General features: G+C 44.9%; 3 protein-coding genes and 1 long non-coding RNA gene across 8 annotated transcripts; 2 read left to right on the top strand and 2 right to left on the bottom strand.

Moving 5' to 3' along the window:
* Nucleotides 1–12,317: 12,317 nt before the first annotated feature.
* On the bottom strand, nt 12,318–18,035 carry LOC136550396 (uncharacterized). Its single transcript, XR_010782267.1, has 2 exons — nt 13,627–18,035; nt 12,318–13,549 (listed from the first exon to the last, which is right to left on the bottom strand). It is a non-coding gene; the product is annotated as an uncharacterized lncRNA (long non-coding RNA).
* Nucleotides 18,036–28,141: 10,106 nt separating this feature from the next.
* LOC136552709 (CDPK-related kinase 5-like) lies at nt 28,142–33,385 on the top strand. Its single transcript, XM_066544278.1, has 11 exons — nt 28,142–28,887; nt 29,494–29,624; nt 30,377–30,418; nt 30,503–30,611; nt 30,821–30,899; nt 31,030–31,326; nt 31,403–31,515; nt 32,204–32,311; nt 32,406–32,468; nt 32,556–32,723; nt 32,853–33,385. The coding sequence occupies exons 1-11, from the start codon at nt 28,339–28,341 to the stop codon at nt 32,991–32,993; spliced, it is 1,800 nt and encodes a 599-aa protein (XP_066400375.1). The 5' UTR covers nt 28,142–28,338; the 3' UTR covers nt 32,994–33,385.
* A 3,860-nt stretch (nt 33,386–37,245) lies between these two features.
* LOC136552708 (zinc finger CCCH domain-containing protein 62-like) lies at nt 37,246–42,283 on the top strand. 5 transcript variants are annotated; one of them, XM_066544275.1, is made up of 9 exons: nt 37,246–37,606; nt 38,390–38,507; nt 38,851–38,912; nt 38,994–39,048; nt 39,128–39,224; nt 39,312–39,410; nt 40,121–40,229; nt 41,009–41,845; nt 41,931–42,283. In XM_066544275.1, exons 1-8 carry the CDS (start codon nt 37,279–37,281, stop codon nt 41,791–41,793), a joined length of 1,653 nt encoding a protein of 550 aa, XP_066400372.1. In that variant the 5' UTR covers nt 37,246–37,278; the 3' UTR covers nt 41,794–41,845; nt 41,931–42,283. The 5 variants fall into 5 exon arrangements, with proteins under 5 accessions (XP_066400372.1, XP_066400371.1, XP_066400370.1 ...); XM_066544274.1 differs by having other exon boundaries at nt 40,121–40,250; nt 42,040–42,283; XM_066544273.1 differs by having other exon boundaries at nt 40,121–40,250.
* An 8,010-nt stretch (nt 42,284–50,293) lies between these two features.
* LOC136552707 (uncharacterized) lies at nt 50,294–51,824 on the bottom strand. The gene has a single exon (XM_066544272.1). The coding sequence runs from the start codon at nt 51,584–51,586 to the stop codon at nt 50,567–50,569; it is 1,020 nt and encodes a 339-aa protein (XP_066400369.1). The 5' UTR covers nt 51,587–51,824; the 3' UTR covers nt 50,294–50,566.
* Nucleotides 51,825–71,666: the final 19,842 nt, after the last annotated feature.

Below are 71,666 nucleotides of genomic sequence, written 5' to 3'. Positions count from 1 at the left end.
GCAAGGCAAGTAGAAAAGCGAGGAGAAGACACCGAGGTGAGGCTGGCAGAGGGCGAGGAGGAAAGATTTAATACCCGATCTATTTTTAAAATATCCAGATGCAACACTTGCATACTATGAATATGGGTGAAAACATTTAAAATATACGTCTGAGACACTTGCAAAAACATATGGAAAAGCACTTGAAACCATTACAAACATACTTAACATCCAGATAAAACACTTGTAACATATGTGTGAAACACATGCAACATCTAGATATACACTCTTACAACATATGTCGAAAACAGATGAAACTATTTGAAATTGACGTTTGCAACATACATGCACAACCATTGCAACATATGCAACATCCCAATCTACTTTTGCAACATCCATATGAATAACTTGCAAACCTTTGAAACATCTGCAACAACTTGAAACCTACGCTTGCAACATACGCTTTCAAGCATAATATCTACTTGTTGCTTACGAAATGGAGGCTCGCCAGCGTGTGGAGTTCACCGGAGGCAGCTGTGCCGTCGCCACCATCGACCAACACCACCATCGACCAGATCGGCTCCGTCTACCACAAGGCCCATAGGGGCCCCTTCGTGTGGCCGTCGGTATCCTAGACTCTACAAAGGACACGTAGCCCCCATAGCCCCGACAGCCGAAGCTACAGTCCCCACCACCATTGGATCTCTTGCCGCAATGGATTTGGTGGAAAAAAACAGTGAGGTAGAGTGGGCGGAGGCGTGCGGCGCACGATGTAGGCGAGCGGCACAAGCGGGTCGATCCCGGAAGGACGCCTGGGTCTAATCATTATCGTATTGCAATAGCCGTGCATGCATATTTTCTTTTCTTTTTCGCTGGTATACGTTAATGCAACCCTCATGCGTGCTCTTTAACAGCGGTAGATCTAGGCTTTGGCTGTGGGGCCATCTGGCCCAGATTTTTTTTAATTTTTAATCCTTTATTATTCAACATTATAATAATAATCACTCTAAAAAATTTGCGGATTTGACTCTTTTGGTCACGCCAAATAACGTTGTCACGTGCCACATGCATTGGCGCAACAACATCCGTCACATTATACGGCGTTTCCGACGTGGAAAACGCTGTCACGCCATTTCCGCTGACGTGACAGTATTTTTCTATCGCGCCACCGAGAGTGGTATAACAAGACCAAATTTTTGAAAAATTATAACTTTTAGATACGACATCGGATCAAGATGAAATTTATATAAAAATTGTAGCTCTAGGTGAGATCTACAACTTTGTTGTTTTGAGTTTTTTCATTTGAGGACGTTAGATGCTCAAATAAATAATATAAAATTTTAGAAGTATAATAACCGTGTACCGGTGCTTGTTGCATTAGACAAATAATATTTTTTTCGTATGCTGTCAAATGAAAATACTTTTTACATCAAAGTTGAATCTCTCAATGAGATCTATAACCTTATAGTTTTGAGTTTTCATATTTGGAGTCGTTAAGATGCCAAAAAATAATATAAATTTCAGTAGCATAATAATCGTCTACTAGCGCTTCTCGCATTAGAAAAATAATATTGTTTTGGTATCATATCAAATGAAGGTACTTTTTATATCAAAGTTGGAGCTCTCAATGAGATGTACAACTTTTATTTAAAAAGTATTTTTATGCAACAACAAATAAGAAATATACGATTTTTTCTAAAAAGATAAGCTTTGATACACGATTAATATGCTGCTAAAACTTTATATTAGTTTTTAGAGTATGTTAACGACCTCAAATATGAAAACTCAAAACTATAAACCTTGTAGATCTCACTAAGGACTGCAACTTTGATATAAAATGTACATTCATTTGACATCATATAAAAACGATATTATTTTTCTAATGCGACGAGCACTAGTACCCGATTATTATGCTGCTTAAAATTTATATTATTTTTTCATGCATCTTAACTATCTCAAATATAAAAACTTAAAATTACAAAGTTGTGGATCTCGTTGAGAGTTACAATTTTTATATAAAAAGTATCTTTATTTGACAACATACAAAAAATATATAATTTTTCTAAGGCGACAAGCACTTTTACGCGGTTATTATGCTCAAATTTTATGTTATTTTTTGAGGACCTTAATATAACACCCCTGGTGTTATGAGCTTGCTTAGCACCAAGATTAAGATCTAAAAGAGATTAGCAAAACAAGTTCACTAGATTTAAGAGTTTAAAACTTACCGCGTAAATGTGCTAATGAAAATCAAATAAATATTGCTGGTTGAGAAAAAACAAATAAATATCTAAGTTAATTTATTGGGTGCATAAATGTGCTAATGAAAATCCTAACCATAAAAATAGGAAAAGTAGTTTTAATTGTTTGGCACGAAATTTTTTTTCTATAAATAAAAATAAAACATAACTTGTATTTAGTACTTAAATAAAAATTGAAGTACAAGTTTAGTAGATGGAATTGCAACTTTAACTTTTGAAAAATAAATATTGTTAACTAGTGTTTTGGGAGCTCAAAAATTGAATCCTAAAATTTAAATAAAACTTTTTGTTGAATCAGCAAGAAGTCGAAATTGTAGTTAAAGTGTCATTTTTGGCGAATTATATTGAGCAAAATAATTAAAGAGTGCTTAAATGTTTTGCTCCTATGGGTTAATATAAAGTATGGACTATTGTGTGAAATGCTTATTGGTTGAAATTATCTCTTGAAATTAATAAGGTTTAGGCCTTTTAAAAATTATAACAAAAGTGTTAATGGCTGTTAGTTCGAACTGAACCTTAACTTTTCTAAGTATGGGAAAAGTAGTAAGACAATGCTATTTTGTCATTTAACTCATAACAAAAATATTTAAACACTAGCTGCATGTTTTGATATTGTTGATTGCATCAAAGTGAGTACTTGGGTATGGTATAGGTGGTTGTTGTGTTGGGTGTCACGTTGCTCTCGTAAAAATTGCCCAAATTTCGTTGGAGTGTGCTAGATTATGTCATGGGCACTCTGTTCACGAAGCAGTGCTTAGCACGATGAGCTCATGTTAGCATCCTTCTAGTTCCCTCTCTGGTCGCTCTCTGGGAGCAGCGTTTGCTTTGCTAGTTAGGTGATAGTATCGGCCCTAGGTTGGTAACTTTGGTTGGACCTCCACGGAGCTAGGTTTGAAGTTTGGCGAGCTCCAAAAATCGTGCAAGCACGTGGTTCGGCCATTTAGGCCCGGGGACGCGGTCACCGTGTTTGGTGTCGCACCGTCGTGGGCTACCTACACTGTTGCCGACCGCTGCTACCACGCGCTACGCCGCGCGTTGGCTAGCGTACCCTGTGGCCGTGACCGTTGTCCCACTGGCCAGTCGTGTGGCGTCGACTGCCCGCTGGACCAGGCATGGCCACTGCCGCTCTTCACCATGCGCAGGGATGCTACTGACCGTGGCGCTGTCCGAGCGCACATGCAGGGCTACACCTTGTCCTCTTGTTGTTTTGATTACTACGACGCTCGTCCTCCGCCACTCAACCCACCTACCCTAGCTCTGCTCTCGGCGCCATGGCGTGACTTGCCACTGTCGCGAGGTAGCGCTGTTGCGTGCACATGGTCGCACAGGCACCCCCTAAAGGCTCCACCTAAGCATTTAACAATGCGACCTTTGCCCTTGCTCGTGCAGTTGTGTCCTCGTGCTGCCATGCCTTGTCGGGTCTTGGTCGGGTCACCACGGCCGGGGCCGCTCCCTGCGACGTGGCGATGGCAATGTGCTGCTCTCCTCTCCCCTTCATAATCACCAACTCAAGCCCTCATAGCTCAATTCCTTGTACCGGTGAGTAATATGGAGAGTTACATAGACGCCCCACTCTCGTCGGGTCTAGCTGTGGTCTAGGCCATGGCCAATTTTAGGTTTTGCTCATCGCCGACCATGGGCGTCGCCATAGTATGTGGATTGAGGGTAAGGACATGTTGGAGCGGTAAGAGTTCAATTGCTCATAACCCTGAGTTCGCCTTGATTTCCTCTATCCAGTGCTCACACTATTTTGCCCAGGGTGCTCATCATTGGTGGGGTGATGCGCTGGTGTCCATCGCAGAGCGTCACCGCCCCACTCAGTCGCATGTGGCCTGCCATGTTCGGACCACCTCTGACCGAACCATCACCACGGGGAAGCTCATTGTAAGCTTCTCATGCTCACTCACTCACGCGTTAGTCCTCTGGCGGCTCTAGCTCGTCAGAACTAGGCACACCACCACCGTGGATAGCCGCTTGCAGCTACAGCACGCGTCAGTGCGTCTCTAAGTCCCTAACCGCTGCCCATCTAAAAGGTCCTTGTATGGTTTTGGTAATTGAGTGACAATCCTAGGTGAACTAATTATGTTTATATGAGATACACAGGTAATTAGTCCACAAGTACATGTGTGTGAGCAATATATGCCGTGAAGGTGAAAATGGTTTGGAGATGTTGCAAAGCTCACACATATAATGATGAAGGAGCTCATTGCACATGAGACATGACATTGAGTCATGTGATCAAGGTGGAGAAGATCAAAACAAGACTTGGCTTGATGAACCGGTTGCAAGTGTGAAGGGCAAGTCGGAGGCTTTGGAGCGATGGACCGCGTGACGGTGAAGCTTGAGCAAGACTTGGCGCCGATGGACGAAGGCAACGGTAAAAATCAAGTGAGGTGAAGATCGATGAACCAATATGATCACGTGATGATATGAAGTGGATCATATCATTGTTGATCATGTTGGTGCATGTGTTGTATCGACATTGGAGGAGATGGAATGGAATGCGTAAGGCAAAGGTATAATCTAGGGCATTTCATTTTACCGGTCATAGGTGTATAGAGAAGTTGATGATCGAGTTTAGGATAGATGGTCGTACTATCAAGAGGGGCAAACTTATTTGCATATCAGTCATCTAGTGCCACTCGAGTGATCTAACTTTGCATCGTCGCTAGGATTGAGTGGCGTGGCAAGTTGAGTGGCTAATCCTTTGGGAAATGATTATGAAAATGCTAACACACATACACATGATGGTGTACACTTGGTGGTGTTGGCACATTTATAAAGGAGATGAAGTTGGAGTTGATGTGGATCAACTCGGTGATGAAACGGAGGCGAGAAGGGTTAGGAACTCCATCGGTGGAGTGTCCGCCCGTAGAGTGCGGACACTCCGACAGTGCCACCGACGCCCTATACAGAAAAGATAGGGTCTCTTAGAGTGGACCGGACGCTGGTCACGTGGTGACCGGACGCTGGGGTCCTGCGTCCGGTCAGTGGCGGTAGAGAGCGTGCAGGCGTCGGTCTTCGACCGGACACTAGCGCTGGAAGTGACCGGACGCTAGCAGGGTGCGTCCGGTCAAGCTAATATACGGTGACGTAGGCAACACAGAAAAGTTGGAGAAGGACCGGACGCTGACGTTGCGTCCGATCGTGACCGACCGGACGTGTCCGGTCGCGACTGGTACCTTACTAGAAATGACCGGACGCTGGGGTTCAGCGTCCGGTCACTTTGAGCTGCTGCATCCGGTCATCACTTGACCATTGAGATCAAGTGACTAAGGTTGAATGGAGGCGACATGTGGCGAGCATCTGTTGAACGGACGCTGAGGTCCTGCGTCCGGTCGATACGACCGGAGCGTCCGGTCGTCCCGAGTTTTGTCCAGTAAAGGGGTAACGGCTAGTTTAGCCCGTGGAGCTATAAATAGAAGGGGTCTCGGCCTTGGGCCGGTAGCGGAGCACACTAGAGCCTTGGTGGCTTGTGTAGTAGTGCTTGGGAGCCCTGCATCTCACATATGCTTGATAGTGATCATCCGATTGTGTGTGAGAGCGATTCTAGTGCGATTGCATCATGAGGTTACATCGAGTGGCACTAGATGATCGAGTTGCAAGCCAGTGGTGCTTGTTACTCTTGGAGGTTGCCACCTCCTAGATGACTTGGTGGTGGTCTCCGTTGAAGCCCGCAAGAAGCTTGTGCGGTGCTCTAGAAAAGAGTTTTGTGAGGGGCATTATGCTCGCCCCGCGGGAGCCGTGAAGAGCAACTTTAGTAAAGCATGTCATTGAGCTACCCTCACTTTTAGGGTAGGTTCTTACGGTGCTCGACGTGCGGGCTTGGCGGGTGATGCCAATTAGCCGCCGAACCACCAAGTGAGCGGTCGATACAACGGGAACTAGCGTGTTGGCAAGCACGTGAACCTTGGGAGAAAAATCACCGTGTCAACCTTGTTCTTCTCGTTGGTTTGCATCCTTGTTACACAAGCTTATAATTACTTTTATATATATTGTGCTTGTGTAGTTGCTCTTGTATTTAGTTAAGCTTGTGTAGCTCACTAGTTACCTTCTTACTTGTGTAGCATAGAAGTAGCTCCCTTGCGTGGCTAATTTGATTTGTGTAAACTTGTTAGTCATATTGCTTAATTTGTGTAGCTAAGTAATTGCGCTCCCTAATTTGGTATTGGTTGCTTTATTATTGAGCATTGCTAGTAAGCTTAGATAGCTTTGTGTCTTTGCTTACTAGTTTGTATAGGAGCTCTCTTGTTGCTTAAAGTACTAGTGGCATAGGTTTGTGTGACATTGTTTCTAGAATTGGTTAGGCGAGCTCTAGCTAGCCCGGCACCTTTGTTGCTTAATTAGTATCTTTGGAAGGTGCTAGATAACATAGATAGAGGGGTGTAGTCTTGGCTAGATCGATAGTTATAATTCCGCACTTGTTTTAGTTAGCCGACACGATTAATTTTAGAAAGGACTATTCACCCCCCTCTAGTCCGCCATCACGACCCTTCACCATCCTTACGTATTTAGGCGTAGATGGTGACCGACCTCACAAAATGGGTCTGCACAAGCCTCTGGTGGCCGGTGTGGACGCCCAGTGCCGCCGCTCGCTGTGCCGCCATACATGGGATGATTGAGGGTGCGTACAGGGAAATTTGGAAAAATCCAGAGGTTAAGTGAATTCGTCAGAGAAAGGAAGAAATAGTATTAGTACCTAGTTGTGGTTCGGGAAAAGTCCGAGGGCTTATTTGCTAAAGTGCCAGCGTGGGCTCCCACCGTGGGCCGTCTCGCGTGTGTGCCACGCCCCGCGCTGGGCCATCGGGTCTACTAGGCCGAATGCTTGCCACCGGCCCTTTTTGTTTTCTAAAGTATTTTCTAATTTAGTTTCTTAGGTAAACTTGTAAATACAATATAAATTTATGTAGTTGATCAAAAATTGTGTTAGATTTTTAAAATTATGATCTATCTATTAGTATATTTTATTCATATAGTTTTATAATATTTTCAGAAGTTATCTAATTAATTTAAAATGCTTAATATTATAAGATATAAACTTGTAGAAATTGTTGTGATAAATTGGTAATAGTATTGGCTCTAAAAAGTTCGCAGTAAATTTCTAATATTATTAGGTGCTCACTGTAATTTTTGTAGCTCCATAATAATTAGTTTGCTAAGGTAGCTAAATAAGCCCTAGTTTGAAAATATATATTTAATCAATAAAATTTCGAAACACCTTGAGATTGTAGGACTAAATTTTTTTCCAAAACAAAGCCTTACTTGACAACGTGGATACGTAGCCTAGTATGCTAGTCGTTAGACCTAGCTCATTAGCTTGCGAGGCGTAATCGTGTTCTTAGAGTTGTGGTTGCCGGGGGTTAATTACGTTCTGTGTTGCATCTACGTATATTATAATAGGAACAACGATGGATCGTGGAGTCATCTGGAGTAGCAGAAAAGATGGTGCCTTGGGGATCATGTCATCATAATGGAATGCTAACTTTTGTTTATATCTGATCTAGGCAAGCCCCGGTGCATAACCTCTATTATGATGCACTTTATTTTATGCTTGTGCATTAAGTTTTAAGGAGTTGAATGAAAACCACTTGCATATATATATATATATATATATATATATATATATATATATATATATATATATATATATATATCCTTGTCCTATAAGTCCTACTAGTGGGTCAAGATCATGTAGAAATCGAGTGATTACCTATCACTCGCGAGAGATAGGAAATATATTATTGTTGTTATTATATTACTATCACATGGAATATATATGGGGAATAATTGGAGAACGGGCGGAATGGTAGTTTGGATCTGGACTTGGTTAGGCATTCGAGCGAGGCTCGAATTGCATTTGTTCTGCCTATGTCGATTGAGGACCGTCCATTGCTGTGGATGGTAGTCAGGTCACAGACTTATTATCCTGAGCACATACTTGCTTATGGCAGCGGGAAGGCTTGTTACGCTCTTGTCGTGGGTTTTGGCTCTTTTCGAACCAACTGATTGGAGGCGAGAAAAGGTGGAGGTCTAAGCATCATACTGAGACAGGATCTCAAGTGTGGGGCTTGGAGTCCAAGTTTGGACGGGGATCTGGATCCTGTGATAGGAGTGAAATGGGTTGGTCTTGTTTATGCCTGGGGTACAAACGGGACGTATATTTTGGGGTACCCAGCTGGGATACATTGATTCACGAATAACCGTTTCTGTGAGACGGTACGACTTGGCTATGGTATAGCACCGTAGTAAGAACTAGAACTTGAAAGGTGATAAAATGGTTCTGATTGTTTACTACCTGCTTGAAAGTAGCATATGTGCTTACATAGAATGGTTAGTTAATGAATTAATGATGATTGCTAATAAAATTGAATATAAGGACACACGTTTAGTAATGCTTCCGCATATGTAATAACCCACAAGCTAAATAAGCCTTGTATATCCTTGGAGTCTTTTATTTTTCTCCTGTCGGATAAGTCTTGCTGAGTATAATCGAGTGCTCAGGGTTTTATTCCCCCTGTTGCAGGTGATCGGAGGATACTTAGAGCTGACTCTTGTGTGTGGAAATCTCCTGGTGGGCTCAGAGAGGATTCCTTCATGCTACGACCGTAGTGTTTATTTATAACCCTCACTAAAGGTTTTGATAAGAAAAGATGTAAAATCTGCTAGCATCTCTTATATATAAATGTCCACTACGTTAATGTCCCACCATATCTTTAAATTAATCTTTGCTTTTCCTATAACTCTGATAACATTGTTATATTCCGCTGTTATAATCAATTAAGGTAATATTATGCTACTATAATAAAGTGATGTAAGAAATGGCTTAAGGATGTTGTAAGTTGTATTCTCTCATTTATAATCCTGATGAAAAAATATGGATTTTCTAGTTCTCCTTGTGGTGTGCTCGACGGAACTGCGTTGTTTAGTGTCCTCTCTTAAGTACTTAGTGTATAATGGAAGACAAGTACTCCTGGGAGATATTAGATTAGGCGGTTCTGCCACACTTAACGCCCTCAAATAAAAAAAATCAAAATTATAAAGTTATAGATCTCATCGAGAGCTACAATTTTCATATAAATTTCATCTTCATCCGGCGTCGTATCAAAGAGTTATGATTTTTCAAAGGTTTTATCTTGTCACGCCACTCCCAGTAGCGCGACAGAACAATACTGTCACGCCAGCGGGAGTGGCGTGACAGCGTTTTCCACGTCGAAAACGCCGTCTAACGTGACATATGTTGCCGCACCAATGCATGTGGCGCAACAAAAGGGTCAAATCCGCAAAAAAATGGAGCGATTATTATTAAAATATTAAATAAAAAAGGATTAAAAATAAAAATTCTCCTCTGGCTCCACAGCTTTTGCCAAATTCTCTTATAAAATTTACAACTATATATGTCAATGGTATTAATTGATCTAAAATTAATGAGCTTTGGCCCCACATGTGTTTAACCATGATCCGCCGCTGCTCTTTAATCCAACCCTCTAAGCACCCCAACCCTCTCTATTGGCAACAATCAATCAGAACAGAAGGCCCTGACGCGCCGAGCCACGGGGGTGGTCGAGGCGATGTTTAACAAGCCCCCGTAACACAGATCCAGTGGTCTATCGGTGACAAAGATCCAGTGGGCTATCGGTACTAGTTTTCATCCAGCCCACAATCCACATCACAGTACATTGGCGAGGAAAAAGCGACCAAACGTTGTATCCTCGTGCGGGGCCTGTCTTCCTAGCGCTAGCGGCGCCCGTGTTTCGACCGCTGCGCAGGCACGCAGCGCAGCGCTGGTACTGGTACCCGGTGCACGGAAGGATGGGCAAAAACCTGGAGCCATCTCCGTGCTGCTCCCTCGTACGCGAGCCGTCCTTCCACGGCATTCAACGTCCACCACACCCCGCACAGCGCAAATTCGTCAAACGCGGCGTAAATGCCACGACACGCACCGCGAACTGCCCGCGCCATCTCATCCTGCTCCCTGCTCCCTGCTCCCTGCTCCCTGCTCCCTGCACCCTGCTCCCTTCCTTCCCCCATAGTCAGTCTCACAGCCATTGGGCGTTTTCGCAAATCACTCACAGCCCGCATGCTTAATTGAAGCCATTACATTATGGCGCGTAGCCTCCGTGCAGCCACAAGCACAGAAGCCCGAAGGCCGAGGCTGGCGGGCTGCGATCCAGATTCTCTGACTTTGTGAACAGAAGTCACTGGTGACTTTAGACATGTCCGATGCCATCCATACATGAATCAACGGCTGGTGGACACTGATCTCTCCCCTTGCCAGCCTGCTCAGCCCACACGTATAACACAGCCCAAGTAAGAGCCCATTTCCTGGTTAAGAAACGCCGACGGCTCAGAGGCTGCTTTTGGCGCGGAAATTTCCTGGTTGCCGCCGCCGCTAGGTCGTGCTCGCACCCGCCACAGTCGTCGCGCTTGGCTGCAGTAGTCGCCCCCGCCGCAGTCGTCGCGCCTGGTTGTGCTCTCGCTCGCGTCTCTTCCACTCGTCGCGTCGGTTGTGCCGGAGTCGTCGTCGTCCGAAGTTGTCCTGCGAAGGCGGCGCAGGCTCATGCCATGACTGAGCATGGTGTTGTGGTTGGCGGAGGGTGACTGACGCACTTACCGGCGAGTTGTAAACTGGGTGATGATCGGGGTCTCATCTTCCTCTTCCTTGCTGTGATACTGCTTCTCCATGGGTAGCAAAAAAAATCTTCCCTATCTCACTATTATTTGTTCATAAGTCTGAAAATTCACTCGTACACGTTCATTGTTTGTGCAGTGTTCTTTGAGCCCTTAACGTTTACTTAAAATTCAATGGCGCAACCCGACAAGTAAGATATGCTTACATTTGATCCCCTTTTTTTACTTCCAGATGTGCAGCAATAATAAGCATGCATTTATTTTCATACAGAGAGAATGCAACTCCAATTTGGGTACCTTATATTGGTCAGAAATTTAGAAACTTGGAAGATGCTCGGTCATTTTGGGTACATTATGGGGGTCATGCAGGTTTTGAGGTCAGAAAACGGTACACAAATGAAAGTAAATGTGATAAAAGGGTAACTTCATGTAGATATGTGTGCGCCAAGGAGGGTTGTCGAGCACGAGACAGGAGAGATCATGTCACAAAAAAATCCTCGAGCTGAAACAAGAACATGTTGTCCGGTTCGTATGGGTATTACATTAGATCGAGTGACAGGGAATTATGAAGTGCTTGATCTGATTCTTCAACACAATCATGTGCTTCACTTGCCACAAACCTCTCAATATTTCTCTTCTCTTTTCTAACTGTTCATTTGCCTTTGCAGGGTCGTACTGAATTCTCTGACCCGGCCGTTCAAGATCTTTTTTTAGATCTTTGATTTAGTAGCTGCTATCACATATGGAACATTTCCGTCTTTTGGGATGATTGTTGAGCACCTGTGTGCTAATGGATTGCATGAATGGAGATTATTTTGGTTCTTTTAGCCTAGATAGTTCTCTGGCTAACTGTACACAATTATATGCTGTAGTGGTGACTATTGATGGAAGTTATTTATTAGCATGGAACTGTTAAAAATATTCAAGTGAATCCTATTTTAGTTCTGCACTAAAATGACTGTTTACTGAAACTCTGTAAACTGCATGTCTCCCCTGTCCATGAAGTGGGCTTTACTTGGGCTGGTTTCACGTTTGGGCTGGACAGGCCTGCAGTGAGAGAACTGAGATGGGCAGCCACCGTTGGATTCTAAATGAATGGCATCCGGTAGCAAGAAAGTCATCTGTGACTTTTGTTCACAAAGTCAGAGAATCTGGATTGGGCTGGCTGGCCCTGGCTGCTCCAGAGTCCTGAATCCAGATCTGCGTTGTGCGCGCCCGTACCGTATGCCTCCAAGTCTCTGGACGGACGAGCTAGGTAGCCCGGCGAGCAGATCGTGCCGGGGCGCGGCACCCCCTCCCCGGCGGCGGCGACCGGGCCAGCTCTGATGAACTGCCGCGACAGCGACGATCGAGCGGCTCGCGTTAATGCGGCTGGGTCTGACCGTCAGGGCGCCTGCATGGCTGTGTTATGGTGGAACTAGATACTACTACGATGAATCTATTTAGAACTAGGTAACTGGAGTTTACAAGCTCCGGTGGGCAAGATTGCCGCCGTCCATTCTCGAGCCGCAGCTCGCCGCTAACGTCTCCAGCAACAACCAAGACAATTCCAAATTGAGTTCCTCCCCTCTCCTATATTCTGTTACAACAGCATTCGACAGCGATACACCAGCGCAGCTGGGCTTGGGCTCATTTGGTCCACTCCGGTCCCGATGTCTTGCTGTTGGGCTTCCTGTTACGCTTCTTCCTTGGGCCGTCCTTCTGGGTTTGGCTAGCTCCAACATCCGTGACATCTCCTCCCCCCTTTAGCAGTGGCTTGTCCCCAAGCCGAGACATCAGGAAACCGAAGAAGCATGTCATCTTCATCTTCCCATGTTGCCAATTCCGGTGGTAACCCAGTCCATTTAATCAACAGCTGGCGATGAAGACGGTTTGATCTTGTGGACACCCGGCGATCCAGAGCAGCTTCTGGAATCTGCTTGGGTATTTCAGGTGGAAGAGGAGTAGGGACAATGTCAGTCATACCTGTGACTTTCTTAAGTAAGGACACATGAAAGACTGGATGGACATTAAAGGTAGGTGGCAACTTCAATTTGTAGGCGACAGAACCAATCTTAGCTTCCACTTCATAGGGCCCAAAATAGCGATAAGAGAGTTTGTGATTCAGACGGTTGGCAACAGAACTCTGTGCATATGGCTACAACTTTAACCAGACCTGATCACCCACTTGAAAGCTTCTTTCAGTACGGTGTTTATCAGCTTGGTTCTTCATGCGTTGTTGAACACGCTGTAGCTATTACTGCAAAAGAGCATTAACTGTTTGATGACTTTGAATCCATGTATCCAACTCAGGGACAATAACGTCCTCATCAGGGTCAATACCAAAGTGTCTTGGTGTTTGAGCATATAGCACCTCAAAAAGGAGCGAGTTTAAGTGCAGAGTGGTAGCTTGTATTATACCAATATTCTGCAAGATGAAGCCATTGAGACAAAGCTGAAGGACAAGAGTGAATGAAACACCTGAGATAACCTTCTATGCACTCTGTCTGGCCATCACTCTGGGGATGATAAGCTGATGACATACATAAGTCTGTACCAGCCAGTTTGAATAATTCCTTTCATAACAAACTGGTGAAAACTTTATCTCTGTCGAACACTATAGCAGTGGACATGCCATGCAATTTGTAAACATTTTCCATAAAAGATTGTGCCACTTGCAGAGCAGAGAATGGGTGCTTGAGCTTAATAAAATGGGCATACTTAGAAAACTTATCAACTACAACTAAGATGCAATTGTAGTGAGAAGAAGTAGGAATACCTTCAATAAAATCCATGGTAACCACCTTCCATGCTTGATCTGGTGTAGGAAGGGGTTGCAGCAAGCCTGGGTAGGGAACTCTTTCAGACTTTGCCTGTTGGCAGACTTGACAATTAGTGACAAAGTTTTGAACTGACTGTTTCATTTGAGGCCAGTAAAACAGCTTCCTGATTCTATTGAAGGTGACAAAATATCTAGAATGTCCACCCAAAGGACTGGCATGAAACTGATGTATCACCTTGTCCTGCAACTCCACCGAGTGACCAAGCTAGATAGCCTGCTTGTACTTGATAATTCCCAGGACAAGTGTATAATGGCCATGAGGAGATTTGAGTGCTAGGGCAGACAAAAGGGTTTGAGCTTCAGAACTGGCAGTATAACTATCTTGCAAATATTGCAACCACTGGGGTTGAGCAACAGAAATAGCTGATAGGGTATGTTCAGCATGATGAGCTCTGGACAGAGCATCGGCAGCTCTATTGGTAGCACCCTTCTTGTACATAATCTTGTACTGATACCCCATGAGCTTAGTCATAGCTTTCTTCTACCAATAAGAGTGAAGCCTTTGGTTAGTAAGGTGAACTAGGCTCTTCTGGTCAGTTTGAATTATGAATTCTTTGGGTTGAAGATAAGCCTTCCACTGGTCAACAGCTAGTAGAATAGCTAGACTCTCTTTCTCATAAGTGGACAGTCCCTGTCTCTTGGGTCCCAAAGCCTTACTGACAAAAGCAATGGGGTAACCATTTTGCTGAAGCACTGCACCAATACCATAATCTGAAGCATCTGTTTCCACCACAAAAGGTTCATTGAAATTTGGTAGAGTTAGAACTGGTGCAGATATCAATGACTGTTTCAGTAACTGAAAAGCTTGCTCAGTTGTCTCAGTCCATATAAACAAAGTGTTCTTCTGCAACAGATCATTGAGAGGTCAAGCTATCATGCCAAAATTTCGAACAAATCTTCTATAATAACCAGCAATGCCCAAAAAGCTTCTGAGTTCCTTGGTATTAGCAGGAGAAGACCAGTTTTGAATAATTGAAAGCTTGCTTGAATCAGTGGAAACCCCATTGGGACTGAGCACATGACCCAAATAATAAAGCTGTTGTTGGGCAAAAGAACACTTTGACAGTTTACTTTGAACTGATGTTGTTGAAGAAGCTGAAACACTTGTTTAACATGAAGAATATGTTCAGCATAGGTCTTCTATAGATTAATATATCATCTATGAAGACCACAACACATTTCCTCAACAAAGGTGCTAAGATATGATTCATGATAGCTTGAAAGGTAGCAGGTGCTCCAGTTAGTCCATATGGCATGGCTATGTACTCAAAATGACCATGATGTGTCTGAAAAGCTGTTTTAAACTGATCATCAGGATGGACAAGGATTTGATGAAAGCCTGATCTAAGATCCAAAGTGGTAAACCAATTTGCACCATGTAATTCTTCAAACAACTCTTCAATGATGGGTAGGGGGTATTTGTTCTTCACAGTGTAGGCATTTAGTTTCCTATAGTCTACACACAATCGCCAATCTCCTGTCTTTTTCTTGACTAAAAGAGCAGGAGAAGCAAAAGGGCTAGAGCTCTGTTGGATCATACCAGACTGAAGAAGATGTGTAACTTGCTTCTCAATCTCGTCCTTCTGAAAAGGTGTATATCTGTATGGCTTCAATCTAAATGGCTGAGCACCAGGCAGCAGTGGAATAGAATGTGTGAGAGCTCTGAGAGGGGGAATGCCCTTGGGTTCTTCAAAAAGTTCTTGAAAATTGTCCACCAGTTGCTGAAACTAAAATGGGAGAGATGGTGGTGATGACTGTTGTTCAGGTTCCACACTGTACACCTGAACCATACCCCAAACAGCTTCATGTTTGGTCATAGCTTGGAGTTGATGAACTGTGATTTCAGAAGAAACACAAGAAGAATCATGTATGCCATGTAGCTTAACCTGAATACCCTGATACTGAAAGCTCAACCACTTCTATTTTCATTCAATATTTATTGGACTGCATAATTCAAGCCATTCCATCCCAAGTATAGCATCATAGCATTGCAGTGGTAGAATTTTGAAAGTTGAATTGAACATTGTTCCTTGAGCTGACCATGGACAATTGACAAGTTCATGAGTACAAGGTAACTGTGCACAATCAGCAACCTTTACAGATAATCCTTGCCTTAAAGGGGACCAGGGCTGGAATTTAGCTGCCATTTGTTCACTAATAAAGTTGTGGGAGCTGTATGAATCTACTAGAATCACAGCTTGATGTTGACCAATGTAAGCATGGAGCTTCAAAGTTCTGACTACATTGATACCCTTGAATGCAGTTTCAGATATTGCCACTAATTCATCAGGATTATAATCAGATTGAGACTGAGGATCAGCAGGAGAAGCCCCATCTGCTTCAGCTATCAGGTGCCAAACCTCTTCAATCATGTGTAAGGGTACAGCAGCAGGACATCTGTGTTGGGGTCTCCATTTACCTCCACGTTTGAAACATGGACCCTTAGCCTTGCGGTATGACATGAGATTAGACAGCTTATCATCTAGCTTACTAGGCTGGTCATCAGACTTGGACTGATCGAATTGCTTCCAATCAGGAGGTCTTGTTACATGAGCATTGGGTTGCAGGGCTTGCTTTAACAAGTGTCTGGACTGGGTGTATGAGTCCAGTTTCTTGTATTCTTTTGGAGAGCATCCATTCAGCACCTCTTCCTGCAATATGGCAAGGGAGCTAGCAGTATCCAAGTCTTTTGGCCTATGTAACATAACAACAGCTCTAATGTCCTCACGCAAGCCATCCACAAACTTGCCAGTAAGAAGAACATGATTGACTAAAGTATCATGTGCTAGCAATTGGTGCATGAGATCATCAAAATGGGTAATGTAATCTACGACAGAGCCAGTTTGTTTAGCATGAAGGAACATACGAATGAAATGAGTAAACTGGTCCCTGTCAAAATGATCTACAACATGTTTGCATAACACATCCCAAGAGCACTGCCTAAGGTTTAACTCGATGGTTTGCATCCAGAAAGCAGCAGATCCTTTAAAATTGATTGTGGCTAATTTGACCCATTTTTCAGGTGGAATAGCATAGAGATCAAAATAAGTATCACACTGTTTAATCCAGAGCTTAGGATTGGTGCCATCAAACTTTGGGAAATCAAGTTGGGGAAAAGCATGATGGAAGTTGGCAGTGTGGTGGCAATTGAACTGAGAACAATTAGAACACTGAAACGCAGTAGGGGAACCAATTGACTCACCTTTGATCGGAGGTGGTTCGAGGGTAGCATCGCCCCCCGAACCATCCCTCCGGTAACTGTGGTGTACGCCGTGGCCTAACGGCCCGTGCGCCGCCTGCGAGCAGGACGGATCCAGAGGAGCGGATCCCGACGACTTGATGAAGACAGAGTCACAGAACCCTCGCCGAGCGCAGGTGGCGGTGTCGGTGAAGCGGACTTGAGAGCGTCGACTTGAATCCGAAGGGAGTCGAGGCCGGAGCTTATATCCGCCACCTTGGAGTCGACTTGAGGCCGCCAGCGCTCGAAATCATCCTTCGCCGCACGGAGATCATCGATGGAAGTCTGGAACTCGTTGATACGGCGGTTCCCTTCATTGATTCCCTTGGTTTGTTCGTTGAGCTTGCCGATGATGAGGGCGAGTTGATCTTCGACCTTCATGGTGACTTGGAGGCGGGTGCGGTGTTCGTGCGCCAGAGCTTCGATTGCCGACCCGACAAACCTCGGCTCGTACCTATGAACTCGCGCGATCAACACCAAAGTGGATCACAGAACTCTGCCGACGGGGATTACAGTCGCGATCAAGGCAAATCGAATCAGAGGCGGACTGGAACGAATCGGAGAGTGAACAGAGGTGGAAGTGGATGGATCGAAACGAATCCGATACCAGATGTTACGGTGGAACTAGATACTACTACGATGAATCTATTTAGAACTGGGTAACTGGAGTCTACAAGCTCCAGTGGGCAAGATTGCCACCGGCCATCCTCGAGCCGCAGCTCGCCGCCAACGTCTCCGGCAACAACCAAGACAATTCCAAATTGAGTTCCTCCCCTCTCCTATATTCTGTTACATCTGCACTCGACAGCGATACACCAGCGCAGCTGGGCTTGGGCTCTCATTTGGTCCACTCCGGTCCCGATGTCTTGCTGTTAGGCTTCCTGTTACGCTTCTTCCTTGGACCGTCCTTCTGGGTTTGGCTAGCTCCAACATCCGTGACAGGCTGCTGGAGGGAGGATGGGCGACGCAGACGCGCGCCTTTCTGCCCGTGCCGCTGGTCTCGTCTGCGGTCTGTTTGGGAAGCCAGGCAGGCAGGCACTCAGGCAGGCGAGCGGCCGGGAAGAGGCGGAGGAGCTCTCGGACTTGGCGGTTGCCGGTTGGCAATCAAGTCTTTTGGCCGATGGACGGACGAACGGATCACTGAATTGATGCAGCTGCAATGAAAGCTGCCATAAACCACTGCTGCTTGCTGCCGCCGCCATGGCCCGGACCCCAGCCTGTGAGAGCTGCAGTGCACTGCTAGCTTGTAGCAGCTTCTGTGGATGTGGTCCGTGCTCAGTACGTCCTCAGTGCTTCGTACTCAGGCCACGTTTAGTTCGCTGCTGAATCGGGGTTTGTACAGTGTTCGATGTGACGGCGTTCGGTAACAATTGCCCAAACATTTGCTAATTAGGCTCAAAACGTTCGTCTCGCAAAGTACAATCAAACTGTGTAATTAGTTTTTTATTTCGTCTATATTTAATACTCCATGCATATACCACAAATTTGATGTGACGTGGAATCTTCTTTTTGATAGTGCCAAATTCTGAAATCTAGGGAGCTAAACATGGCCTCATCCATTCATTCATACAGTACTACGTGTTGTATCTTCTTTTCCCCGACCCGTGTCTCGTCTCATAAATTCATCCATCGAAAAACGACCTGTAGATGCTGTTTTTTTAGTCGTCCTCCTATCCTCTAGTAGAAACAGAAGCTTGCGAAGAAACGAGTTCTTTGTGGACGAACATTCCCCCGCGGGCGCGGCCGTTTGAGCGGACCGGAGACCGCACGGCGCATGCAGCCGTCCTTCGCCGACACATCGGTCCGGGGCGTCTGGGCCCCGCGGATGGCGCTGCCGTTCCGGTTCCGGTTCCGTTGCCGTGCCCATCTTTGCGGGTCTGCGTCTTGGAGGCACAAGGATTTGCGTCTTCGCCTTTGTTTAGTTGCACCACAAAATTTAAAAAGTTACCACAGTACCTGTCACATCGAATGTTTATGGTCTATGCATAGAACATTAAATGTAGACGAAAAGAAAAACTAATTACACAGTTTGGTGGGAAATTACGAGACGAACGTTTTAAACCTAATTAGTTAATGTTTAGACACTATTTACCAAATAAAAACGAAGGTGCTACAGTAACCCAAAATCAAATTTCGCGAACTAAGCAAGGGCTTCGTCGCTAACCTGTTTCTGCTGCCGGACAGTACTGCTGAAGCAGAATCTGACAGTTCCGTTGACGGGCGCTGGTCGCCGGTCCGGCAGAGAGCCAGAAGCCCACACCGAGCGAACGAACTGCGCTGCCTGCCTCTGCCTGCCTGCGCCGCGCAGCACGGACGGCTCCCCGACAGTCCGGGCAGGCATGACAGTACACGTGAGCAGAGCCAATGCCTGCCACTGCCAGCTTCCTTTGTCTTCACTCCTCATCCAGACTGCCAGCGCTAGATCCTTTGCCTGCCTGCCCTGCCCGTACTTTTATGAGAGTAAGCCCTTGTTTAGTTGGACCCCAAAATCTAAAAAATTACTACAGTACCTGTCACATCGAATATTTGCGTCCCGTGCATGGAGCATTAAATGTAGACGAAAAGAAAAACTAATTGCACAGTTTGGTGGGAAATTGCGAGACGAACGTTTTAAGCCTAATTAGTCAATGTTTGGACACTATTTGACAAATAAAAACGAAGGTGCTACAGTAGCCCCAAAATCTAAATTTTGCAAACTAAACAAGGGCTAAGACGCCTTTATCTTCTCTGCTACAGTAATCACTCTCATCTTTTTCAGTCCGTTTATTAGCTAGAATTTATAGTATTTTTTTTCTCATAGCAAAAACAGTTTTAACCAGCTGATAATCTTTTCAGCCAACTTATCGGCTAAAATTTATAATATTTTTTCTTGTAGCAAAAACAGTTTTAGCCGGGTTATCAACCGGCTTTATGTATCAGAGTTGCTTCCTGGATTCATTCGTTCATCCGGAGGAGGGGAGGGGAGGAGTGTTTCTTTGCGTGTGGACTGTGGACCCTCGTCTCGTCTCGGCGGTGGTGCGAGATGAGATGAGGTTGACGTCTTGCTGGCCTTGCCTTGTGCTTGCTCTGCCACCGATAAAGCTGATATTCTGTTCGTCTTTTAAGATTGTCTGATGCTCTGCTGCGTTAGCATACAGCCAGCACTGTAGCTTCATTTTAGCAAATGCTGATTACTGCTCACCATTAGCCATTCAGCCAAACGAAGTGGAGCGTTGGGTGTAGCTTTAGCGGTAAGTGTGGGGTGTCAGCATTAAATGGAGCATGGTTACATATATACTACAGTTGACAGTTCATCAGGACTTCGGGTCCAGCATTCTTTAAACACCCCCAACCCCCCCCCCCCCCCCACCCAAAAAAAAAGCAGAACTTTTGTATAGTAACTATATCTTCTGTGACTAAAAAATAAAATATGGATATTTTTTGGTACGACATTTATTTTGATTCATCCGTCTGCCCGCCTGTGATCCCACGACATCTCCCGCATGCTACGTTCTTTAGTGTGATTCTCCTTGATTTAATATTGTCTGTCATATGATAGAGGAATCACGGCAAAATAGAAAGTAAAAAATTATTGTGCTATCCATATACACATTGCATATTTGCATGCACCAGCATACATGGCAACGAGCAAAAAGAAAGAGAATTAACACAGAAGGAAAGAGAATTAAGATAAAAGGAACCTCTTTGCATTTCTGAGAATCTTGCTAAATTTGCCTACATTTAATTACTTCACCTCTTTGTATTTGCAAAAGGGACAACTTTTTTCTCCTTTCATTTGGCTTCACGCTCACGTGTTACATCGCCCTCGCTTGCTGTTTCTGGCTGAAATTGCCCTTGATCTGTTCATTTTGAATATTTTCCCCATATTCAAATTAAACTATAAAATTTTGAATTAGAATACGAGGTAAGACATGCAAACAGATATTTCAAAACTACCTGTAAAGTCCAAAGAACTTAATAAATAAATCCTTCTGGAGGCAATGCAAATTATCTCTAATCTTTTATTTGGTGTAGTTAGTGTTATCATAGTACCCGCATGTATTCATGAGAAATAAATGTGGATATTTTTTGGTGCGACATTTGTTTTGGTTCATCCGTCTGCCCACGCCTATGATCCCACGACATCTTCCGCATGCTGCATCCTTTGGTGCGATTCTCCTTGATTGAATATTACCTGTCATGTGATAGAGGAATCACGACAAAAAAATAGAAAATTACTGTGCTATCCATATACACATTGCATGTTTACATGCACCAGCATACATGGCAATGGGCAAAAGAAAAGAGAATTAACATAGAAGGAAAGAGAATTAAGATAAAAGGAACATCTTTGTATTTATGAGAACCATACCAAATCTGCCTATATTTAATTACTTTCCCTCTTTGCATTTGCAAAAGGGACAATTTTTGTCTCCTTTCATTTGGTTTCACGCTCACGTGTTCCATCGCTCTTGCTTGCTGTTTCTTGCTGAAATTGCCCTTGGGTCTATTCATTTTGAATCATTTCCCCATATTCTAATTAAACTACAAAATTTTGAATTAGGATACGAGGTAAGACATGCAAACAAATATTTCAAAACTACCTGTAGAGTCTAAAGAACTTAATAAATAAATTCTTCTAGAGGCAATGCAAATTCTCTCTAATCTTTTATTTGGTGTAGTTAATGTTATTATAGTACCCGCATGTATTCATGGAAATAAATCGTGGATACTTTTTGGTGCGACATTCTAACATAGATCCATCGTCCTGCCAATATCCTTGAGGCGGATCACATAAAGGATGAGAGTCCCTCTATAAGATTGCTCACAAGAGACTCAAACTTATATCTGATCATGGTAATATTGAATTGTTTTACATCAAAAGCATCGACAATGATAAATGGGGACATAGGTTTAAGTATGCATAGTGGAGGAAAACTCAACGTTGGCCTTCTCAGCAGCTTTTCTGAGCCTTTGCAGTGCTAACTTATCCTTACTCAGATAGTCAAGAGGTACACTATAAAATTATGCACCACTAAGAAAAGTGTCACCATTGGTTGCATTGATCTGAAAAATATGTCAAAATTAAGAATTACAACACCTAATTCAACATCTTAGAACAGACACTCAAGTGGATACCTTATTCTACAATATATATCTGTGTGGAATAGTCCTAAAGCCACACATATTTTTACGCTGAGTATACCATACTTTGTTTCAAAATTTTATGAGAGATTTTTTAAGATATGCAGTATTATTCATGTGACAGACACTAATATTTATATATATACTCGAACCTGTGTGTACAGGATTATATGGAGATGCAACAGAACTTATTCATGAATTTATTGGCGCATGAAAAAAATGGATATCGGATAATTCTTTCTATCGATATAAAATATTATCTTAGCCATATTACGAAAAAGTCTATACAATAGAGTTCGTGAGCCTACGACACCGCGCTCTCCGTGACTGTGTTAATTTCACGAACTTTGCTTTTTGAATTAAATATGACTTTAACGTCGGTATTTAATTTAACAGTATTGTTATCTTATCGTGCGATCCGTGTGTTTTTAGTACAAAAGATTTTATTGTCCCGTAGCAACGTACGGACACGCTATCTAGTTCTCGTAATAATGTTGTCTTGATCTCCAAGAGTTTAGAGACCAGGACACTCGTGATGCCTAAATCCGACCGAGAACTGCACAAGATTTGGGACCATTATTAACTCCCATCAATTTAAAACGGACACGGGAGCTAATTTCTTGGTCCCAAGTACCTGCCCAACTGTGGCACAATCGTCCAGAATAGCATATTTACGGAGACGCTCGTCTTCCACCAGACACTAAACACCCCGAAAGCAAGCTACAACGGACGGTATCCGTCGGGCACACCCTAAGAGAGAACCCGAAAGATCTATATTTTTTCCAAGGATCTAATAATGAGAACGAGTTACAATACTTGTCCATTTCATATATCAGAGTTTCTTAAAAAGCACATTATTACAATACCAAATATCAGAGTGCGGAATGATAAACAACGAAATTTAAAAATAAATATCTAGCGATAGGGACGAGGATCCGTCTAAGCCAACCAAAAGCATCCTCCACACAAAGATACATCTCATGCATCACCAGCAACAGGGGTAAATAAACCTTGAGTACATAATATACTCGCAAGACTTACCCGACTAGTGGGAATAAATTTCTGACTCCAAGAAATATGAGAAGCTTTATGGCTTGCTAGTTTATTTTAGCAGAAAGCAATACTAATAGTGAGTCATTATTTAGGTTGTTATTATTGGCCGCATTAAGTTATTATCTATGCAGTCTATATAAACATCTATTCTACTCTCAAGGAAGAGTTGAGCAATTAGTTCAATTTCATCACCTTCCATCTTTTAGTTCTTACTACGATGCTAGAGTTAAGATAAGTCGTACCAACTCAGCAGCGATTCGTGAACCAATGTGCCCAGCTAGATGCCCCAAAAACACACGCCCCGCTTGTACCTCAGGCACAAGCAGGACTAACCCATCCCTCTCCTATCCCGGGTGTCCAAGTCCCTGTCCAAACTTGGACTCCAAGCCCCCACTCCTGAGCCCCAAACTCAGTGTGGTGCTAGGACCTCCACCATCTTCGCCTCTAATCAGTCGGTCCGGAAAGAGCTGGATCCACGATAAGAGAGTAACAAGTCTTTCCTGCGCCCATACCTAAGTACGTGCTCGGGACAATAGATCTGTGACTTGCCTAGCGTCCATTGCAACGACCGGTCCTTAATCGACATGGACAGGGAAAAAAGTGTAACCAAGTCATGCCCTGTTGGTCGCAGGACACAACCCCTTACACCCACCAGTACCCAAATCATATCCCTGCTCGGTCACCATTTTTCCACCATTTTATCATGAGTGATCATATTTTATCATCTATTTGTGAGTAACGACAGGTTACTCATGCTACTGATATCCTGAGCATAGCAGCTACTCGACCTGTACTAGTAGGACTCATAGGTAAATATATTTATGCATGTAGTTTTCATAAAATGCATGTAACTTAAATGCACATCACACATATATATTCAATGATCATTAAAAATAGGGGTTATGCACCGGGGCTTGCCTTGGGCAGGCGATGGGTCAGTAGGGTCAGCATCAAATGGCTCCAGGGCTCCTTGCACGAGGATCTCCTTTCGTACTCCTCAATGACCTCGTCGTACTCCTGTTCATCGACGGGTACGACTTCTACCAGCTCGTGATCCACATGCATGAAATGATGATGCAATACTTAGTAATCTAGCAACAACAGCTCTTAAAATAAAGTACCTCTGTCTAACTACTATGCTAGTGCTACCGACTACGGTATTAAGTTATCTATTGCTATCAACAAGTATGAAGTATGGCATTTATCATTATCGCAACCACTGCTATCCTTACTCCTAATGCTGATTTACGCTATATACAATTAAGCAAGGATAACAGCTACTCTACTTATCAACCTACCCTAGGGCTACAAATTTTACAGCAAGTACCTACCAACCTAACAAGCCTACTATAAAATTCTTATATCTATAGCTATCACCAATCTTCCACAAATATTCCTATAAATATTAGCCTACATAATATTAGCTCTCTAGTTTTGAATTTATGACCCAATCCTTGTCACAGCTAACTGCAATCTAACTGTACTAACAAGTAGATGATATTTTTGTGAACCTAACAAAATTAGTCTCACTATTTTTAGACCACTACACAATTTAGTATAAATTACCAAAGTTCAGCTAAAATCTTTATTGAATAAACACTTCCTATTTTACTGAAAATTGGAAAACGCCATTCTATCGCGCGACCCACTCGGTTCGGCTCAGCCCACCCTGGCTTCCCGCCCGCGCGCAGGCGCAGCGACTGGCGTGGCCCGCTCGGCATCGTGTGATGCGGCCCAACGCAGGCGGCCCACAACAGAGCCGCGCGTGGCTAACGCATTTAGCGAATAAGCCCTTGTTCTTTACCCTATTCTCAAAACTAACGCGAGCACTATTACACTGAGTCACATATTTTTCAACTACCACCCTCTCCTTTCCCTTCTTCGCCGTGGCGACGTCCCCCGGCACCCGTGCGCGCACCGGCGAGACGGCGCGGCACCAGGCGGCTACGCCGGCTACGCCGGCCACACCCGACCCTCCAATCCCAACCTAAGGAGCCGATGCTCACCTTGACTTCAACGCGCAACGATCGGAGGTGATACGGCAAACGAGAACGCTGTCCCGAGCTCCCTCCCCGGCGATGGCCCTTTCCCTGCGACGGCGGTCGTGTTCCCATGAGCCATAACCTCAACAGCGTGAACCAACTCACGGGTAGGCAACAGAGACTCACCTCGTGCTTACCGGTCGCGGTGGCCTGACCGGAGACGGCTCGAGTAGACCTGGCCACGCGCACCTGGCAGGCCCTGTGGCGACGACTATGGCGAGACTGTGGTGGCAGCGCTGGGTAGGCTATAGAAGGGCGAACTAGGGCACGCACGTGGTAAAGCGGAGCAGGGCGAAGGTGCGGCGACAAGCAATTGGACAACGGTGGACATGGGTAAGGGAATTTCACGGCGCGGTTGCAGGTCTTAAAACGACCGACGACGACGAAACTGTCCAATTAAGCATGGCAAAGGGCGGCAACAGCAGTGGACGCATTCGGCGTGTGGCTAAGTGCTCACTCCATCCCAAGGCACACAACCTTACTGCCTTTGCAGACGCTGCGCTGTCTCGGCGTGGCCCGACGACGGAGGAAAAGGGGAAGGTAGGCACGTCGGCTTGTGCTATCGCCACAGAGGCTGGCAGGGCAGAGGAGACAATGGCGTAGCGTGGCAGCGGACACTGACGCGCTGGCGAAGTAGGCAGCCGTCCCACGCGCGCACAGCTGTGGCGGGTCAATGAAAACAGTGCCATGCATGGCAATGGACGGCGCGCACTGCGACCAAGTGCCGTGCGACGTGAAGGCGAACTGAGTAGCCGGTCCACCGGCGCAGTGCGATTGCGTGTGTGCGTAGTGTGCCGTGCAGCAATGGCAGCGCGAGCAGCAGTGCGGGACCCGACGACGCAACCGGCGTTTGTGTGGGCAAGGCGCGGGCAGGCGCCCAGGACGCGACACAGCAGCAGCGCGCGCAGCACGTGGTGGCAGACGGCCGTGGCCTGCAACGCAAGGACCACGCGCGCGATGTGCTTGCAGGGGCGGTAGTGAGGACGCGGCCGGCGCGGCAGCGCGCTGGGGGGACAACAGCGGCGCCACACCGAGCCAAGTAGTGACCGCGGCCAGCAGCGGCTCTATTCGCTTATATGTGACCTGCATGCTTTTTAAAGCGGCTCAAAAACTCAAATCCGATGCTACAACCGCCCAACCAGTTGTTCTACATGGAAAAGGGTACCTAAGGCTAGCCAATTATGCCAAAACATCTCGCCACTTCTTAACCTGGTCGCTCTACAAACTTTGCTGAACATGGCTTCGTCGACCCCTTTTCAAACTTACGCGAAATGACTTAAACTTCGAACGGTTTCGCGTCGAATTCCAATTCCGACCTACTGGGTATACTAGCTAGCGAACCTCGTCCTCGACCACACCTATTTCATCATCGCCTACGAAGTACGTACTACAAACTCTATCAAAGTTCGCATAAACGTGCTATAACATTTTTTTCGATAAAATTTCGCTTAGAATACTGGACAATATTATGCGACATGAAACGTAATATTTGTTTCTTGTTTCGGATAAACGTTTCGAGTGCCGAACATTAATTTATATTTCATGTTACACACTATTGCACATAATTATGATGCTCATGCAGCATTTTAGAAGAAAAAAAAGTACGATGTAACACCGGGGTGTTACACCAACTAATTGAGCTACAAGAATATCTAACCGACTTGCATTGTATACTATACGGCGCGTGGGAGCGGTTGTCGCGCCGTGGCGCTAGCAACGGAACAAAGGGGAAGAATGGACGCCGGTAGAATGCGAACGATGGCGTTGCTTTCGGTCTCCCTGTACCCAAGCTAGCACGCATGAACCTCATGTTCGAATTTCACCGTCCTGCTCGAGACACCGAGCACGTGCAAACATCCCAAACTTGGTCCGGTGCGAATGGACCTCATTCGACGGCAGGATATTCATTCGCAATTCAGAATATTTTGAGCTGCTTTTCCATTAAAAAAAAAGATGCATGTCCTCCTCCTGCTTGAGCTCGACGGCGCAGCAGGGATGGAGGCACATACTCGCGTACAATAATACAAGAAGACCAACAACGTCCGTACAGCTGCGAATAGCGACTTCGACACATTTTGTATTTGTGTACACCCCTGCAAATACTGGTTGACCATAGAAAACAAATAAAGCTTGTTTCATGACAAAAGGACAAATATCCTCATATTTCAAAAAAAAAAACTCATACACGTCAATTCACACATTTCTTTTGCTCCATGCCAATTCCCAAATGCATACAGTACAATTATATAATACCATATTATCATGCATGCATGATGCATCTCGCCGCCTTGCAATTTGTTTTCTTGTGGGTTCGTCAGCGGAAATAATCCAGTGAGAATCTTAATGATTGAAGGATAAAGCGCACATGGACACACAGTACATGACTCTAGGGCCCCCATTTTATATATTATTATTGCCATTCAACACGGAATTCTTGAGAGACCAATTAAGCATTAGCATCTGCCTCTCTCCCACCTTTGTCCTCACTATATACATGCTTCCTTTTTTTTCTCCTATAAAGAACATGATCACATGTACATATCTACTTTTCCAATAATCACATGCCCACAGGGCACATCCAACAAAAGGCCAAATAAACCAACAGCAATGACGAGGACTAGTCAAAACTCCTCACATTCCTCTAGAGAAAAGGAGTCAGGAACAACAATCCAAGCACATCTGAAAATGTAAAACCAAACAAAACTCCAAAACCAAACCTTCAAGAAATCAAGTTCATTTTTCATATAAATGGATGCAAATCCCCATGCTCCACTCATTTCACAAGTTAATCATGATCATTTTGACGAGAAAAGCTAATCATAGTCATCAACACTAAACCAACAAAAAAAAGGTACCACTACTCACTCATCATCATAAGCATCAAAGCCAAAGAAAAAACAAAAAGGGGAAAAGAAGAGAAAAAGGCACCAAAAACGGCCACCAAGGCAGGCAGCTCCTCTAATCGCTCTCACTCGCTCCCAGACCGCGTCGCCACCTTGCTTCCCTTTACTCCTCTCCCACCATCCCCGTTTCAATTCGCTTCACTCCCCGCAGTCCCCACTCGCCACTCCTCCCCTCCCCTCTTCCGGGGCTTCCCCTTTCCGTCCGCCATGGCCTCCTGCTAGCTCCCGTCGCAACGCCTTCCAGATCCCGGACGCAGCGCGCCACCGCCCGCGACGGCCGGCGCGCGACATGGGAGGGTGCCACGCGAAGCCGCTTACCCACGACGCAGACGGCTCGCCGCCGCACGCGGCGCCGGCGACCCCGCCCCCGGGCAACGCCACGCCCGCCACCCCCGGGAAGAAGCACTGGGCGGTGTCCCCGTTCTTCCCGTTCTCCACGCCGAGCCCGAGCCCCGCGCACCACCTCTTCGGCGGCTCCGCGGCGTCGCCGCGCAAGTCCCCCACTCCCGCGGGCTCCGCGCCCACCACCCCGGCCAGGCGGCTCCTGAGGCTGCCCTTCCCGCCACCGTCGCCCGCCAAGCACATCCGGGCGGCGCTCGCGAGGCGGCACGGCCCGTCGCGGCCGTCCATCCCCGAAGAGGGTGGCGGCGAGGGGGAGGGCGGAGGTGGAGGCAGGGGCCTCGACAAGGGGTTTAGGTTCAACAAGGGGTTCGCGGCCAAGTATGACTTGGGGGATGAGGTCGGACGGGGACACTTTGGCTACACCTGCGCCGCCACGGTTAAGAAGGGCGCGCGCAAAGGGGAGTCCGTCGCCGTCAAGGTCATCCCCAAAGCAAAGGTGATGTGCAGTTTCCGCAATGCCCTACTCTGGCACCTTGTTTTGATGTGTAGTATGCTGAATTTGAAGACACCACATACACATGCTGTCTTTCTGGATTTTTTTTTTTACCATCTGGAAAGTTTTAGGTGTTGTCGATTTGCTGATTGCTGTCTTGAGAATACTGATTTCGGACAAAATATTCATAGGATTCTGTGGTGACATTATATGGTTCTGTTCTGCATTCTGGATTGCAAACACCCGACTTCATGCTCGTGACTCCGTGAGGATGGTTGCTTGTTGTTCTGTGCATTCTGCCTATTTGGGTACTGGGTAGCATATTAGCATATAGTAAGACTTTCTGCTGCAAATGTGCCTACTCTAAGTCTCTAATGATAAGATACAAATAGATCGGACATTATTTGTTACTTGGGAAACTTACATCTGATGCTTTGCAACTACCGATCCAGAAGACTTCAGTCACTTGGCATTATTGTTCTATCATATCTTTTGTGCAAACTGATTTAAGCTCCATTCTGGTACCAGAAAATACACAGTTGGTCTTCGTCTGAACTTACTTGATCATCTTTTTAACAACACCTACTGCTTGCTGTTTTGCTTTCTCAGATGACTACATCCATTGCTATAGAGGATGTCCGAAGGGAGGTTAAAATCTTGAAAGCTTTGGCAGGAAACAAAAACCTGGTCCAATTTTATGATGCCTACGAGGACAACGACAACGTATATATAGTAATGGAGTAAGTTTCCATGACCTGAGAAATTATAGTTTCATTTTTACTTGATGTTTCATATTCTATGAGGCTGCCCTCCATAGCATATGTAGTGTGTTATTATACCTCATCATTGGCACTGACAACTACTAACACGAACAGAAAATATAAAATCATGAAAAGTCACAACTTCATATTTGCTAATTGATTTCATTTTTTTGTTTATCTATTGTTGATGTGGCAAGAGCAACCTTTTAGAAGCATGCGAAATACCATACCTCGGATGTTAAAAAATGATTTTCTCTCAATTTGTTGAAATAATTGATTGCCTTTCCCTTTCTAGCATCCCTTCTTTTTCTAAGTAACACACTAACGTTCACAATGCGGGATCAAGATTAGCATTTGTAATGTGTAACAAGTAACAATTCTATATAATCTTGGTGCCAATTGCACTTGTTACTTCCATGGTGAAAATGACTTGTAATGTTCTTTGTGGGAGGCAGTCAAGATATGCTTCTCTTTTCCCGCCAAACCTTAGTTAGTTGTAATATTCTATATAGGGTGAAAGCTTCCATATTGTTTACGTGCTGCCAAAGTTTATTACCATGGTCTACTGGGGCTTGAAAGATTCCTCTGTTAACTATTTGCTTCTCATTTATATTCACCTTTTATACCCTGCCAATGATGGTTCTCGGATAGTTCTTTTCTGTATTTAGCTTGCAATCCTTGCTTTGTTCTTTAAAGATTCATGTTTATTAATTTAAAATCCAATTGTGTAGGTTGTGTGAAGGTGGAGAGCTACTTGACAGAATACTTTCCAGGTAAGTTAAAGTGAACATAAAATTTTGAAATAGCACATCAAAATATGTGCTTCAGTAGAACTGATGTTTTGCATTGGACTTAAGAGGAGGGAAGTACTCTGAGGATGATGCAAAAGCTGTCCTGGTGCAAATATTAAATGTCGTCGCTTTTTGCCACATCCAAGGAGTGGTTCATCGAGATCTCAAACCAGAGGTGATGTGTTTTTTTCTGCATCTCTACAATCAGTGCAAATTTCATGATTCAAGGAGGTTTAGAAAATGCTAACTTTCTACTTTCCATTGTTTAGAACTTTACAATTTCCATCTCAAACTAAGCATGTCTTACTTCATAATCTAATATTATTAGTGTTTTTCATTGTTTACTTTATCATGACTTCTAAAAATTATAATACCTTTTTTCAGAATTTTCTTTTCACATCAAAAGATGAGAATTCCCATCTTAAGGCCATTGACTTTGGCTTATCAGACTTTGTAAAACCAGGTATACTTCTTACTGGGCAATCTGTATTTTTTTATATAAAAATATTGGTCTCTAATTGTCAGGGCCAAAAAGGATTGTAGTATTCACAGGCAAAAAGATCTTGAATATGTGGTTCTAATATTTTATGCAGATGAGAGGCTGAATGACATTGTTGGAAGCGCTTATTATGTTGCTCCAGAAGTTCTGCATAGATGCTATAGCACAGAAGCTGATGTCTGGAGTATAGGTGTAATTGCATATATTCTTCTTTGTGGCAGTCGTCCATTTTGGGCACGCACTGAATCTGGCATATTCCGTTCGGTTCTCAAAGCTGACCCCAGCTACAATGAGGCCCCATGGCCTTCTCTGACTCCAGAAGCAATGGATTTTGTTAAGCGATTGCTGTGCAAGGATCCACGTCGAAGGATGACTGCAGCTCAGGCTTTAAGTATGTTTCCGTTCATTTTATCCTGGTGGCTTCTATTGAATATTGCATTGTTGTGAGTATTCGTGTTTTTTTCTAGGTCATCCGTGGATCAGAAATTATAATGACATTAAGCTGCCATTGGACATCCTTATATTCCGACTTATCAAAGCTTATATTCGTTCCTCATCTTTACGGAAAGCCGCTCTGAGGGTGAGTACTTCAAATTTCATGGTTATAATGATGCCTCTTCAGTTTGGCAATTGGCACTTACCGTATCTTACCCCAAGTTTGTTCTACTGAAAGGCTTTTAAGGGTTGTGCTTTATTCTATTTTTTGTTTAGAATTGGTTGATGAATTTCCTGTTAAATATTGTTGAGTAATGCATGGTAGTACATTTCTTTTATGGTAAACTTTGTCAGGATTTTTTTATTGCATACATGTGTGGTTTAGCTAGGTTGGGGCAACATTTTAGGGTATATTGCCCTTGATTTATTAGTTCCAAGAAAAAAAAAAGATGCTTCGACGATTCTGTCGCCAATACTTTCGTTTAAAAATCAATGTTGTGCTAACAAGCTTTACTAAGAATGGTCTTCCTATTTTTGTCCTAAGTCAAGCTACCTTAGTTTTGGCCAAGTTTATACAAGAAAATACCAATTAATCAATATTTATATTACCATATAAGCACCATTAGATTCATCATGAATTATATTTTCATAGTATACCTTTTGGTGTCATAAATGTTCATAATCTTCTCTATAAACTGGGTGAAACTTGAAAAAGTTGACTTAGAACAAAGCTAGTGTGACATTCTTTTTTGGGGCAGAGGTAGTATATCATTACTGTTCTTTCTTTAATGCCAGCGATCTGCCGTGCTTGATGTATTATTGAACTCCTACAGGCTCTATCAAAGACCTTAACAGTTGACGAGCTTTTCTATCTGAAAGCACAGTTTTCTTTATTGGAACCAGACAGAAATGGATGCATCACTCTTGACAATATCAGAATGGTTAGCTCATAGCTACACCTGATTCCAGGCTGGTTAATTCTGTCCTCATTTTCTTGTGTAAACCTAATGACTCCTGTTGCTTCACACTGTTTAGGCCCTAACGAGAGAAGCTACTGATGCAATGAAGGAATCCCGAGTTCAAGAGATTCTTGTTTCGGTACGTTTGTTTTTGATCTTATGACACCGTTTTGTTCATACAAAAACTGTACCACTGTCTGACTCTATAACTGGATATTCTTTTCAGTTGAGCGCCCTTCAGTACAGAAGAATGGACTTCCAAGAGTTCTGTGCAGCAGCAGTTAGTGTGCATCAGCTTGAAGTATTGGATAGATGGGAGCAACATGCGCGATCTGCTTATGAACATTTTGAGAAGGAAGGCAACCGAGCTATTGTAATAGATGAATTAGCTTCTGTACGTGATCTTCCTCCCTGTTCTCTTTCTAGCAGATCAGTTTGGTGGACCTTCCAATATTTCCTGACATATTAGTTATTACATGCTATGGAGTATTTCATTATCAATAAAGTTTACTTGTTCTCTCAGGAATTGGGCCTCAGCCCTTCAGTGCCACTGCATGTCGTTCTACAAGATTGGATCAGGCATACGGATGGGAAATTGAGCTTTCTCGGATTTGTCAAGTTGTTGCATGGCATGTCCAGCAGGTCCCTGTCAAAGATGAGATAGCTGTTGATAATCTCTAACGACGGCACATGTTTACACCGCCCTTGCCCCTGTCGACTTGGTTCACAGGCAAATTAACAGGGCTAAAGAACCGTCTGATTGGAGCTTGGATATCAAGGGCGTATGAGTTCTAGCAGCACCTGATCTGTCACTAATTTGAGTATAGAGTTATGTTTGTTGTTGCCTGCCTGCTGATCATTTAGCCGATAGGAAAAAGGAAAATCTCACCCATGTTTGCAACATGTGATGTTTCTAACAGTCTTAGATTAGGCGTCATCTTCTGTTGTGATTTTGGGAACTTTGTAATGCTTCTTTCCTGGAACTGGAGCAAGCTAGCTGCAGTCACCAGGTTCGCGTTTGGAGCATGGACATATCACTTACTGTCATTGTCACTATGTCATTGTACCGACAGATGGAAGTGCGTGATCGTTATGTGGTACGTTAGGTTCTCTTCGTGTGTATACTAGAAATCATGCGCGGCATTGCCGCGCGGATGATCCTGTGTCGGGCCAGCACCAGCCTGCGATACTTCAGCCAGCCGCTGCAGGTGAACAGGACTGGATTCCATACACATTGTGTATAGCCTGGTTGGGGAAATCATTCTCAAGAAAGGATAATGGCTATATCAACTTGAATAGAGAAAAGGAAGTTCAGAATACGTGGTACGCCTAGATAGTATAGCGATTCAGAAGAACTCGTGATAATCAAAGAAGACATGTCAACATCTCATTGATCTGATTTTGTGCATATTGCAGTATATATGACGGACACCACGGGGCCCCACATGGAGATACACAAAGGTGCTAGAACTCCTATATATAATGACTGCAGCATGCAATAGCTATATAACCCTTCAGTTCTAAGTCTGTCTTCTATTTCCATGTTCCTGCTTGTTGAACAGTCGCTGCAAGTGTGTAACAGGGAAAAACAATCAGAATATGTTTTTGTTGTTGTATGCCTATACTGAGTTTCAATTATGGGCAGTATACTTTAGGTTTACTCAATCAGAACTATGGAGATTGGAGAATAGGATAAGCGTGATACATTTGTCTCATGTGGAAGGGAACTTTGCTAATATCATGTGGAACCGAAAGTGATGATGGAGCTTAAGCTATAACATAGTCCAGCCAGAGATGCTTTTTTTATTACTTATTTACCTTTTTATTTTTCACTTGTTGGTTTAGAAAATTAGAAGGTTTCAAATAAAGATGAGTTGAGCTCCAAATGTGCCCAGTAGCAACTCCATCTATGGGATACAATTCAATATAGCAATGCATCAATAATTTTAAGTGCTGATGGTCATATAAAAGTTTTGTAAGATCATAGTTTTATAAGAGAACAATATTTTCTGAAACTAAGCATATCTCACAGATATTGTCATAAAAACTGAGGCCATGCATAAGTATGCATCACTAAGTTTCTTTCAGTGGCACAGCACAAAAATATCTTGTATAACCTTTAATGAATGATGAAGAACTAGAGTACTTGAAGGGTGATGCATTAAACTTGACTGCCTAAGAATGGGGAGACTGTCTAGGAGGTAATGAATGCTTGTGTCATGGTTGTGTCGCAGGCAACATAAGCATCCATTCCATAGCATACTGAATTACTGATATAGGTCCTTGACTGAAGCCATACAATCTACTACATGTCACTGCTAAATAGTACCACATTGTCCTCATTGACTGAAGCTATACATACATACAGTACTACAAGACATTGCTAATGCACGATCATGATTGAAGCACCCACTGATTGAAGGCATACAACTACTGCATGTAGTGGCTCCTACACCATACGACTATCTCCTGAACATCTGCGCTCTGTGCATCTAAAAGAACTTCACAGCAGCTGGGCTTGCAAACAAAGGATATTAAACAAATAGGAATTCCATCTTAATTTCACAAATTTTAGACAAGCAGTCATCAAGCATGTATTTTATCAGTGAAAAAAATCTATGATAACCGAAAGAAACATGTGTTGGCATCTTGCCATATCTAATCCTATTGATTTCTATAATATTTTGGTAAGAGGCTATGTGCATGCAAAAGAATTTCACAAACAGCTGGGCTTGGTAACAAAAAATATGAAGCAAATATGAATTTCCATCTCATTCTAATTCTAAAACAATGTCTTAGGGATGAAAAGTCAACAATAACTTAAGACTGCTCATCCTCAAAGCTTATGTTTCTGCTTTGCGAGATCAGTTTGTTTTAGACATCTTCAAATTAACAATTCATGAGACACGCACAAGCATCACAGTGAATACCAAAGAGGACCGGCTAGAAGCAGTACTGCAAAAGAAGGTCTCAAACACAGCCCGGATAAGCATCGATTCATGGCTGTTTACCTCATTGCTTCATGGGCATTCCGTCGAACGCCACCTGTGTGCTATTGATGTCACATCCGGTCCAGCGTTGGTGAGTGCTGCCGGGGCAGTGAACGCCAATTTAGGTGGACGGGATGCCGTTGCTGCCGTCCCCTTCGGCTTGGGGGCCGCCGGGCATGGCAAGCCGCTTAGCTTGCACGCCCCTTTCTGTGGCTTCACCTGGACTGCCGTTATCTGTAGCTCGCGACGCGTGGTGGTGCTGCCAAGCGGGCGCTAAGGAGGAGCGGGGGCGCTTGATCCCCGCAGCGGTGTCATGTCCTGCGAAGAAAAGCTCGGTTTGCCCCGGCACCGCTCCAACGGTGGACCGCGCTCACGTTGTGGAGGGCGCACCCATGACGCGGTGCCCGTGCTGGTAGTCCACGGCCACAGCTGCGCGCCTCGCTAGTACGGAGGCCGCGGCTTCCGCTAGCGCGGAGGACAGAACGTACGCCAGCACCGCTGCGGGTGCGTCGGCAGCTGGAGCGACGTGCGCTGGGGTCGCCGGGGCTGCTGGGACCCCCACCCGCGCCGGGAACGCCGCGCCCCTGCCCGCGCCGGGAGGAGGAGGAGGGAGGTGCGGGAGTCGAGGGCGAGGGGAGCGGCCAAAGAATCAGCCCGCGACGAAGGTTCGCGATGGCTCGGGTCGACGATAAAGCGGGCGAGGGACCCGACCGATCCGCAATCGGACGGACGAGATCGCTTGCTCGCCCGATCCAACGGTTAGCGGGTTTGTGGGCGACGTGGCACGATGATTTGCCCGCTTTTGGAGGCAGGATTCCTATATAGAGATATCGATGAGATGGAACTGTGCCAGTTTTTTGAATCTCTGATGAAAATTAGCATGTAAATTTGCAACCTCTAATTGATTCTATTTTCTACATCTTAGAATAAACTTGAATATGTGCAATAAAATAAGTATTACTTTTTACTGGATGCATGACGTTTAAAATGGTATGGAATATGGCAACAAGATTGTATTAATTTGACAAGACATAAGAGGGAATCATTTTATTTCTTTTTTTTTAGAATGTCAGAACTACTACTCTGTAGCCGGCTACAAAATAACTTATTTTGTAGCTGACTACGATATATATATATATATATATATATATATATATATATATATATATATATATATATATATATATATATATATATATATATATATATATATATATATATATATATATATATATATATATATAGTTTTACCATGTTTCACCCTTAGCGCCAGAAATCAGTGCCCTCACATACTATGTTGTTAAGCCATGCCAATGTCATGGCTTATTTGTAATTATAAGAAATGAATTTTTACTCGAGTTGTTTAATTTATAGTCCATCTTTAGCTTTGACTTAAATCAAATTTCTCCAAATCTGACCAATTTATTGAAAAATGCACTGACACATACAACATCAAATTAGTTTAATTAAACTCTCCAAAGAATATAAAGTGCATTTATTTGAATTTATAGGTGTTGATATATTTTTGTTTTTTTCTTTCTAAAAACTTCATCAAAATTAGAGGAGCTTGACTTATAATGATAAATCTCGAGTAGATTATATTTGCAATAGAGTAGTCATCAAATAGATTTCTTATTGATTTTGCTTTCTTTTCTTTTTGAAAGCATTGGTGATACGAGCTACGTATTATTCCTCTCATCTGACTATCTGAGCCGTCCATTATGTGTCGAACACGCCCATTCAAATGTCCTTGAGCTTTAAAATCTGGATTTCGAAATTCGAAAGCAGAGTGAAATCCCCCACGGCTAACGTTTTGAACTTCGAAGGGAAACCTGCTCTGCTCGAGACAGAGAGGCAATCTGCCCCATTCCATTCCAAAGCGAAACAGAGGGGAAGGCGGGGGCGGGAGGCAATCGGAGGGCGAGGAGGAGGCGAAGGCTTCTCCACTTGAGCGGCGGGATGCCGGTAACGCGTAGGCGCGCCGCCGCGGGGGCGGTGGTGCAGGTGGTGGAGGGGGAGGAGGGGCGCGATGCGGCGATCGACATATCCTCTGATTCCGATGCGGGGTCAGAGTCAAGGTCGGAGGATGAGGAAGATTCAGAATCGGAGGAAGAGGAGGATACGAGCGACGAGGACTTTGTCGACGTCAGCGACAGCGACAGCGAGGCCGGTGATGGGGAGGGCAGCGGCGAGGAAAACGAGGAATCGGAGGCGGAGGCTGAGGCTGAGCAATTGGGCGCGGATCGGAGCGAGGTCGCCTGCAACAAAATCACTAGTCTCCTCAGCAGTAATATCCTCTATCTCCTCTATCTCGTTTTAATGGGTTGCTGACTTGCTGTTAAGACTGTTCATAGATATTCAGAAATAAGTTACAACATGTAGGCGTTTAGGTGACAGTATCAAATGGTGGAAGCGTGGAAGTTGGAACGGGATTAGGTGCACGTAGAGAGCTAAGCAGAGCTGTTTTGGGGGCATTAAATTTTTTGCATCACTCGTGTGGTTCTATGATTTAATGCAGCTGCAGCGTTCCAATCTGATCGTCTGATGATAGGATAAATTTACAGATACTTCATCTGACTACTTTTTGAAGCTTATTTATGTATCCATTCTAGTGATGTGCAACAGAAACAGTTTAGACATCTTAAGGAAGTATGACCCCCAAAATTGTTACACTGTGTGCGACAGAAACTAGAAGGAACATGCTAATTGATTGTTTGGCTTCGGGGATTATGTGCTTATCTCTAGCTGCTTGGGAGGCCGTAGATTGTTGCTACTACTGTAAGCTCATGTCAGTCCCTTTTTGCTTCTGCTTCCGCTCCTACAGCTGTTCTATTGAACCATAATTTATTTCTTCTTATTGATTGACAACTCAAAATACATCCAATGTAAATTGGTTTTCAAACGGAGCTTGATGCAATCCTTGTCATGTTTGAGACTAAGTTGAGCTTGTCTCGTAATAATACTGCTAATTTTGATTTACTTCAGTGGGTTTCAGGAGTGAACTGAATTGGATCATTTGTTCTATGCTGTTCTTTTCCTACATGAACTGAAAGCCAGGATTTTCCTGTAGGTGGGAAGAGTCTGGAGGGTTTAAAGTTGGTAGAGTGCAAGGCGTATTTAAAGAAGAATGGTCTTAGCCAAACTGGGGGCATAGACACTTGTGTAGACAGAATATTGCTTCGCTGGAGGTTATATATCATATATCTTTCCCACTTCTGAGTATATTCAGCCATTTGACGCTCATTTAGTTAGAATCCAATTTAAGAGAACACTCCAGTGCAATATATTCAGGTGGGGAATTCTTTTCCCCTCTGGTGATCCATGTTTTTTTTAAGAGAGCACTAGTTCCTGTGTCATTTGTTTGTTCATAATATCTTCTTTTTATATTTACCTGGCATTATTATGCACGGAGGGTTCACCCAGGTGATCTTAATCTTGCTTCATTTGATGTGCCTAGATGTAGCATTGTGACATTTTTCAGAACTTGGCACACATTGGCACATGTAATATTTATCACCCCTTTCTTGATAGGTTTAAAGATGGGGATCCAGAGAGAATTTATCCACGGTCATCCTTCTGTGTCAACTGTAAAGGTGTGGTCCTACGTGGAAACAAACTTTCATTTAACTGCATAGCAAATTATCCACGGCAATAATCATACTCTCTCAGTGCAGGTGATGTTTGTAGGGGCGATGCCGTCCTATTCAAACAGAAGGTGTATGAGAAGAGGTAGGCATCTGCATTTGCATTGTCTAATCTAAGCCTCTTTGAAATGGTAACCCTATCTTCTATTCGGAAACTTTGACAGTGGAAAAAGGCATGCAAAATGTATAGGTAAGCGTATAGTAGCTGGCAAAGTCATCAAGGAAAGTTACGGTAAACAAAAGCAGCAACACACTTTCACGGTAAGCTTTGTTTCAACAGTTTTGTACTACTGTTTCATTTGAGTCTTGTGATCATTTACATACTACATTACTTGTCCAATTCAATAGATTCAAGTGTTTTGGAGCAAAGGACCTGGGAAATTACCACCTTTGCATCTGTTGCTTGTCAAAGGGCGCAACCTATACAGAATGATGACTTTTCGTCAGGTAACAAGAGCTCTCCACTTGAATTGTTACTCTGTTTTCGACCTGTCACTTGAGGTTGTTTCTGCGGCTCATTGTATCATAAGAAACAATCAGATCGTCTTTAGGAGTTCAAACTTGTGTGACGATACAATTCTCAAATGTAATAGAGTAATGGAACTGTCCAGCATCAGTACTGGCCATACATTGGAGGTTCATATTTACAATTCTTTTTCCATCATTATATCATAAGAAACAATCAGATCGTCTTTAGGAGTTCAAACTTGTGTGACGATACAATTCTCAAATGTAATAGGGTAATGGAACTGTCCAGCATCAGTACTGGCCATACATTGGAGGTTCATATTTACAATTCTTTTTCCATCAGTCTGTGTGCTCTGTATACAGTAATGAAACTTCAGGAAACCCTATGTTTCTAAAATAAAAGAAGCATTTTTCATGAATATGAATGCATCCTGTCAGATATCCAAGATGACTATCTCCACATTTCTCAAACTGTATTTTTTTTTAATCAATATTCTCTCCCCCTATTCGAGTTTTTTAATCATATATCAATAGAAATGGGATGTGGGAAATATATTTCTCAGTTTTATGCAATTCTCATCTTGGAAGGTATGTACACATTTCTCAGATGATGGTTTTATACCAACATTGTCCATGGGATGGCCTTGTGTGATTTTGAACTTCACATCATTTGTTTGTCTTATATCTAGCCTTGGGCAAATGAAGTAGAAAGGCTGAAGGTTCTAGAAGAGAAGCACAACAGAGGGGACGATGCAAGGCGTGTTCGTGCTTTGAACAGACCTAATTCTGCTGGAAACAGTAATTTCCATTCTCAAGATGGTTTGCGCATATCTCTGCATTAATTTAATTCTGAACTTGGTCTTCTTGTCCGCACTTGCTTGAAATCTCATAAACACTGTTACTTGATCTTGATGTGTGATGGTATTGCATGTCTAGGTTCATATTTAATCACATTCATCAAACGCGACAAATTATAGTTTTCTTGTTTGCTGTTAATATCTTGCTACTAGTTTATAATGAGTTTTGGCATTTCACACAAAATTACAGTTAGATGTTACATGTGAACATTTCTTAGTTATAGGAGTATTTAGTAATTATTAGTAGGCAGTAAAATTTAATGTTTGGGTTGATGTATTAATTGGCACTGGAAGCTCTAGAAGTTCAATGCAGACTTGCAGAGCCAGCTGTATCTCATATGGAATCAACTAAAATTCTGAATCACAGGGCTGGAGAACAGCAGGGGCAGTAAAATGAATAACACGTTTAATTCTTGTCTCCCTGAATTCAAGAAGAGAAGATGTATTCATATATTTCCTTTTAAGGAACATTACATCTTTCTAGGTTCATGGAACAATTCATGCATGGTATTGTCTCAATGAAGCATCTTCTGTTCTTGTGGATCTATGCTCTACTTAGTAGAACATGTGAGCTCTAGGTCTCTATTGCATTTGTTTTGTTAAGCCATTGAGTCAAGCTGCAATGCTTAATGGTCATTTTACTTCAATCCCGTTTTCTTCAGTCATGTGTTTGTTCTACCTAACGATTTCTATTCCCTTTGTTTTTTGTCGTTCATATAGCTCTTAAAGGCAAGAAAAAATTGGACAAAGAAAAGCACAAGTCTCGATCTGGAAGGCCTCCCTGCCAATCTAATATCACTGAATTGGATAAAGGCAAAAAACGTCCAGCACAATCCTCCAAGTTTGATCTGCCTAATAAAAGATCTAAGAAAGAAGGGTCCCAAGTGCCTTCTGGAAAAGAAACCACTGTTGGTAGGAAGGCAAAGAAAAATCATGCTGGCCAAGATAAGAGCATTTGTACTGGTCATAACAGTTCTCTATGCAATGACAACAGGGAGAAGAATCATGCTACCTTTCAGAAAAACTGTCACGCTGTGCCTCTCAACAAGGGTCCATCTAGCTCAAAAGTTGGGATGAACAAAAGGGCGGCTAGTTCTGGGTGGAACAGAATTGGTGGCACACACAATCAATTAGAAGAAAGACACATAACTCCAGCTGCCCATATTGAGGCAAATCATGGAAATTTTGTTTTAGTACAGCATCCTTGTGTTGAGAGGCTTCAACGGCCTACTGAATTGCGTGAAGTTGCCCACGGTTTACTGACTCGACCCGGTGGCAGCCATCCAGATGTACTATCCAACGCTACAATGGGTCTCCGACATCAAAGTGGAGCAATGGCTGGTGTGCATGCACCTGCATATTTCAGGGGACTTCCACCCAATCAACAGAGGGTAGCATTTCCTTTAGCCAACATGCCACAAACTGTGTACCATCCTCATCCAGAAGAAGCATATGTTGTGCCACACTTCAGATATCCTAGAGGGAGTACTGGTTTCCGTCGATAAGACAGTCTGGTTGATGCCAGCTTCATTTTGATAATTGCATTGGTGGTAACTGGTAAGACATGTGGTCTTGGTTTATTTTCATTAGTTCCATTTCGTTGTTATGAGTATGTAGCAATTTCCTCTTACCTTGTGTGCAGAGGCCAGATCAGTGTTTCATCTTGGAATAAAGCTTCCTTCGTATAAAAGGGAGAGAGAGAAAAATCTGTGCCTCAATTAAAGGACTTGATTTTCTTCGCATTTGTGCAGGATGTGATGGAAATGCAGTGCTACCATTGACTTGATTGAGTGGCCACCGCGATTGCCACGTGAGGGCCTTCTTTATACATGCATAAGATGGTTAAGAAAACAATACCAGGGCTTTGTGTGTTTCAAACGGGAAGGTTAGGAAATATCACCATCTTTTTGTCGATTGAGTTCGTATCTGGAATTGTCCTGCAAGATTGAAGCGAAATATTCCCAGAAGGGACATAAGTTCCTGATGGTTTTTTTTTTCTGAAATTTGAGCTAATCTGAATGAAATCCAAACCGATGCAAATTTTGCTTACCACCCTATCTTCTCTGGGGAAATACAACAGTCAGTCAGGACAAACCTGACACTGGTAATTATTTCCAGTTCTGCAAATCCATCGTTGCCAGTATATATAACATAAAATGAACGTTTTTTTATTGATAAAACCTATATTGAGCGATCGTTTGACCTAAACACCTGACTAGGGCACATGACCTTTCTTTGTTCGACGCTCGTGTCCTGTGCTCCGATAGAAGTAATTTTGATGGAACGAATTAACCCTCCGAAAGTTTTGCGAGGAGATCCCTGTCCAAACACCCATGTCACGAGGGTACTCTCTGTTCGATTATGCTAAAATTTAACTTATGCTTAAATGTTACGAGAGTAAATCATTATTGCATGGCTGAAAAGTAGCTTAACCGAACGGGGTGCTATCTCCATGTGCCGTGCACGTGCACCTGCGAAAGAAAGCACAAATCAACAACGAAATGGTCGGCGTCGTTGAGTTGGGGGTTGGGGCCCCGGGGCCCGCCCGGGCTGTGGTGTGTAGACAAGTCGTCGGTGTGACGTACCGAGTGTACCCCTCCATCCAAACAAAATATAATTCTAAGACGTGACCACGTGGGCGCATGCAGGTACACGTGCGGCACGCATACCTTACCTCTGTGTCTGTCCGCTTGTTGAACCGAGTCAATGTTTTCGTCGAGGCTCATCCCGTTGGTTTGAGCGTTTCGGTGGTTTATAAGTCGGATGATGTTATTTTATTGTTAGAGAAAATAATTGATAAGCATGAACTGATACTAGGTGGGTGTTCGTCCAGCCGCTGCTCTGACGAATCGCGCGGCTAGTTTCACACGGGCACCAACCAACACCAGCCCAGCCTCGGTCGTACTAGATGCGAGTCAAAGCATATCATGCTAAATACGCACGCTGCAGCGTTACACTCTATTATTATACTATCGCCTAAACGGCTAAACCAAACATATCTAGATTTTCTGAGTGTGTGTGCGTGCGCAATTCAATCCAGACTCCAGAGGTGGACGTGGTAAAAGAAAAGCGTATTGAATTTGTTTAGGCACTTTTAATGTATACTTTACTATAGTTTTTATGCGTATTTATTACCTCTCTATTCATTGAATTTTGCTGGCACTGTATCTACTGAGTGAAGAGAGAGAGAAACGAGAAACGACGTCTAAGACTCCGAGTGTACGCACGACACGAGGAGGAAGAAATCAGCGATATTTGCGTTTCCATCTTTCCCCTGCAGATGCCGTGCACCCGAGCCCCCGCGCAGGCTCGCCGGTTCGCGGCGCGCCGCCGCGTGCTAGCAGGGTCTCTCCGAGATGGCTCGCCGGTCCCCGCAGGCTGCCCCGCCGGTCTCGTCGTGTCCGCCTCTGCTCGCACTCCTCATCTCCCGTCGAATGGGTCTTCTCCATCGCCTCCGACTACTTCGCCTCACTGAGCCCGCGTAGGATGCCACAGGCCGCCGCGGAGCTCGCGCAGGACGCCGCAGCCGCCGCAAAGCTCGCGCCGCCTCACTGCGCCATCGTATTCAGACACATGATGAGCACGCGGCGATGATGAGCACGGGCAAGTAGTACTTCGTCGTTGTCCTCGCTTCACTTCTTGGTGAGCACGGGCAAGTAGAGTACTTCGTGTCGCAGTGCATGAACTCCACCAGCAGCATGCCGCGCGGCTAGAACCTGGTGTCGCCGTCGCAGATGGGGAGCGGCTCCCACGGACCTCGCACACCCGGCTCGCCACGAACCTCGTCGCCGCCGCCGTGGGAGCCTGCACGACCGAGCCACACACATAGCCGCCCGCACAGGATCCGGAGGAACGGGGAAGAAGAGAGAGAAACGATTCGTCATTTCTCACACCAAATTAGTCAACAATAATAATCCACGATCCTATATGATCCTCTCCCTCGGCTGCAGGACTCTAAAATTTACTGCGTTGGGAAGCCTAGTTTCTGTAGACGGAGTCTTGTGACATAGAAACTACCCACTGGGGACTGCCCTTAAAAAAACTGACGGTCTATGTGTCGGCATTAATTAGGAAATACTAGCTCGTTGCTTCGTCCATCGAATAGAGTACTCCAGTACGTATTTGTTTGGGATTGGGCATCCCGGTTTGGTGATAAACTGATAGTTGTCCATGCCTGTGTCCATGACCAATGCGATGGTTTCGTAGGACAAGCAATTAACGAAGGGTGTCCGGGTGGGCACTGCACCTGCACCTGCATGAGTTTGATGAGAGGCTGGGCTGGCTTGGCGATACAGTCTTCTTGTTCTACCAACCGACTACTAGCTTCGCGCGCTCCAGCTCCTCGCCTGCTGGCTGCTGCCATGTTAGTACTTACTCGTACGTGCCTAGCTAGGGTTTGCATTGTTTGCATCATGTGCATCATGTCCATCATGGAGTGTTCGGCTGAACTTAAAAAACACTGTTTATACTGATTTTTACGGTTTATACTAGTTTTTTATGAGAAAAAAATACTGCTCTGGCTAGAAAAAAAAAGACAGCCAGCCAGTCAAATCTGGCCAGCCGAACACGGTGTAATTGTGAGTGTGCTACCTCCTCCGTAATAATATATAAATAATAATGAGCAACTGAAGGGGTGTTTAATCCATCTACTAAAATTTAGGAGGTGTGTCGGAAGAACGTTGCATGGGATGTTCGGATACTAATAAAAAAATAAATTACATAATCCGTCAGTACTCCACGAGATGAATTTTTTAAGCCTAAGTAATCCGTCATTAGCACATGTTTACCGTAGCAAAACATTGTCAAATCATAGATTAATTAAGCTCAAAAGATTTGTCTCGTAAATTAGTCGTAAACTATGTAATTAGTTTCATAATTAATCTATATTTAATACTCCCTGAATTGCTACACTAGCTAGGCTACCCGTATAGGCAATCTGTCTCGGCGCTAGGCGCACTTTTGGTTTTCGTGTCCCGTACTCCACCCAACACAAGGAATCGACGGTACAGTGACAGGTGCTGTAAAGCTTTGCCTAGGAACAAGCAAGGAATGAGCTGCTGCTACTGCATGCCCTATTGCCCTTGGAACGACGACAGGAGAGAGGAGGGCACTGGCAATCTGGCAACTGGCATGGTCCTTCCTACTCGTGTGCATGTGCGAGCATATCACGCTGTAGGCCAGGAGGGGTACGCTGTGGCCATGGAGCCGGCACTAAAGGTTGGCAGGCACCAAACAGACCTCGTCAACCTGTGGGATCGGAGCCCACAGCCTACTCCTGTTTGCCTGCCCGACCGGATTGGACCCGACGTCCCGACCACAGTGTTTCCCTTCCCTTTCCCACACTCGGCGGATCCACACGCTTTAGATTGAGGGTTTCATTTTTGTTCGTGTTTGTGGCCAGGTCCCTTCTTGTTGGTCCCGGCTTCAGTGTGTACCTTTGCAACCTGGTTACGGGACACTGGAAATGCAAACTCCCATTGTATTCGGTAGATGGTGAGCTACGCGTCCCTGCCATCTGATATTTTCACTTCAAAGGTGGTGGCATGTAAATGATTGTTGTCAAGTTGTTAGTGAACAACCCTAGCATCAGTAGAGGGCTATCATGCCGCTGACTAACGAGTGCGGAGTAAAATTTCCACATAGTAGGCTAGTAGCCAGCCTGAATTTGAACTTTGAACCCTCACTCTCTATCCAGTAACCTCCTAAATGAAATCCAGGGGTCTGTCTAGTGTGTCTTCACCGTCGTGCCCTCGTTCTTAGAATACTAACCCTAGTATACGATGAGTGCAGGCAGGCAGGCCATTAAGTCCTCAAGGTTGAGGCTATTCCCAATAGCCTGTTCGGCTGGTATTAAAGCCGGCTGAAATTGTTTTGTTGTGAGAGAAAAATACTGTACATTCTAGCTGATAAGTCGGCTGATAAGTTCAACCGAACATGCCATCTTGGTCCTAAAATTTTGACACCAGCAATAATAGGATGAAATAGTTGAGATGTGAAATTACCGTGGCACCATATTAATTTTTCTCTCGAGTACGCAAAAGATTTGTGTATCATTTAAATTAGGGCATTACTAGCGCCCGGACGTCTGGAGCCATTCCAAAATATCGAACGCCCCCGGTCCTTCGCGTGGGAGGCCGCGTCGCACGCAAAAGAAGCTCGTGCCGCCTGTTTTCGTGTGCCCCACCACCTGGACCCCATGCTGCATACCACCCTATTTCGTCTGACCGCCGTGCCCGCACGTAAGAAACCACGTGGGTCCCAGTCACCTGCCCCGCTTGTGGATGCCGCACCGCGGATGCGTCTGCCGGCCTCAGACGCTTGCGCCGTGACCCACGGTGGCACCCCAGCAGTTGCAGAAGGCGGGTGCGGCAGCTGGGTCCCCTTGCAACATGTGCAACAGCCGATCTACTTTTGCAACATCCAGATAAAAACAATTGCAACATACGTCCGAAATAGATAAAACACTTGCAGCATACGTATGAAACACTTGCAAAACACCAGAAAAATCTTGAAAACATGTGTGTAGCCATTGCAAACATATGCAAACACCAAGATGAAACACTTGCAACACACGTATGAAAACACCTAAAACACATGCATATTTATGCAACATCCCGATCTAGTTTTGCAACATCCAAATGAAATAATTGCAACATACAAAACATTTGGAACATACACTTGAAACATACGTGTAAAGCCATTGCACATGTGCAACATCTCAATTTACTTTTGCAACATACAGATGAAACACTTGCAACATATTTTGGAAACATCTAAAACACTTGAAACATATGCTTGCAACATGCGACGTATCTCGGTGCGGCCTCCTTCGTCGTCTGTAGAAGGGCACCACAACCGTAGCAGGAGGCGAGGCCGGAGGGCTTCCACGCTAGGGCCCGACGCTTCTACTTGCGCCGGCGGCCACCGTGACCGCGAGAGGTCGCCACATGAGCGGTGATGGCCACGGGAGTGGTAGCACCGCACGCACACGACGCGGCCATGGGTTCGGGAGCCGTGGCAGGACCGCATGGCGGCTGAAGCGGCCAGCATGGAAGCCATCGCCGGCGACGAGTGAAGCTCTAGAGCGTACAAGCATGGGTGGAGGCGGAGCGTGAAGCCACTTAGCCACTGCAGCCACAACTCACAGCATGCGAAGTCGAGGAACCACAATAGCGGCAAACGGTGGCCTTGCCATCAGCGACGTTGTGCGGTGAGAGTGGGTGGTGGAAAAGTGAGATGAGAGGATAAGATATAGGAGTGAATTAATAAGATCGGATGGGTCTGAGGAAGGAGGCATCCGAGACTACTTGTGAGGATATTTTGTTGAGCAACATGAGCGACCGTGAGGTGTTGGGCTGTTCAGGCGGGCGTCGAGGCCCACCAATGCGGGCGTCCGGATGATCGGATACCCTACCCAAAACATTTCGGTTTAAATTTAGATAAAAGAGTTTAAACATGCGAACGTCGCGCTTCGAGTAAATCGCCCTAGGAGGTCTAGAGCACCCTATTAGTTAGTTGCGGTTGCCTTGTTTATGAGGAGTCTATGTTTGGGTAAGTGGTGGGAATTAATGGTTACATGCCATGAATTAGGATAACCTTTGAAACTAACGAAATAGGACCCACTAGATTGTCTAAAGCAGCATCATTCTTGGGGCAGGTTTTAGCATAGCAAAGGAGTTCGTGGGATTAGGCATCATTAACATCAGGTTTATGAATGACACACTTCTGTTAAAATGGGTGTAGAGGATGTACAATTGCAAGAAGAAAGATGTATGATGCAATTTATTAAAAAGCAAAATATCTAAAAAAAAGAGTTCTGCCGTGAGCAAGGGGATAAGGGTTTTGAGATCTGGAAGGATTTGCACAAAATCAGGCACAACTTCGAATTAGAGCTATTTTCAAAGTCAACAATAGCAAAACACATCCTGTTTTGGGAGGATGTGTGGCTGCCGAATATCCCTCTGAAACTAGCTTTCCCCATAGTATATGACTATTGTAGAATAATATAAGAAAGCTTTAGTTAGTGAGTGTTGGGATGGAGAAGACTGGGTGTTTGATTTTTGAGAAATTTTGGAACTACATGGGTTATAGAGTGGGAGCTGTACGTTATTAGAGAAATTACAACAAGTAAATTTAAATGATGAAGAGTATATAGTTGTATGAAAATTAGAGAAATGAGGGGACCTACTAAAAAAATCAATATATAGGTGGAAATTTTTTGGAGAGGTTGTGTGTTACAAAATGCCACTAAAACTATTCTAAAAAAAATGCTACTAAAACTATATATGTTTTTATCTCTTGACCATGCAGGACAAGATTCATACAGGGCAACGCTTAAAAAGAAGTGGAAAGGGTCCTTTTCTTTTTATTTTAAAGAGTGGCATCCTATGCATAAAGGAAGCGCTTAGTTGGGACAAGACCCCATCGAATCTTAGAGATTTCTTTAAGGGCGTATAACCTTGGGGAGGGAAAATAAGTTGGGGCAAGGTTTTTATTTGCATTTATGATCAATATTTATATCCTTATAGACTTACTATGAAAATATACAATATATTATATAATTAATCTAATGATATGCATTAGATGTTATAAATGTTAGTGTTTTTTTTATATAGATTTAGTTAAACTGAAATCATTTAACAACTCGAGAAGCGAGAATTACATCCTGTTTGGAACAAAGGTAGTATATCCGTGGGAGGAATGGAGATCATACCAACAATTGTATCCAACTTAAACATGCTACGGATTTGAAGACATTTATTAGCTTTGTGTGCATTACACATCGTTGGAGTAGGGGGCCGTTATTCTTGACTGTTCCTAGCACAAGTTACCGATCGATAACAGTATAGCACACACAAATTGATGTCAAAAGGTTGGGTCATGCAGGAGCTGTTGGTTGGTGTTCACCCACGGAGAAGAGAAGAGAAGATTCACAGCCGGCGGATTCAGGAAATATTTTAGGGGGGACTGAACAACATTGCTGCTCGATCTTAAGTCTCAGCCCTCCTACACTATAGAATTTTGTCTAAAAATTCATAGAGGCTCTACAGTAATTTACACTTATTCGGCCGTTATTCTTGACTGTTCCTAGCACAAGTTACCGATGGATAACAGTATAGCACACACAAATTGATGTCAAAAGGTTGGGTCATGCAGGAGCTGTTGGTTGGTGTTCACCCGCGGAGAAGAGAAGAGAAGATTCACAGCTGGCAGGCAGCGGCGGATTCAGGAAATATTTTAGGGGAGACTGAACAACATTGCTGCTCGAGCTGGATCCACCCCTGCTGGTAGGCAACTACGAGTACTGATGGTCATAAGCGCAGGCATCATTGTCTGCCTTTCTCACGTCACGCACGTCGAGAATCAACATGAAAAGATGTCCGTCCGCTGAATTTTTCACGGAGGCTCAAATCACGCAGGAGAAAATTCAGATGAGAATCCAAGGCGAGGCAGCAAAATGGCAAATGGGTGATCGGTGATGCATCTGCTTGCATCATCACATTACAGTACAAGAGAGAGAGTGCAATATTTTACTCAACATTTGCGCTCTGATCACACTCACCCACGCAGTTTTTAAGTCCGGGAATGTCAGGTCGCCCAGCTTACCCTAACGCGGATTATTCCATCCATCCTGCGCAGTGGCTGGCCTAAACCTAAACCTCTAAATGCATGCAACAGTTGTGCCGCTAGAAAAGCATTATAGTACGGCAGGCACAGCTCAGGACATGGGCAATTTGCCGCGAAACCCATCTTGCAGCATCCCAAATATGCATCCCGATGGAATCTCCACACAGTGTTCCCATGTTGCTGACCTGCACCGACCTGATTTTAAACACGATCCGATGCAGGGTTTCGCTAGCTAATCCGGACACGTGTCGCCATCTCACGGGCGCGAAAACGGGATCGGACCGCCCTTGCTGATTCGAAAGATACCCAACTGTCTGTCTGATCGAAGGGCATGGGACGAGAGCCAGGAAAATAACCGTATGGATCGGATGATGAGAGGAAAATATACTGATTTCTTTTGTGCAATAATCCTTAGAATACCACCGTGTACGTACGTACATATCTACACTCGCTACTAGTATGGAAACCTTGTGGTTCACATGAAACGAAAGAATACGCAGCAAAATTACAAGGAGGAAAAAAAGGGGAGACAGGTAAAACGGCCGGCGACGACGCTTCTCTCCGGCGGCCATTTCTGCATCGTTCGTCGTCGAGATTTCTGGACGGCGCGGTGCATGCATGCATATGCATGCGAGGGTGCGTACGGCCGGATCATGTCGGCCTGCTGCCGCGATTGGAGTTGGATGAGGAGCCGGAGTGGCTGCTGCTGCTGCCCCTGAGCTTCCTGCTGATGCTGTGGATCGCCGGGTTGGAGCGAAGGTAGCCGAACAGGCTGTTCCGGTGGAACGGCAGCGGAGTGGTGGTGGTCGTCCGGCGCCGCACGTCCTCGGCGGCCGCCCGGTTCATGGCGTGAGGCATGTCGCTGGCCGACGCCGTGGAGCCTCTCCCCTTGCGCATGGACGCGCTGCCGTCGCCGCCGCTCCTCAGTTTCTGGGACTGGGACTGCGGGTGCGAGAACGACGTGGAGGACGACAGCATGGTGTACTTGAAGAGCGGGTCCTTGCTCCCGCCGCCGGTGGCGCGGCCCTCCGACGCGCTCCGGAAGAGGAACAGGTCCTTGAGCCGCCACTTCTTGCTCCCGCTGCCGCAGCCCCGCATCATGGAGGTTCTAGGGGATGGACGGGACGAAGGGGACTCGTCGTCGTCCAGGCCGCCGCCGCCCCTGAACGGGGACAGAGACCGCGTGGCCCTCCTGCTCCTGGACGTCGTCGAGGCAGCGGCGGCGGCGGGCCTGCCCGACCTGCCTCTCTCCAACGGTGCCTCCGCTTGATTATGATCCCCGCCGCGCGAGCCGCCGGCTCTTCTCGGGGAGCACTGAGGGCCGGTGGAGGTGGAGTAGGAGCTCAAGGCGTCGTCGACCAGCAGAATGCTCGGGTGCGGCGTGTTCAGCGGCCGGATCCTGCCGCCCTCGAAGAGCTCATCGGCGGCCGCGAGGATCGGCGTGGCCTCCTGCAGCTGCCCGCTGAACCCGAGCGTGAAGTCGAACGTGGCGGCCTCGTCGCCGCCCGGCGAGGCGGCGCCGTCCCCGGCGTAGCTCGCCCTGGACGGGCTCGTCGGGGCGCTGGAGAAGAAGTAGCAGTAGGCCGGGAGGTTGTCGCCGCCGGCGATGGCCGCCGCGGTTCTTGGGCTGCACGGTGCGCTTGGCGCCATGACCGGCACCACCACCTCCATCTCGAATCCTCGATGGCTTCTTCGCTTGCTGCTCTTCTTGCTCCCTCTTTACCACTTCCTATTGCTTGCTTGCTCCTTTTAAAAGGCTTTGTGATTTTGTTATTGTAGAGTGAAGCTTTGGCCTGGGACGTACTAGTAGTGCTAGACTGGTAGAGAGAGAAAGGTATTCCTACTCCAACCGAGGAAGGTAGAAGGAAGCTCGATCGATCGATCGGGTAGAGACTAGAGAGAGAGGGAGATGGAGACGTTAAAGGCCGTCTAGCTCCAAGACATCAACCATGTGGTCGTATTCGCCACTTGGTTTTTGTTTAATGCGCTTGATATGAACAGTTCGTTATGAGATTATTAGTTTGTCAAGTACACACGCACACCCTTTGTTGTCATCCATGCGACCGCGCTTGCAGATTAGGACTGTCGACTGTGGGAGACGGTAGGTAAATGTAAATGGGATGCACGGTGAGAGGGTTTGTGCTGAAGACATAAGGAATGGTGATTAAACAAAACAATAATTAAATCAATGGTGCATAAGGTCAGTCTCAGTGAAAATTTTATGTGTTTCATTTGTACTGCTACATAGGCGTTTTTAATGACATAACAATATTTTTAAGAAGTGATAAAACTTTTTTGACACGATTACCAACTCTATACGAGTCATGAAATGAAATGTCTATAAAACTATAAAATGAAATTATGCAATGAGGATGAGTGTTTCATCTAAGTTTCATTTTCATTTTACAAGATGTGACAGTCTTGGAAACAACGCCACGAAACTCTCCATTGAGAATGACCTAATTAAGAAATCATCAATCAATAGAGAAAAAAGTTAAGAAATTCTATTGTTTGTCTAAATGGCCGATTAGCCCATCTACACATCTTATACGCGCTATACAGTGGTATGTCGTTTTCGTTTAGTCGGTCATTTATCCCATTTAATTAGCTGTTTAGCCCTTTTCAATGGACGTCTAGCCCAAAATAAAGACTGGTTGGTCGTTAATCGTTTAGCGAGCCTTGTTTGGTGCAGCTCTGTTTCATTGGTGGATCAACCTTTTTTTTTTTTGGCTTCTGCTCCATGAGCAGCTCCACTGGTGGAAATAAAACTGTTTTGAAAAAACCGTTTGGTAAAACAGTTTCTCGTAGTAAATATGGGAGAGGGAGAGGGAACAAGCTGTATTTTCAGCTCCATCTAACACTCACCCTATGTGAGAGCGGGTTTTAAAGTGCCTCACTTGAGAAGTTATTTTATTTTAATGAAAAAAACAACTTGAATCGGCTCCTAAAGCTGTTGCAGGAGCTGTGCCACACGGGACATAAAACACTGAGAAATTCTAGCACTACGCGTGACGAAATGGAACGGCGAAAATCATAGACCGCCAGGACATGTATAACTTGTTTAAGAATTTCACCACATTAATTTAGCAAGGCAACGTATAATTCGATTTACTTCTCACCATGAACTAGAGAAAAATTCATAATGGTCCAAACACACACGAGACCGTCGTCCCTCGCCTCAATATCGACTCATATGTGCTTCGCATGCAGAGAGACGACGATTAAACAACGAAGACTGCTGACTTGGAATGGTGGATATATATATAATCACGTGGTTGATTGTTCCACGAGGAACCGGCTGAAAAGCACGTTAATTGCCGCCGATCGTGGGCACTTGTTCTTACATTGGGCGAGTGACTGACGACGGCCGAACGAGAGATGCGATCGATCGATCGATGGATCCACAGCGGGGTGGGTGGATTCTATTGTGACAGCGATCGGAGGCGGGAGGTCCTTGTCCGCGGTAGAGAAGATAAATTCAGAGAACGCCTTTCGTTCTAGAATGCGTTGAATGATTGGCGCTCTGCCGCCCACACACATGTTTTTTTTGTACGTACTAGTTTAGGGCTACATGCTGCCGTTTTGAGAAGAACACACGGATAAGGCCTAAGGGTCTCTTTCGGACGTGCGTTTCAGAGCCTGGGGCATCAGTATGTGTTTGTTAGATGATCTCCAACTAATTGGTCCAACGGCTAATTGGTTTCTTGGATTCGTGCCCTGATCAGGGGCGTCCAACCCTACATGGTTGTTGGGACCCCGTCACACTGCGCTATAAAAAGAGAGGTGGAGGCCGGCGGCTCTCTTCACGAGGTTCACCGTGAGCAGCCACAGTCGCTCCACCGACATAACCCTAATCCGATCTAGAGGGTGCACAGCCTGTGACGGGAAGCTCCATTGCCTCGCCACCACCGGACTGCGTCACCGGACTTCAATGCTACATCGCCACCGCCTTCATCGACATCTCGAACCAGTCTTATTTAAAGATTCTTTTAGAATCATAATGGCGCTTGTAGCACATTACGATTTAGAATTACATCAGATGGTTGTAAAGACATCATTCCTAAATGAGGATCTGGAGGAAAATGTTTACATGGCACAACCGAAAGGTTTTGTTGTGGAAGGAAAAGAACATATGGGATGCCGCCTGAAGAACTCTATTTATGGATTAAAGCAAGCTTCATGACAGTGGTATTTAAAGTTTGATAGTACAATAAGAAACTTTGGGTTTCAAGAAAATATAGAGGACAATTGTGTTTATGCGAAGTTCAAAAATGGAAAATACATTTTCCTAGTCTTGTATGTGGATGACATCTTGCTCGCTAGCAGTGATGTTAATCTACTACCAGAAACAAAGAAGTTCTTGTCCTCAAAGTTTGATATGAAGGATCTCGGTGAACTTTCGTTCGTCCTAGGAATAGAGATTCACCGAGATAGAGAAAATAGGGGTTTTAGGATTATCACAAAAGGCATACTTAGAAAAAGTTCTAAAGAAATACAATATGCAAAATTATAAGTCTTCACCTGCTCCCATAGTCAAGGGCGATAGATATGGGGAATTTCAATGTCCCAGGAACCAATATAAGATCGATCAAATGAAAGTGGTTCCATATAGTTCAGCTGTCGAAAGTTTACAGTATGCTCAAGTGTGTACTCGCCCTGACTTAGCATTTGTTACCGGGTTACTTGGCAGATATCAGAGTAATTCAGAAATAGAACATTAGAAATTAGTAAAGAAAGTTTTGTGTTACCTGCAAGGTACGAAGGGTCTTATGCTAACGTACAGAAGATCTGATTCCCTGCACATAGAGGGGTATACAGATTTTGATTATGCGGGAGATGACAGAAAGTCCACGTCAGGATACATATTCACTCTCACAGGAGGAGCTATATCGTGAAAAAGCTCAAAGCAAATCGTCGTTACATCGTCCACAATGTATGTCGAGTTTGTATCATGTTATGAGGCCACAGGGCAGGTGAATTGGCTGAAGAATTCATGCCCAGATTGAAAGTGGTAGACGACATACATAGGTCACTTAAGTTATACTGCGATAATAATCCAGCAGTATGTTATGCTCACAACAATAAGTCAAGTGGTGCTGCCAAATACATTGACATAAAGTATTATGTTGTGAAAGACAAAGTCCGAGATCATATAATTAGTCTTGAGCATATAAGAACAGAAAAGATGCTTGCGGATCCGCCTACAAAGGCTTACCACCCAGTGTGTTCAGAGAACACTTAGTCGGCATGGGTTTAAGAGAAATCCTATGATTCCTGGACAATAAGGGTCTAGTTGAGAATCTATTTCAAAACAGAGAGGTGCATTGTAGCTGTTTAATCTAATGACAACTGACCGTGATGATTAGGCACGCTCTATGTACTAATCTGTGATGGAATGGGAACCAGATAAAGTAAGTAAGTTGAGATTAAGTCGTAAGGTGAGATCAAGGGGGGATGTTAGATGATCTCCAACTAATTGGGCCCTTGGATCCGCGCCTTAATCGGGGACGCCCAACCTACATGGTTGGTAGGCTCCCGTCACACTACGCTATAAAAAAAGAGGTGGGGGCCGACGGCTCTCATCACGAGGTTAACCGTGAGCAGCCACAGCCGTCCCACCGACACAATCCTAATCCGATCTAGAGGGTGCGCAGCCTGTGACGGGAAGCTCCATTGCCTCGCCGCCACCGGACTTCACTGCTACATCGCCACCGCCTTCATCGGCTCGGACCGCACCACCGCCATTGCCATGGACGGCTCCAGCAGCTCCTCCGCCAAGGCCTCCGACGGTCAGAGACCACTGTCTCTCTCCCTTCTTCTCTATCTAGATCCCGTAGTTCATGTTCTAGGGTTTGTTCATCATGTTCTAGTCAAGTTGTACCCACTAGATCTATGCCTATTTGACCCTACAGTCTTAACAGTGTTGTCTCAGTGTTGTCTCTTATAGGAGTATTATCCTTTTTAAAATAAAAATATCGAGCACAGATACGAGTATTTGGCATGATAGATTGATAGTTAGTTTTCAGAGAAATATTTGTACACCTGGAGTGGAAGAGTCAAATGTGTCCTCTTCTCGCTTGACATGTTATCTTTCGTTCTTTAATTTCCAAACAAGGAGATAAGACGAATTAATTTCAGTCTCTTTGTTTTTCATTTTGCGAAGAAGCGAGTTCATGTACTCTTCTGTCTCTGAATAAATAGATTTCTAGAGTTATCTCCAATTAAACTTTTTAAACTTTGACTAAATTTCTAAAAAAAAAACACCAAGACTTATAACATCAAATTAATATCATTAAATATATACCACAAATATATTTTCATAATGTGCTCATTTTATGTCGTAGATGTTGTTACCCTTTTATATAAAGTTAGTCGAACTTAAGATAATTTGATTTTGCATGAATTTTAGAAATTAATTTATTTGGAGACAGAGGGAGTAATACAAAAACACACCATTATGTTTCTAGAAGAACGATCTCGAGTGGGGCCATTTGCGCTCCAAGTTCCAAACGAACTCGCCACCGCTGATTTGCTAGAAATCATTCCATCCATTCCTGCTACTACCAATCCATCAGTCTCCCAAGTCGTTGCAACTATGGCGGCGGCCGGGCTAATCTGTAGTATTTCCTTGCAACTATGGCGGCGATGATCTACCTTCCGTGCCGTGCAAGAACACGTAACGGAATTTTTCCTATGTACGCCTAACGGGGCACACCAAAGTGTCAACGGCTGGAACTGGAAGGTCATTTTTTTTCGGATACGAAATCGTCTTGCAGGGAAAAAGCGAAACAGTACCCGTGGATGGATGCACCTGGACAATTGGAAGCGTTTGCGTTGGAGCATGGAGGTACTGACAGGAAGGATCACACACCAAACACAGTGATTGATTAGGAGGCCGGGGAGGACTTGTGTACTCTGCCCGGCCTGTTAATTAGCAGGGAAACTTGCAAGCAACCCTCAGCTCAACGTCGAGTGGTTTGATGAAGAGAAGAGGGACAGACAGTTTACGGTAGGTGCCGCCGCGCCATCTCCCGTTGTCCACCCAACCCAAGTCCCAGGCCAACTCTGTGTTCGGGAGCGCGTACGTGCAACGTGACACGGACACGGGGCAGCAGGTGCATGGTCAATCGGCGGCATCGCAGGAGGAGAAACGAACGAACGAACGAAGCCGGCCGGCCGTCCGGCGTCCGCGTCGCGATGTGGTGCTCCTGGCGCGGGGCTAGAGTCTGGAGACCTGGTGGTGGCGTGGCGCACCCCGTGGCGCCGGTGGGCGTGTTTGTTTGGCGTCGCGCCGTTGCGCGCACGGCCTCTTCTGACTTTGGCGGCCGCTATATACGCTGCGGGCCTGCTCGTCACGCACGGGTTCTGCTCGTGCCCGAGGATGGGGGACCTGAGCTGAGATGGTTCGCACGGCACCACCGGTCAGGGCGCTGATCTCATCACCATGACCAAAGAATTCTGCTAGCAGCTACCGCACGTTTCGTGGGAAAGAAAAAAGCACGCACAACTTCGTTGCGAGCGCACGGGCCAAGTTAGGAATTCCGGCCCGGCCGTAACCAGATCTCGTAGCGTCCCTCTCTTTCTTTCTTTCTTTTTTCCCTCTGCAACCGTACGGACGGATGCGCGCGGCGCGGCCAACAAAGCATTGCACGGCACCGGCCGGCGGCGGCGCTGTCCTTGGCGTGGCGACGCCGAAACAGACGGTGAAAGCGGCCGATTTCCTCCGTGGCCACGAGGCGAATCTCCAAAGATCGAGATCGATTGCGGACTTGCGGCCCACCCACACCTCGTGCAGGGGATGGGCCTGACCAAGAGGCCCTAAAACCTTGTACTGGGCGTTACTATTAGATCGTGCACTGTCTATCCCGCTACAAACATCTCCAAGACTTTAAAACAATGTGAAAGGATTGTGGTCCCGTGGTAGGACAGTTTCGTTGGACGCTACCCAAGGGTGTCATGGATGTCACGTTTTTTCTAGATTTTTTTTCCTAGAAAAAAGTCAAGTACACGCGTGTTGAATTCTAGACTATTTTTTCAAATCATCCTAACCGTTTTTACATTTTTCTTTCTTTCTGGTATATTTTGCATTGGGAACATTGTCCTACTCTTTATTCTTTACCACGTCCTTCTACCTTCAAATTAGCTGATCTATACGCGCACATATATTTCTGTACGATCGGGTCTATTTTTCCAGAAAGATTAGGAGTTGTTGGAGAGTATTTTTTTTTCAATCTTGCAAAAAAAAAATCAAATTGGGAGTGGGTTTTGTAAACTCCTGGAGATGCTATAAGCCTGCTTCCCTATTTCTCCTGGATTCATAAAAAGGGGGGAAAAAGGAGGAGGGCACCGACCTGGGTAAAAGCTGCGTAGGTAGCGGCGTCCGATAGAGCGGGAAGTCGCCGACCTGGATGCTGATACAACTGAATTGATACATAGAGAATCAAAATGGTTTTCTAGAATATGCTGGAAGATTTCGGATACAAGGAGGAGGGCAGGAGGAAGGGAATCTAGCCGAAGCTAGCCTCGACCAATCGTTCGCCTAGCCCTAGACTCAAGCTTGCGCTCGCCACCGCCGGTTCGTGGTTCTGGTCCTCCCCTCCCCCTTCTTGCCGTTGGTGCTGCCATATTTGTATACTCGCTTGCTTCCATGGGCCAAGGACCACCCAACCCACTTTCCTTGCTGATTGGCCGGCCCAACTGCCCATGAGGTTCCTGACACGGGAGTAGCGCGTGTGAAGCATGGCTCCGGCCGGCAGTGGTGGCCGCTCCGGTGGCTTCAATCCCCCTTGGGTCAGCTGCGCTTGCCCCCGGCGACGCCGTCCGCTCAACAGGATAGCATACTCAGATCGATGGGGAGGCACTTCGCGGCACGGAGCAGCACCTCGGACGGAGAGCAGCACGGATAGCTCCAAATGCTATAAACTGGAGAAGGTAATACACCAAAGACCACGGCGCGGCGACGTGAACGGGCGAAGGCTTCTGCCGCCGGAGAAGGCCTGGTCGTCAGCTTGCAAAGGTTGGATCCGAAAGGAGATGAATGGATGACGTGGCAGTTTTGAACATGGATATGGAAAGTGAGAAATTTACAAAGCCTGTTGGAGTACTCATGCTTTTTCTAGGAGATCTTATTTTAGAAGATGGCTAAATCATGGATTTTGATATCTGTTTTTAGCTAACCTCTTGAAGTTGCTCTTACGACACTTTTAATTTGCTTTACTTCTTGTTCTTAGCTTGTGTAGTTAGTTGCTTGTTAGTTGTAGCTCTAGTAGTCAAAGTCAAGCAATCTAGCTCGTGTAGTTGGTATAGCTTGCCTCGGTAGTTTGGTTGAGTGCTCGAGAGTAGATTACATTCCTTGCTATTAGAATTAGGGCTTGCTTTATATTGAGTAGGCTAAGCAAAGTAGTGGCTATTAGGATTGTGTTTTAATCTAACCAATTTGTCTTAGTGTTGTGTTTTTGAAGTTTTTAATAGGCTAATCACCTCCCATTTAGCCATCCTTGGTCCTTATATCGCCTCTATTAGGTTTGTCGCCTAAAATCCTTACTGTAGTAGTGTTTTTTAATTTCCACAATGGCCTCACGTCCCTCTATGTTCCATATCCTCGTGCAGGTTAGACAAGGCAAGTCCAATAACATTACAAAGTTTGTTTCCAAGACACGTCAAGGAACGGTACGAAGTTCAACTCTAATGCCTTGTTTGGCAGAGCTATAGCTCTAGAAAATTTGCGGATTTCATAGAGCTAGTCACTCGTAACTCTAGGAAATCTTGGATCTAAGCTGCTGGCATGTTAATTGCATTTACATGATTCCCTTTGTTTAGATTTTAGATTAAACAAAAATAATTAAACCACTTTAATTTAGTGCACAAACTACAGATCCAATATAGATCTCGGATGTACAAAACATATTGGAACAAATGGCGATAGTTGTATAAATCTTCGAGCTACAAATTAATAAATCATCTTGTGACCATGCAACAAGATGTACGTTCCATTGTAATGTCGGTGCACATTAATTTGATAGTTTTAGTCTACTCCCTCCATCCACGGAAACAATATAATTCTCACGTTAGCACACAACAACAACAACAAAAGAAATATGCACCCTACTCTTTTTGTTCGTTACATGTGTTGATTGGACAAAAAACAAATGATTTATGATTACACTATAAACTATATACTTGTATCATATGGCTATATAGCATAGCTTTATAGAATACCAAACATACTCATAAGCTAGAGTTGCATTCACAGCGTGACCTGATCCCCTTAAGGTTTGCATTGGCTGTACTTGAACCGAACAGCACCTGAGATCCAGTGAGTGTGGACTTAGAGATACGGAAAATTCAATGGTTACGGATGATGAAGATGGATGGCTGTGATAAGCAGTGTTTTAAGTAGCCAGCTAACAAGACATTTAGCGATCTATGTCCCAAAATCGGCTATAGCCGGCTATAGCGATTTTTTTTTAATTTTAACACTTTTTGTAAACTAATTCTAAATATAACACTGTCTGTTTTTTTATTTTTAAAATTAACACATTTGGCTGCGCCTATTCCCATGGCGCGGCACATATGGTGGCGCGGCAGGGGGCTGACGTGGCGATGACCGGACCGGCTGACCGTTGACGTGGCGAGGCCTGCCGCGCTACCGATCTTGGCGCGGCAGTGCCACGCCCTAATTCGTGGCGCGGCAGAGCCATATAAAAACCCCGCGGCCAGTCCCGCCTACCCGAGCAGCCTGGCCGCCCACCCGGGCCGAGCCGCCGCACCCGTGTCCCGCCCGGCCCTCCGTTGCCGCCTCCCTCCCTTCCCTTCCATTCTCCGGCCACCTCCCTCTCTCCCCATCCTCGTTCAAGGTAATGACGCACTTTTTATTTTCGTTTGAATGGTGGATAGGAATATTATGAATGGGAGTTAAGGTTAGGAGGAAAATTATGTTTGAGAACTATGGGCTACGGTTTGAAGGTTAATTATTTAGTTAGAAGTATGCTTACCATGTATATTTTTGTTGCTATAAGTGTTGGTTATATTATTTTAGTTGCAATGCAAATGATTATATTTTACATTAATTTGCGTTGTTTTGATTGATGTTTATTTGAACTGTTATATGAGAGGAAGACATGTTTCGGGAGCAGTTGTGGCGAAAACAGGGTCGTCCTAAAGAATTATACCCCAACGAGTCTAGCAAAGATATCCCCGTCCCTCCTGAACTCCCTGTCCCTAATTGTGACAGTGGTCGTTCGATCGACGTGTTTCAATCGAGACATCCGAACACAGCGGCTCGTTGCTTCTACACATGCAGTCATTTTAATGTTAGTAATTGTTTCCGTATGTTTTTTTCTTCATTTGTATTACTAGGTTATTAATATTTAGTTGGAATTTTGTTGTGTAGGCCCATGAGATGTGCTTTTTCTTTCAGTGGATCGACGGCGCAGACAAGTTTGACCCTAGGTACCTCCTTTTTGACGATTGGTGGAGAGGGCGACATCCACGAGAGCACTTCGAGCGGTGGGTTCCACCTCCCCCTAACCCCCCTCCAATGACGGCTAAGGAGAAACACTTAGCCGCGGTTAGACGACTCGAGGAACCTCCTCTGTGCGATTACGGAGAGCTGTGATAAACCCTAAGAATACGTTAGAGTTTGTGTGCCCAAACAAGCATGAAGTAAGTGCAAAGTGTATGTGTTGAAATGTTGAGCTATATGTGTTCATGTACTAATGTTGAGCTATATGTAGTCGTACTCCACCTCAAGAAGGGGGTAAGTGCGGCGTGGGAGGGGTCATCCTGTTATAAATTGATAAACAAAGGGTTAGAGTATTCAAATTAACAATATTCAAATTAACATTATGTATCATTACAAAATTTAAACTACTTATTATACAATACGAACACAATATGAAAGCATCTGCTGCCCTCGTCTTCTATGCCTGCTAGCCTTGTGACCAGATTCTTTGCAGACGGAGCAAAGATTTCTACCACGGGTCTCGTTGAAGTTTCCCCCGCTATACATGTCTTCGCCGTACCCTCTCATAGCGTCCATGTCCCCCTTGATTTGCTTCTTCTTCCTCCTACCCTTCCCTACCTTCATTAGATGCGGATGCGGCACGTAGTCATAATCATTATGAAAGCATCTAGGCCCCTAGTTGGATTTTGGTGATTAATGTCAATACAAGATTACTATGACTAACGTGTGTTTTGCAGAGGCAATTAAGTTAGGTCATGGTAATGGAGATCGATTGGGCAATCGAGGTTGTCATGCCCCTACGATGGAAATCGTTTCGGTTTTCAAAGGATGGACGACAAGGTTAAGGATAACTAGTTCTAAGTGTCAATTGGAGTTGGAGAGACACCTAGAGTAGTTTAGGACTTTGTTTTTTCCTTTGGCCGTACTATGAAGGGGGGTATGAACGGGTAGCTTGACCTAGTTAAGTCTAATGAGTTAGGTGTGGTGCACACTTGTTAAAACTAGCTCTAGGTAGCTCCTATGAATGCCTAAGATCTTTTGGAGCAAACTTCATTCACATATGTTCGGAAGTTGAAAGTGAATGGAGGGTCAAACACTGACCGGACGCTGGCTCCGATGCGACCGGACGCTGGCCGCAGGGTCCGGTCAGTTCATTTGACCAAGGGGATCAAGTCCGGTGTGACCGGACGCTGGAAGGTCATGTGACCGGACGCTGAGGGCCAGCGTTCGGTCAACTCCAGTAAGGGTCCAGACTTGGGAAAGAGTGATCGGACGCGTCCGGTCAGTGGTGACCGGACCCTGAGTATCCAGCGTCCGGTCGTTTACAGTAAGCATCCAAGAGTGACCGGACGCGTCCGGTCGGTACTGACCGGACCCTGACAGCGTCCGGTCATCACTTGAAAACTGTACGCGGGTTGAACTGATCGGAGCGTCCAGTCAAAATGATCGGAGCGTCCGGTCATCCCGCAGAAGCTCATAACGGTTCGTTTTTCAGGCTGGCTTATAAATAGAAGCTCCACTCGTGAGTGGAGCATCTTTTGCTCATTCCAACAGCTGAGAAACACGTTTGTGAGTGCCAAGAAGAGCAAGGTCCTAGTGAGGTGTTTGTGATTTGAGAATCCAAGAGAGTAGCCTCACTAGCAAATCAAGAGTAGCAAAGTGTGCATCCATCTTCTCATTAGACTTCGCGTGGTCAAGTGAGAGTTCGTGCTTGTTACTCTTGGTGATCGCCATCACCTAGACGGCTTGGTGGTGATTGGGAGTTTGGTGTTCACCCGGCGGAGCTTGTGGGTGACCCAACTCAAGTTGTGAGCAGCTTTGGGTGATTCGCCGCGACGAAGTGTCGAAGAATCAACCCGTAGAGAGCACTTGATCCTTGCGCGGATCAAGGGGGAGCTACATCCTTGCGCGGGTGCTCCAACGAGGACTAGTGGGGAGTGGCGACTCTCCGATACCTCAGCAAAACATCACCGCGTTCCTTTCTCTCTCTACTTACTTTGAGCACTTACTTTGAGTATTTACTTTGAGCAATTCAATACTTGTTTTACATCCATAGAATTGCTTGCTAGAGTAAGTTTGGAACATAGGTTGCGAGGTTGTTGTGCATTAGTTTGATATAAACACTTTTCTAGGCACAAGGGGTTAATTGGGCTATCCGTAGGATTTGATTATTGCAAGAGAATTTAGAATTAGCCCAATTCACCCCCCCTCTTGGGCATCTTGATCCTTTCAATTGGTATCAGAGCCTCGTGCTCACGTTTTTTAAGCTTAATCGCTTAGAGCAAGATGTCTCACGGGGATGGACCTCCTCCTATCTTTGAGGGAGATGATTTTCCATATTGGAAAATCCGCATGGAGGCATACTTAGAAGCTCTAGATGTTGGAATTCTAAGAGCCACCTCTCTAGGGTTCCCAGCACCTAGGAATGCCGCACAACTTCAAGGTGATGAAGTGAATTATAAAAAATGGAATGCAAAGGCTCGCAACACCATCTTTAGAGGCCTTTGCAAAGATGTATTCAATCGTGTAAGGAACCACAAAGACGCCCATGCACTATGGTCGGACGTTTGTGCGCTCCATGAGGGAACCAAGAGTGAGCGTGAGGAACGCTATCATCTTATGATTAAAAAGCTAAATTCTTTTGAGATGTTTCCCAAAGAAAGTGCTAATGAGATTCATTCTCGATTAAATGTTCTTGTAGAGGAAGTTAATGGGCTTGGACTCACTCAAATGTCACCATCCGACGTTGTGAGAAAAATCTTGAGTGTCCTCCCCATTGACAAATATGGGCACATTATGACCATGCTACATCAAGGTGATTTTTCCGCCGCTACACCGACACAAATCTTGGGAAAGATCAATGCTCATGAAATGTACATGCACATCACACCACAAGATGGCTCATCCTCTACAAAGAAGAAAGAGAAGGACTTAGCATTCAAAGCTAGCCAAGACAAGGGCAAAGCAAGACTTGAGTATGAGAGCTCAAGTGATGAAGATGATGAAGAAAGCCTTGCCCTCATAGTGAAGAAGACCACCAAGATGCTAAAAAGGCTAAACAAGAGTGGCATCAAGTTTGATGGCAAGAAGAAGAAGTTCTTCACTAGCTCAAGAAGAAAGCCAATCTCCGAGATAGATTGCTACAATTGTGGCGAACTTGGCCACCTAGCTCATCAATGCACAAAGCCCAAGAAAGACAAGTTCAAGAACAAGGGCAAGAAAGATGAGTCAAGCGATGAAGATGAAAAGAAAAAGAACAAGCCATACAAGAAGAGAGATGGCAAAAAGAGGGACTTCTACAAGAAGAAGAAGAGTGGCAAGGCCTACATTGTCGGTGATTGGCTCACGGATATTGATTCATCAAGTGGATCATCCGATGATGACAGTGACGATGAAAAGGTGGCCGCCATTGCTATTGATCTTGCATCTTCACCACCACCATCGCCATCATCCTCTACACACCTATGCCTTATGGCCAAAGGTGAACGCAAGGTAACTAAGAGTGATGATAGTAGTGATGATGAACATGCTAGTGATGATGATAGTGATAGCGATGATGATGACTCACCTACTTATGATGATCTTGTCAAAATACTAAGAAAATATACTAAGATCATTAGAAAGAGTAGAGCTACAAATGAGAAACTTGATGATAAAAATGATTCACTCTTAGCTAAGTGTGATACATTAGAAAAGGCTAATGATGAGCTCAAGGAAACAAATGATTCTATATCATCCAAACTCAAGGAGCTCAAATCTTCTAAGAAAGAGCTTAAAGATAAAAATGATAAACTTGAGTAGGTACACAATGAGCTTATCACTAGTCACAATAAGCTAAAAGATGAATATGCAACTCTAAAGATCAATTATGATACCCTTATTATTGCACAAGAATTCTTACCAAATGAGCCACATGATGCTACTAACCATGTTGTTAAGATTGATATAGCTACCTCATGTGATGATTTAATTGATGAAAGCATTGAGCATGGATCTAGTAGCAAGGACAAGCAAGTGGTTGAGTGCAATGACTATGATGAGTATGTCAAGCTCAAGAGTGAAAATGAGAAGCTCATGAAAGATCTTGAAGAGATGAAAAGTCACAACACCATTGTGCTAGAAACTCTTGATCATGACAAAGAGGTGATCCTTGAGAATGAGAAGCTAAAAGAAGAAATCAAGAAACTCAAGGAGGAAAAGAACAATGATATTCTTAAGGAAGAGAATAAGAAGCTTAAGATGGAGAAAGAGCATCTCAAGGTGGGATTGAGCAAGTTTGCAAGAGGCAAGCATCTCCAAAGTGAGCTACTCATGAATACCGTCATGAAGATGGATAGAAGTGGCATTGGATATATGGCAAGTGTAGAGAAGAAGAAGGCTCAAGCTCAACACCAACAATCCAAGCCAAAGCCAAAGCCAAAGAGATGTTTTAAGTGTGGACAAGAAGGCCATTTTGCTCATGAGTGTCAAACTCCACCACCACAACCCTTGCCCAAGCATGCTAGACCCTTTGCTTTCAATGCTCACTACATGCTTAGAAAAGATTCGAGTGGAAAGATGAAAGTCATGTTCTTAGGTTCCCCCAACAAGAGTAGGCCTAAGAAAATTTGGGTGGCTAAGTCACTTGTTGAGAAGGTGAAGGGTCCTCAACAAGCTTGGATCCCTAAAGCTTGAATCTCTTGTGTGTAGGTGAACTACAAGACCGGTGGAAGTCATTGGGTTATTGATAGTGGTTGCACTCAACATATGACCGATGATCCTCGTATGTTCACCTCACTAGATGAAGAGGTAGATGGACAAGAGAAAATAACATTTGGAGATAATTCAAAGGGCAAGGTTAAAGGATTGGGCAAAGTGGCAATATCAAATGATCATTCCATCTCCAATGTGCTCTATGTTGCTTCATTAAGCTTCAACTTGCTATCCGTTGGGCAATTGTGTGATCTTGGCTTTCAATGCCTATTCACCGAGAAGGAGGTTGTTGTATCCAAGTTAGATGACAATCAGGTGATATTCAATGGGTTTAGATACAACAACTTATATCTAGTTGACTTCACCTCCGAAGATGCAAACTTGAAGACTTGCCTATTCACCAAAACAACACTTGGGTGGCTATGGCATAGAAGACTTGCTCATGTTGGGATGAGCTCACTCAAGAAGCTTATGAAGAATGATTTGGTGAGAGGGTTGAAGAATGTGAAGTTTGAGAAGGACAAGCTTTGTAGTGCATGTCAAGCCGGCAAGCAAGTTGCAAACACTCATCCAACCAAAGCTTTCATGTCAACCACAAGAGTGCTAGAACTCCTACACATGGATTTATTTGGACCAACAACATACAAGAGTTTGGGAGGAAATCTCTATTGTCTTGTGATTGTGGATGACTATTTAAGATATACATGGGTGTTCTTCCTTTATGACAAATCCGAAGTTGCATCTTGTTTCAAGAAGTTTGCCAAGAGAGCTCAAAATGAATTTGAAGTGAAGCTCAAGAAGATAAGAAGTGACAATGGCAAAGAGTTTGACAACACAAACATAGAAGCTTATTGTGATGAAGTTGGAATCAAACATGAAGTCTCCGCAACCTATACTCCTCAACAAAATGGTGTAGTTGAGAGGAAGAACCGGACTTTGATCACTCTTACAAGGATAATGCTAGATGAGTACAATACCCCCGAAGCTCTATGGGCGGAAGCAATCAACACCGCATGTTATGCATCCAACCGCCTATTTCTTCAAAAGTTCTTTGTCAAGACACCATATGAGTTGCTCAATGGGAAGAAGCCAGACGTCTCCTTCTTTAGGGTATTTGGTTGCAAGTGCTACATCTACAAGAAGCGGCAACACCTAGGGAAGTTTCAAAGGCGTTGTGATATAGGTTTTCTTGTTGGTTACTCATTGAAGTCCAAAGCATATAGAGTATTTAATCATGCCACCGGCTTGGTTGAAGAAACATATGATGTGGAATTTGATGAATCTAACGGCTCCCAAGGAGCACATGAGAATCTTGATGATGTAGGTGATGAACCATTGAGGGAGGCTATGAAGAATATTCTGGTGGGAGACATCAAGCCAAAAGATGATGAAGATGATGTACAAGTCATTAACCAACCCTCTTCATCAAATGTACCACAAGATGGTGAAAAAGTTGGGAGAGTAGAAAATGAAGATACTCATATCTCCCATGAGCAAATGGTGGTACAAGCACAAGATGTTGATGCTCCACAACCTCCTCCTCAAGTGGTCAATAGAAGAAATACACCTCTCCTACAAGATCATCCACAAGATCTCATCATAGGGAGTCCAACAAAGGGGGTGATGACTCGATCTCAAAAACTTACCTCATTTATTGCTCATCACTCTTTTGTCTCTTGCTATGAGCCTACCAAGGTAGAAGAAGCTCTAAAAGACCCGGATTGGATCAATACCATGCATGAAGAGTTGAACAACTTCACTCGCAATGAAGTTTGGAATCTTGAAGAGCGACCAAAAGGTGCAAGAGTGATTGGAACAAAGTGGGTGTTCCGCAACAAGCAAGATGATCAAGGTGTTGTTGTGAGGAACAAGGCAAGACTAGTGGCAAAGGAGTTCTCTCAAGTTGAAGGTTTAGATTTTGGAGAAACCTTTGCACCGGTTGCAAGATTAGAAGCCATCCGTATCCTTCTTGCATATGCATCACATCATGAAATGAAACTATAGCAAATGGATGTGAAAAGTGCATTCTTAAATGGCTTTATTAATGAACTAGTCTATGTTGATCAACCTCCCAGGTTTAAAGACCCTAGATATCCTAATCATGTTTATAGGTTGTCCAAGGCACTATATGGGCTTAAGCAAGCCTCAAGAGCTTGGTATGAGCGCCTTCGGGATTTCCTTATTGAGAAGGGCTTCACCATTGGGAAGGTCGACACCACACTATTCACCAAGAAGCTTGATGGGCATATCTTCATTTGTCAAGTATATGTTGATGATATCATCTTTAGATCATCAAATGAAGACTCATGCAAAGAATTTGATGAATTGATGTCTAAGGAGTTCGAGATGTTAATGATTGGTGAGCTTACATTCTTTCTTGGTTTTCAAGTCAAGCAAATGAAAGAAGGCATCTTCATCTCTCAAGAGAAATACACAAAAGATCTTCTCAAGAGATTCAAGATGAATGAATGTAAGCCAATCAAGACCCCAATGCCTACCAATGGACATCTCGACCTAGATGAGGGAGGTAACTCGGTTAATCAAACTCTCTACCGTTCTATGATTGGTAGCTTGTTATATTTAACCGCATCTAGGCCCGACATCATGTTTAGTGTGTGTATGTGTGCTAGGTTTCAAGCTAGTCCTAAGAAAACACATTTAATTGCCATAAAAAGAATCTTTAGGTATCTTAAGCACACGCCAAGCATTGGCCTTTGGTATCCCAAAGGAGCTTTATTTGAATTAATTGGCTATTCCGATTCGGATTACGCCGGATGCAAAGTTGATAGAAAGAGCACATCCGGAGAGTGCCATTTGCTTGGTAGATCACTTGTGTCTTGGTCCTCCAAGAAACAAAATAGTGTGGCTTTGTCCACCGCCGAAGCGGAATACATTGCCGCGGGTGCTTGTTGTGCACAAATATTATACATGAAACAAACTTTACTAGACTATGGAGTAGTTCTAGAGAAAGTACCTCTTTTGTGCGACAATGAAAGTACGGTAAAACTTGCAAATAATCCGGTTCAACACTCTCGCACCAAGCATATAGATATCCGCCATCACTTTCTAAGAGATCATGTAGCTAAAAATGATATATCACTAGAAGGTGTAAGATCCGAAGATCAGTTAGCGGATATCTTCACTAAACCGCTAGATGAGGCTACATTTTGTAGATTGCGGAACGAGCTCAATGTACTTGATTTTAGTAACTTCACTAAAAATTGAGCTTGTGTTGCCCCTTGCATTCATTGTAATATACAACATGTTTAATTTGTGGCAATGCATATAAGGCTTGTCTAACATGGTTAAGATAACCGCCGAAAAGCGTGTGAAGAAGCTTAACCTTGGATCAAACTTGACAAGCAACTAGATTTACTTACAAGTATTACATATGCATGAATGTTGTTTTTGTCGTTTTGTTCCATTTGCCCTCTTGTTGCCTATTTTCTTAAAAAGAATTATAGCCTAAGGCAAAATATTTTGAAAAATATGAGGGTTTGAGAGAGGTCACTCACATCAGTCCCAATTGGTGTTTATTTGGATCTTATTCAAGTTGGGATTTGATTGGGAACAGGCAGCGCGAAGGAAGGATGAAGGTTTGCTGGAAAAGGTGCACCGGATGCTGCACCGGACGCTGCTGTCTAGCGTCCGGTCAGTTCACAGGAGGTGAACTGCTACTGAAGGAGTGACCGGACGCTGCGTCTGTGCGTCCGGTCAGGAAGGGTTCAGCGTCCGGTCGATCGAAGGGTGATCAAGTTGTACTGACCGGACCCTGCCTGCGTCCGGTCATGGACCACCGGACGCGTCCGGTCCCGATTCTAGAGGATTTGGACCTCTCTGGAATCGACTGGACGCTGGGTGGTAGCGTCCGGTCGCTACCACCGGAGCGTCCGGTCAGTGGATCTCGCGCGTCTTAAGGACTCTTTTCGGTTTCCTTTTCTGTCGCGTTTGGGGGATTATTTATCCAAGCCGTGTTCCTCTTCCTTGACCTAACCAGCGCCGCCGTGCCCTAGCCCGAGCAGCCACCAAGCCACGCTGCCGCAGCCTCGCCGAGTCGCTGCCATCCCTCGTGCCACCACGCTCGGCCTCCCCTCGCCAGCCATGCGCCGCCGTCCTGCGCGCCACCGCGCTTGCTCAGTGCCGTGCCTCTACAGCGCCCCCGAGCCCGCAGCCGAGCTACGCACCCTGGCCTCGCGTGCCACCGAGCCCCGCACCTGCTCAGCACCACGCCGGCCACCTCGCGCCCAAGCTCGCCGCTCCACCGTCGCCAAGGCTGTCCGTCTTCACGCCGAAGTGCCCTAGCCCTACCATCCTCCCATTGATTGGTAAGGCAAGTTTTGTGTTTCAATCTTGATCTCCAATTGTGACCTAGATCAAATTCTAAATACACTGATTCCCCATTGCATTCAGGGCGTTTGACCTAACCCTAGCCGATTTCGAGATCCCCCACGTGACATCTTATCTATTCTCGGATCACTGATCATCAGGTAGAAAGCCACTCGATTCAAGTTCGCATCTAAAATTGCTTTCTCTATTAGGATTTCGCATCTATTAGATATATGGTATTTATTTGTATATCCATCTATTCTATCGTGCAGCGAGTCGGTTCCATTGTGTTTCGTCTGGCAGTTGGCAGTCAACTTGGAGCCAAGCTCGCGAGTAAGGATCGAGGCCAAGCCTCGAAAGCGGCAGTTTGACAGTTGATCTTCATCAGCGACAGTTCACCATCTTGTCAGTTCAGATGGCTCGCACCAAGAATGTTGGTGGTGGCCCAGGTGATGATGATCGGAGGCCCCCGCCTCGCCAGCCAACCGGATCTAAAGGCAAGTCAACCAAGCAGGTAACATCCAAGAAGCGAAAGTACCCCGACACAGAGACAGCGAGAGCAGCAGCTGTTGTAGAGGCCGTAGAGCGTACCGAGAGAGGTGGTACCCGCAGCGGAGTTGTCATTGCAGATCAGCCAGTTTCACCCGTAGTCAGAGCTACGATTGAGGAGGTTGAGCGTCGTCACGGTAGTCCAGCTGGGATTGCCACGTTTGTAGGACGACGGGTCGCCATTGAGGAGGGTCCGTCAGCACAGCAGCAGCCCCCACCAGTAGAGCCTCAGCCAGCCTAGGAGACTCAGGAGAGTCAGGAGACCGAGCCGGCACCCCAGCTACGCCGCTCGAGTCGTACCAGTGTTGTAGTTCCACCGAGGCCAGTTACACAGCGCAGGGGTTCTCGCCCTCCGCCCAGACCACAGGGTCCACCTCCAGTGGTTCACCTCGACTTGAGGGCCGCTACAGCCAGACAGGTTCAGCAGCTGCGGTTTGTTGAGTTTGAGGTTTGGTTTCCTCCGAGGAGGGATGAGAGAGCAGCTGAGGGGTTCTACACGCCACTGCAGGAGGATTTCTACAATGCATATCTTAACAGTGGGGCAGTGTTCAGATCACAGAGGGTCTGTCAGATAGAGTCTATTGTGGCAGCAGCCGGAGAGAGCATTTGGCAATACTTGTCATATTTGCCAGGACTGACAGATTTGATTGGACGGATGGGCATATATGTACCTTCTTGGGTCCGTCAGTTTTATGCCTCGCTCTACATCGATCCTCATCA

This window comes from Miscanthus floridulus, chromosome 4 (assembly GCF_019320115.1).
Source record: "Miscanthus floridulus cultivar M001 chromosome 4, ASM1932011v1, whole genome shotgun sequence".
NCBI lineage: Eukaryota > Viridiplantae > Streptophyta > Magnoliopsida > Poales > Poaceae > Miscanthus > Miscanthus floridulus.
Note: the sequence above shows the minus strand (reverse complement) of the source record. Positions and strands in the feature narration are given on the sequence as shown.

What these genes read in the sequence shown, in the direction of transcription:
- LOC136552707 (XM_066544272.1), bottom strand. Translation starts at nt 51,586, where the DNA reads ATGGAGGTGGTGGTGCCGGTCATGGCGCCAAGCGCACCGTGCAGCCCA.
- LOC136552708 (XM_066544274.1), top strand. Translation starts at nt 37,279, where the DNA reads ATGCCGGTAACGCGTAGGCGCGCCGCCGCGGGGGCGGTGGTGCAGGTG. An exon ending in AATCACTAGTCTCCTCAGCA is followed by an intron (nt 37,607 to 38,389) that starts GTAATATCCTCT and finishes ATTTTCCTGTAG; the next exon opens with GTGGGAAGAGTCTGGAGGGT. An exon ending in AGCAGCAACACACTTTCACG is followed by an intron (nt 39,225 to 39,311) that starts GTAAGCTTTGTT and finishes CCAATTCAATAG; the next exon opens with ATTCAAGTGTTTTGGAGCAA.
- LOC136552709 (XM_066544278.1), top strand. Translation starts at nt 28,339, where the DNA reads ATGGGAGGGTGCCACGCGAAGCCGCTTACCCACGACGCAGACGGCTCG. An exon ending in AACGTATATATAGTAATGGA is followed by an intron (nt 29,625 to 30,376) that starts GTAAGTTTCCAT and finishes CCAATTGTGTAG; the next exon opens with GTTGTGTGAAGGTGGAGAGC. An exon ending in ATCAGACTTTGTAAAACCAG is followed by an intron (nt 30,900 to 31,029) that starts GTATACTTCTTA and finishes TATTTTATGCAG; the next exon opens with ATGAGAGGCTGAATGACATT.